Raw genomic sequence first — 65,610 nt, forward strand, 5'->3', positions numbered from 1 at the left:
TTGCTTATATTTCATATTTTGCACATATATTGCTTGAATGTAAGCTTATATTGAAAAATTTGTATTTGGGGGTCTAAACATTCACAAGTGTTTGATACACTGAGTGAGTTTTCACCTTGATTAGATGAATGCTAGGTTGGTTGAGATGTATGCTAGATGAATGTTAGGAGATGCCATGCTAGATGAATGTTAGGGTCTTTGATGAAGTGATATGCATGATTAGATGTATGGTAGATTTTGTTTGTGAGCATGATAGATGTATGGTTAGGGATGTTTGATGCCATGTTGATTGATAGATGCATGATTAGTGTGTGTGTGTGTCAATTAGATAACAATGTTGAGTATACCTTTAATAGAGTTAAGACATAAGACACAATGATGAGAAGCCAACCTTAAGGGGTGGTTTTGGGTGCCTAACACCTTCCCAAGACTGTATCTTAATTCCAAACCCATATCTCTAGTAGTAAAATCAAAAGGCCCTTCCTTGAAAGGACGTTATATATATGGTTTCTAGACCATTGCAAAAACTAGGTGACGACTCCATTTCGACTCCATCCCTTGTGTCCACAGATATACATCAAAAGTTCATTTTGACCAAAAGGTACCTACTAAATGAAAAGGTACCTATTGAAAGGTTATAATCATTTGGGTATAAATAGTGGCTTATGTTCACTTGATAATTACTTTTTTTCCCTCCCAAAAGTTAGTTTTTAAGAAACAAAAGAATCCTGTGGGTATTCTCTAAAATTGCTAGTTAAAGAACTCAATAACTTAGTTGTATCCTAGAGACAAATTGTAGAAACTCTTTAGCAACTTGCGTATGGAAACAAATTAATATTGTTTAAGGAGAACATTCAATTATGCCTCCAAATCAATCATAATTTCTATTCACATGTTATGTTCATTTTGTTCTTTCTTTATTACTCCTTGGTTTGGTGAAATTCCCAACCCTTCCAATACATGAATGCAAATTATTAATCTTTACCAAAAACTAACCAAAGCATGCAAAAACGAAGGAACATGGATTGTCCCTATTTAGTGCAACACTTCCCCATCATGGATTGTCCCTATTTATATATAGGGCATACTGAAAAGGGGAAAAGGGGGGGGGGGGGAGGTGGAGGGCTATAGAGTGCCAATCAAAACAAAAGAACATGATCGAGGATTATTTTCTAAGAGGATCAATAAGAAATATAAATTATACAAAATTTAAAACAAAAAAGAATTTAAATATATTGATATCACACACACACACAAAAACCCAAATACATGATATTTCGTATTTTAAAATTTGTTGCATGATATCTTCATTATCAATCTTACAATTTACATCCTATCAAAAAAAAAAAATCCTTCAATTTATATCTCTTTTAATTTACATAGTCAATCAATTATTCATCCACTGATTTCTTATTTAATTTGATTTATTTCAAAAATTTTAAGATTTAAAAGGGCCTTTTCTAATCTTTAAGATTAAAAAAAATTTACTTTTGTTGTTGAACTTTTTTTTTTAAGATTTTAATTCAAATTGGTTTATTATTGGTTTTTTTTTAGTATGTGTATAAAAAGACCAAAGTATTGTTACAAGGATTATTTCAAGTTTGTTGCAGTTGGATTTTTCTTTTATAACAAGTTACGGTATTCAAAATTAATTTTATTTAGGAGTCAAAACAAAAACAAAACAAAAATTATATATATATATATATATATATATATATATATATATATTTCTTTTCTTATTTTGGCCATTCCGAGAACCCCTAGGCTTCAAGTGATGACGCCCATGACAAATAGGCTTCAAGTGGGGCCACCTATTTGTTGGCCTTACAATTAATTATTGTTCTTTTGCTCTTTGAAAATAACCTTAGAATGTGGGTCTTTTCTCTTTTGAATTATTACTGGTAAATGCCAAATGGAGATGTCAAGTTCACACAGATATAGCGGTTGTTGCTAAGCAAGTCTGATATATAATCAGAGGTAGGACAGAAATTAGGATGTTACCTCGAAGAAAGGAGTAATCATAAAAAGTCTCTTAAGAATTATTTTTACCTTTCGTCTTCTTCTTATCAGTGTATATAATTCAGTTTGTCAAAGCAATAGTGTTGCTGGCTTTTCTAAGGATCCCAGCACTTCTTTCTTAATTTCTGGGCAAAACATCCGAGCTGACCCCACTGAAATTGATAATGAGTAACGGATGTTTGTCGAAGATCTACTGTGGAGTCAAGGAATGGTATCGCTACTATATTTTCTTCTCAAAACCTGCCCTGTTCATTTTAGGTAATGATTCCTGAAACTAAAATTGGTTTGGCTGCTGTTAATTTTACTTTTAGGGGACAAATAGTATCAACATATGCTTAAATATTTGTTGCATTTTACAGATAATTGATATCCCTTTTTCTTCTTCTTTTTTTAACTTGTTGAACTGCAGGTTTTGTTTTAAGCCATAGCCTGGTCGAGTTAGCAGTGGCGAAAATCATGATAGTTTATCTCACAGATAATTGGAAGAGGCAAAATCTACCAAAAGCTGTAGTAATCATGAACCTCCAGGACGGCGTAGCGACTATATTAGCGGTTGTTCTCTCTTATATAGCAGATTCCTATACAGGTCGTTTTGCGATGATTGTCTTTACCAGTATTGCCTATATCTCGGTATGTCCATGATTGAGCTTATATAATATGCTTTAGGGTAAAATACACCCACACACACAAAAAAGCAGCAAAGATTTACTTCCTATTCTCAAAAATTACACTCCATCCCATAAGTTATATGATCCGGTATAACATTTATCTTATCATCCCTTGTCAAAACATTTGTCGTGCGAAAGGCAAGAAAGAGAAAATAATCTCTCTCTCTCTCTCTCTCTCTCTCTCTCTCTATATATATATATATATATATATATATATATATATGAGAGTGTTTGTATAACTTTTTGTTTTTGCTGAATTTTGTTTTTTATTTTTTGTTTAGTATATTCAAAATCTTTTTGATTGCATTCCAAATTTTGTGTTACTTCAATGTTGTTTACTGTTTAAACATATATTTTACAAATAAAATAATTATTTATCTCTGGCCATTTTAATATTTGACAAGCATGAATAATATAGAAAGGTAATATAATATATGACCAATAACTTACATTTTTAACCTACTTTAGTAACGTATAATATATAATCAATATTAATTTTTCAAATACAATCGACGACATGTAATATTATTGATAATTTCTAAAATATTATAAGAAATAATGAGTATTACACATGAACCATAATATTAATTTCTTATTAAAAGTTTTTAAATGAATTAATAGAGTACATGTGCATTGTACTGGATACCAACTAGTAATATATATGAGAAAAATACCAAGTATTTACATGGTTAAGTGATAACATATGTTCGTAGGAGATTATGAGTCTACTGGCAGTTACAAATTGTTTACACACACAAAGCATTTAAAAATAAAAAAAAATTTAGAACCCTCTCAAATTAACTATCTAGGCTCTCAAACTAAAACTAAAACAATATATAAGACAATGTCTTTTTTATTGTTCAAATTAATCACAAACCCCTAAATCAAGACAATGTCTTTTTTATTGTTCACGCCTTTTTTCTGCTAAATCTTATTATAGTTCACACAAATTCAAAAACTAAATCCTTTTGTATCACCTATTCACTACAAAAAAAAAAAAAAAAAAGTATATCATGTTTTCGATACATGTAAGAATCTAACATCTCATTAATAATGATAGGGTCTAACAAGTGAGTGAATATATATATATATATATATATATATATATATATATATATGTATATATAATTGAAAGCCAAAGTTAAGAGAAATTTAATTAAATTTCAAATTAAAATTCAATTAAAATCTAATTTTGCGTCACATGTCTCATCTAATATAAGTTTTTAAATTTTTGTGCCAAGTGAGTTAATTTAGTGTAGAAAATGAGGAGTCCAATAACCATTAAAAAAAAAACTTAATCATATATCTAACTCTATATATAAAATTATAAGAAGAGAGAGTTTGAATGATTTTATATTTATGAGCAATTTTTTTCTGTAACTAAAAATAATTCAAATTTATAAGTCATTTATGTAATATTACTATGATTATGTACGGTCCATAGGTTACCAAAGATGAGAGAAAATTTAATTATAATCAAAATTGGATTTTGCTTTTGTTAGCTTTTCGTACAAATTTATTTGTATAGATTTTTTTTGTTATTTTTTCTCTGAACTAATGAACATATTTTTTATACTATTTCTATTCAAATTTTTTGTACGTGAAAATATTGATCGTAATAAATTTTAATTGAGCTGAACGATTTCATACATCTATTCTTATTCAATTTAAGAGATACTATTAGACCAATTTATTCTTTTATTTTATATTGTATCTAGTAGAATTTCATGAATAGTGATTTTAAACTGATATTGTATATGTTATATCTAATAGTGATATTTAAAATTATATAAATAATAGTAATTTAATAAGAAACTTGGCCTAACCAATATCATGAAAATTGCAAAAAAATAATCATTTTAGTACCTCTAAATTTTTTGATCAAAATAGTATTCTATATATTTAATAACTCAAACTAGCATCAATAACATCACGGTAATTCATTATTCATGCGCTAGTACGCTATATTAGAGTAGTTACATGTGTGTGGGATACACCATATACCACGTCTCTTACTGCACATCCCACTCAAAGTGGGTTTTGTCGACTTCTAGGCCCAAATGGGGATGATGTTTCACAAAATCCTCATATCGGAAAGTATTTTTTGTTGCAGGGATTGGTGCTCTTATGGTATTCGGCGGAGTTCCTTAGTCCAAGTAAAGAAACTAGAATGTTCTATGTTGCAGCGGTGATGATAGCACTGGGCAAATCTGGTCGAGACCCACCTCTAAGAGCTTTTTTTGCTGATCAGTTCATTGAGAAAGAAGAAAATTCCAACATAGAAGGGCAGGAAAAAATAGATAGTCGTGCAAATGTTTGGTGGCGGATTGCCTGGTTTTCTGGAGCCAGCATTGCTTTCTTTTGCCTTTCAAACCCAAACACTGCATGGAAAAAAATCTTCCTAGTTTCTGCCCTGGTGATGGGAGCAAATCTTTTACTATTCTTGTTTGGCTTCACCTTTTACTACCGCAAACCACCAGAAAGGAGCCCCGTTGGAATTATTGTAAGAGTTTTCATGGCAGCTATATACAAACTGCATCTCAACTACCCTCGTACAGAAGAAGGGTTTCACTGGAAAAACCATACACCAAGTCGGTTCTACGAGAACCATATTGGTCAAACATGTTTGTTGCCAAAAGTTCTACTTTTCGGGTAGAGTATAATTCAATAAAACGCATTTAACATTTATAGTGTAATAGTACCTTAAATTTATAGTGTCTTTCTCATCACTCTTTGAATACACTACAGGTGGTTAGACAAAGCTGCAATAATTGATGAACAAACACCCTCAATTAGTCTAGAAGTACAAGAGGATCGTGGGCAGCTTTGCACAGTTGAACAAGTGAGGGAGGTAAAAGGCCTTTTTACGTTGATACCTATTTGGATAACCTTTTTCGGCTATAGTTTGGTAGTAGCTACAGGAAGCACTTTCTTTTTTGAACAAAGTAGCAACATGGATTTTTACATTGGCAATAATGTTCAGGTTCCTATATCTAGTTTTGTTGTACTCGAGTCCTTTATAAGCTTCATAATACCATTCTTGTTTTGGTCGAAAAAAGCAAGACAACAAAGTGTTACACGGATCAGAATTGGTGTTGGTATGGTTTGTTCTATACTAAGTTGCATTGCAGCTTGGTGGGTGGAGGTCCATAGACTAAATTTAATACAAGAAGAGAGAATTGATCCTAGTGATATCTCTATGAGTGTCCTCTGGTTAGTTCCACAATTTTCTTTGTTAGGACTAATGGACGGACTTGCCAGTAACGGTCTTCAGGAATTCTTCTATAACCGCGTCACTACATCAATGAGGAGTTACGGCCCACCCTTCAGTGATTGTGTATTAGGTTTTGGAAATTTCATCAGCATTCCTTTAGTTTTACTGTTTAAAAGCTGGTTCAAGGATACCATAAACACGAGTCATCTAGACAGGTATTATCTGGCTTTAGCAACATTGAATTTCGTGTTCCTTTGCATTTATGCGTATGCTTCATCGGGGTACTTCAACATGGAAAGTGCATCAAATGACGAGGAATCAAACGAAAGCTTGGAAGATGGCAACGATGAGTTAGCTGATCACTCCAGGTCAACTAGGAACATTACTCCATATTCATCGAGGTCTAATCAAATGGGAAATGCATCAGAGGAAGTGGAATTAATCGAGATCAAGGTAGATGGCACTAATGACACAACTAGGAGCGTCTCTTCCTCCCTACGGAGGAGATATGTGGCTACAGCAGCCACAGCCATTGGATTTTCTATACGCCTAATTGACAGATTTTCTAGGGAATCACCCTCAAATATTGTAGACTCCCCTGAATCTATGGAGGAAGCCCTCTTGCAATCCCGAGCATTGACTGAAGCTGAAAATGAACTCTCTGATGATGAGCCAGGAAGCCAACAAGACTAAATTTGGATGGATTGAGGTGAACCTAAACTCTTAATTGTTTAATGATGTTATGACTCACAGCGTTTTGTTGGCGCGTTTGAAAATAATATAAGTAGTATTAGTGCTAATTTAAATAGTATTGGTGATATTATGATGTAGAATGGATCACTATGGCTTTCTTGAAATGGCGCACTGCAACAAGGAACTAGTAAAAATCATTTGGGCGGCGGAGTCAAAATTGCGTGAAATTTGGTAAGTTGAAGGGAAATAGTCTTCTGATCAATAGTTATCGCTTTGCCACGACTCTGATTTTGGCAAGTTCCTTGATTTTTCCATTTTTAGTAATTTTGTTTCTTTAATAACTTTTTGCTCAAAAGTTAAAATAAAGTCCCGCTTGTTTTGGGACAACCCTTAAGATCAGTAATTAATAATTTTGCATTTAACTCACTTTTACCATTTTTGGTAAAATTTGGTATTTTGCCACATAATCTTGTAATTAGTGCGAATTATAATTTCAGACGTTTCCTAATCGTTATAGGGTTTTACTTTGTCAATATTTATATTGTTTTGTAGCCTCCAAAGGCAAATTAGCTTATTATCAATAATAAAAAAAAAAATACAAACTTTTTATCAATTGTTTTCTCTAGTGGATTCTAGAGTTATCACATTGTGGATTCAAGGGACCCCTCATGGATTCGAAGTTTACTACCGAAAAATAACAATTTAGTTTTTGTTCCATCAAAGAGAGCATTGTGTGTGCTTTTTCCAGGCTTTCGCGACATTATATTATTTATTCATAATTTAAAAAACTCCTTTTCCCCTCTTTGTCAATAGAACCGTGTATGTTTAACAATCTTATACTCTTGAATTTCTGTTGCAAATGGGATTTACAAGTATTAGCATGTTTAAATTAATCGTTACATTAAAAGGGTAGCCAAGATCTAATTTAAATATAGGTGTTACAAAATCGGAAAAAGTTTTTCACCCAAATAGATTTGAAAGAATCCCTCTCTCAATAAAATTGAAAATTAGATTCTATGTTCACCATTTATCATCTTTCTCAAGGTATTTATTATTATTATTATTATTATTATTATAAAAAAATTTCTTAAATTTTATACTTTGATATTTAATTCTCTATATGTAAAATTAATCTCCAATTGGTTAGTATCAATTCATCGAATTATTTGTTGAATCTGTTCTTGCTTGAGTAGGTTAAGATTATTGAGTAATTCTATCATCAAGTAAATTTGCAATAGTGTTTTTGGGTTTTTTTTTTTTTTTTTTGCCAAATATTCATTTTTTGTATAAAAAAAAAAAAAATTGTAGAGTCTACATTGTTAGGTTGGCAACCATGAACAAATATAACATTTTTATAACTTATTGTGTTTAGCTGATTAGTGTTGAATTAATCATTGGAACAAAACATATCAAGTTCAAAACAGTTGAAAACTCAAGAATGCAAAAAACATAGTGCTAGAATACTGCATTTCAACCGTAGGCTTGACAAGTTGAAAGTCACTTATCTACCAATTGAGATTTGTACATATTAGAATTTCAGCTTTCTCTAACTACCGTTTGATCTAGGGTTTTAATGGATCTTAAGTGCGCGCACACGCGCACACACACACACACACACACACACACACACACACACACACACACACACACATATATACAAACCCTAGAACATGTTTTTGAAGACAAAAGAGGTTAGTGTTCTATACACAAATCTAAAGTTTTTCAAAATTCTTTTGAAGCTATAATTGGAAACTACTCGCAAACATCATATCCGGTTATAAAAGCAAAGTTATTGCAACCAGATAACCACAGTTGTTGATCAAATCGTTAAGCAAAGATCTCAGAGTCACGAATAATGGAGTTCGTGTGTAACACTCCATAATGAAAGAATCAATGGATTTATAGCCACGTGCGATCATGCTAGTAAGTACTACATGAGATAGCAATAGATTAAGATTTAGGGTTAAATAAGATGTACAAACTTGTGGAGTGTATAGGGCAAAGGCCGGGGTTCAAGTATCCAAGAAAGAACTCACACATATATATATACTTAAATTAAGTTAGAGTAAAAATTCTATCTTGTATAAAAAAAATATATATATTATTTTGAGGATTATTTAGATTAAATAATCCCTCATACAGCTTTTGTCTTTTGAAAAGACTGCACCACCACTTATTATCTTATCAAATAACTGTGGTTGTAAGGACCGATATATATATATATATATATTGGCTGTACTTAATTTGAACCTGCCCATTAAACTTGAAGATCCAATTTACATGGTGAGAATAGAATTTCGCATAGGATACATACTTTTTCTTTTTTATTTATTATTATTATTAATAGAAAAACCATATTGATACCCAATTAATGTACCAAAATACAAAAGAGGGTGCTTACACAGACTGGCCAGCCTCCTTCAAAATTCCATTTACAAAAGCAGCAATATCATATGCTCTTGTAAATAGGATACTAACGTCCCAGTAAAAGTGAAAAAAAAAAAAAAAAATGTCACTCCCTCTTGGCCGGCTATGGGGGTGTTTGGTTTGTATTTTCAAACAACAATTTTTAGTTTTTAAACAACATTATATGTATTTTTACATACTTTTTCACCTATACGTATTTCCACAAATGTTTTCAAATAACAATTTTTAGTTTTTAAACACATGTACCAAACGGGCCCTATGTCACTCTTCTTTCTTTTTCTCTTTTTCATTTCACACCAAACACAAACACACACTTCTCTCTTTCTCCCTCACACTCTACCACCAGTACTCCACTCCTCACCACTGCCTACACCATCTTTTCGGGCAAGGTTTACAGGAAAACTTCATAGAAAAAAAAAAAACTAAGGCTCACTCATCTCTATTATTTGAGGTAAAAATTCCTAATTTTTTGGTGGGTTTTATACTTTTGCTTGAGGTTCTTTTAATCTAAAGCTTTGATGATGATATTCATGTGATTTATGAGGTTTGAAAGTGATTTTCATGTGTTTATATGTATGGTTTTTATATTGGTGGAATTATTTGATGAGTGAGTTTAAAGTTTTTACAATGGTGGTTATATAAGTGGTGAAGATTTGAGAGTTTTGGCTTTTTAATGTGAAATAATTGTAGATATAATTAAAAATGATTATTTGGAGCTAGTCAAATTTAAATTGTTTGTTTTGGAAGATATTGTGATTTTGGTTTCATGAGTCTCTTGATGATGTTGTGAAAATCTTATGGGAACTACTCATAAATTATTGAGGTTTTGATGTTAGAGATAATACCTTGAATGATTCATGAGTATAATGGGAGTCTATGCCTTGAAAAGTAATTGGTTGAGAAACTTTGGAGGTTGAAAATATTATTTGTGAGGCTAAATACTAGGCTTGTCTAATTTAGTGCTTACTTGGCAATTTCTAATTTGTAACTAAATACAATTTCAAACTTTATGCTTATTGTGATAGGTTTGCTTGATATTATTTAGGTTCTAGCTAACCTCCTTTGGAGCTTGAAGAATAAGGCTTTTACGGGTTGTAAGGTAAGTAACTTTTTAATGGGATTTTTTGAAATTAATCATGTTGCATAAACATTGTTTTGGGTTGGACACGCTTTTGAAAATTACCTGTAGGGGTATTGGGCCCAGTAATTTATGAAGGATGGCCCAACGAAGTATTTTGGGCTGGAAACCCAAATCCGAAGACATCAAAATGATCGTGGACTATTTAAATATCCAAATACGTCCGAGGAGTATATTTGTCCTCGGATTACTAGGCCGAGGACATAGGAAGAGAAGTTTAGTGTCCCTGGGTTATATTATAAAGAGTCCTACAACTATGGGGATACACTATATACGTGGAGGACAATAGAAAGAGCGGTGGAATGTCTAAAAATAAAGCTGCTACCACCGCCCATACATTAAAAGCTCTGTAATTGATACGCTGACTGTATAGATGGAAGGATGGGACCTGAGCATAGAGCTGGGAACTTGGTCCCTAATCCCAGCGGGCTTTAGGGAAGAATGGATGGGACAAGTATCCGAAAATGAGGATTGCAACCAGAGAGTGGAAGGTGATGAAGGGAAAGAAAAGAATATAAATAGGAGGGAAGGCATACGAAGAAGGGAGAGGACTTTGGGAGTAGAAGAGATAGAGTCAATAGTAAATGATAATGAACACTTGTATCCAAACTTGAGAAATATTATTATAAACCATCCTCGGAAACAATCCGATGACGATTTCTCAGTCTTACTCTTTGCAAACGATTCTTTGTTTTGTTCCATTGGGCCCAAAGCCCGTTCTTTTTGTAATTGTCCAAACCATCCTTGAAATCTAAATTACAAACCCATCCCCTACAAATTCATTGTGAAGAAAGGCCTTTCAAGCCCATTTTCCTCCCAGTCGTGGTTTGGGAATTTGAATTGTGTCCTTACAATTGGCGCCGTCTGTGGGGATTTAGTCTATAGGGAAGCTTAGGACATCATGGTAGGATCAGAACCACAACGCAGCGCGGAGTCCGTGGGCTCCCAGCGTGAGGATCACTCCTTGCATCCTGATCATGGAGAGAACCGGGAAGGAAGTGTACATACTACACACACCATCAGAAGTGCAAGTCATTCACAAGGAGGAAGCAGAGTTCCTTACGAAAGAAATGCCAGGGCCATGCAAAAGGAGATTGACGGCCTAAAGAGGAGATTGCGTCACGAAAGGAGAAGGAGAACTCCTCCGGTCTCTGACCCCTCTTCGGATGGATCCGAGGATGACAATTACGGGCGGAGATCCAGAACTCCCCCAGGTGAATATGTCTCTTCCGAAGAAGACAATCTGCATGGGAGGTGTGGCAAAGACTACCCCCCTAGGGGCTTAAGAAATGACGCAATGGGAAGAGCGTTACACCAAATCTCCAGGTCACCCTTCGCGCACAGATTGGAAGAAGGGAGGTTACCTCGGCGCTTCACACAACCGGCCTTCACTCTTTACAATGGTCGGACGGATCCTGTGGAGCACGTAAGCCATTTCAGCCAGAGAATGGCAGTGCATTCTAGGAATGAAACTTTGTTATGCAAAATTTTTCCTTCTAGCCTAGGGCCCGTAGCCATGAGATGGTTTGACGGCTTAAGGGCAGGCTCCATTGATTCTTTCAAAGAGCTTACTAGAGCATTCGGTTCTCGCTTTATCACGTGCAGTAGAGTTCCTCGTCCATTGGATTCTTTACTATCCATGGCCATGAGGGAAGGGGAAACCCTGAAAACGTATTCGGACAGGTACTGGGAAATGTTCAATGAAATTGACGGAGACTTTGACGATGTAGCAATAAAGACCTTCAAGGTCGGCCTACCAACGGAGCATGACTTGAGGAAATCCTTAACAAAGAAACCTGTCAGAAGCGTACGTCGACTGATGGATCGCATCGACGAGTACAAAAGGGTTGAGGAAGATCAGCAGCAGGGAAGAGGCAAGACGAAGGTTATCCCACAAGAAAGGAGGGATTTCAGGTCGGACAGATACAACAACAATAGGCCTGCGTGGGATTTTTCCAGGCAGGCTGGTCACATACCCCCACAAGTGGTCAACACCGTCTTCAGGGAGCCGGTGCAGCAGCTGTTGGAGAAAATAAGGCATGAGCCTTTTTTCAAATGGCCAAATAAAATGGCAGGGGACCCTTTGAGACGCAACCAAAATCTCCATTGCCATTATCACCAGGAGAGAGGTCGTACCACCGAAGATTGTCGCACTTTGTGGAATCATTTGGAACAATTGGTTAAGGAGGGAAAGCTGAAGCAGTTTCTGTACCAACCCAACGGACGAGGAAACCAATTAGGAGTGGTAAACCACGATGGTCTTTCATCGAGACCTCCTCTAGGTACTATCAATGTCATTTTTGCAGCACCTGGTAGGACTGGCTCAGCTCCTTTCAGGGTAATGTCAGTGGCTCGAACATTGGCCGAGGAGTCATGGGATCAGCCGAAGAGGATTAAGGCAAGTATCCTGCCAGTTCTAAGTTTCTCTGAAGAGGACAAGATGGGGACCATCCAGCCTCATGATGATGCCTTAGTGGTAACCCTCAGAATAGGGAGCTATGATGTAAAGAGAGTAATGGTTGATCAAGGTAGTGGTGCAGATATCATGTACCCTGACCTATTTAGAGGCTTGAAGTTAAGAGTTGAAGATCTTATGCCATATGACACACCCTTGATAAGCTTCGAAGGGAGAGCTGTCGTTCTGAAGGGACAAATTAGACTGCCTGTGCAATCAGGTCCGGAGGTGGTAGACGTAGATTTCATCGTGGTCAATGCTTATTCTCCCTATACGACTATTGTGGCGAGACCTTGGCTGCATGCGTTAGGGGCTGTTTCCTCAACCTTGCATGTCAAAGTCAAATTTCATTCTGGAGACCAGGTGGTGGAGTTACTTGGGAGTCAGTCTGTGGCTCGATAGTGTGTCATGGCTGCAATTCTGTGTAGACTAAAATCAAACTCCCCGGCCTCGGCTAACGGAAAAGCATAGCAATCAAAGTCTCTTCCCGCAGCCGAGGTAGATGAAGCAGTATGTGAAGAATTGGAGAAAATTCTCATAGACAATGATCCTGAGAAGTTCTTCCAGGTTGGAGTTCAATTGCCGCAGGAAGAGAAGACAGAGCTGATTTTATTTTTAAAGAAAAATATGGATGTATTTGCTTGGAACGCGTATGAGGCCCCTGGGGTTGATCCGAACTTCATATGTCATCATTTAAGGGTCAATCCAACTGTAGTGCCGAGGAGGCAACCACCTCGGAGGTCCTCAAAAGAACATTCTGAAGCCGTAAAAGAGGAAGTGCTCAAACTCAAAGAGGCAGGTGCTATCAAAGAAGTGTTTTATCCTGAATGGTTAGCCCATACGGTGGTGGTGAAAAAGAAGAATGGGAAGTGGAGAGTTTGTGTAGACTTCACAGATTTAAACAAAGCTTGCCCGAAGGACTCATTCCCAATGCCTCGGATTGATCAATTGGTTGACGCTACTGTTGGACATCCTCGGATGAGTTTTCTTGATGCTTTCCAAGGTTATCACCAGATACCTTTAGCCGTTGAGGACCAGGAGAAGACTGCATTCGTCACTCCTACGGGAAATTATCATTATAAGGTAATGCCTTTTGGTTTGAAAAACGCAGGGGCTACCTACCAAAGGATGATGACGAGAATGTTTGAGGCACAGCTAGGAAAAACTATTGAGGTATACGTGGACGATATGGTGGTAAAGAGTAAAGAAGTTTCTGCACATCTGGAAGATCTGAGCAACACTTTTCAGAAGCTAAGAGAGTATAAATTGCGGCTCAATGCCTCTAAATGCTCTTTCGGTATGGGATCGGGCAAGTTTCTAGGATATATGGTGACTCACCGGGGAATTGAAGTGAATCCTGCTCAGGTTAAGGCAATAAACAGCTTACACCCACCTCGGAATCCTAAAGAAGTGCAAAGGCTAACAGGTATGACTGCTGCTCTCAACCGATTTATATCTCGGTCCGCGGACAGATGCAGACCTTTCTTTCAATTATTAAATAAATGGAAGGGTTTTGAATGGACCGAGGAGTGCGCAGTGGCTTTCCAACAGCTAAAAGAATATCTCTCGCGACCACCAGTAATGTCTCGACCAGAAGTTGATGAGATTCTGTTTGCATATATTGCGGTGGCTAACCATGCAGTTAGTTTGGTTCTTATCCGAGATGACAATAACATCCAGAGACCGGTTTATTATGTAAGCAAATCTCTGCATGAGGCCGAGCTGAGTTATTTGCCACTGGAAAAAGCTATCTTGGCGGTGGTACATGCTACACGAAGACTTCCCCATTACTTCCAGTCTCATACGGTTGTTGTTCTTACACAACTCCCTCTTAAATCAATTCTGCGAAGTGCAGATTATATGGGAAGAATTGCCAAATGGGGAACTGTCCTAGGAGCTTTCAATATCAAGTATATGCCTCGCACCTCTATAAAGGGACAGGTCATCGCGGACCTTGTGGCGGAATTTGCTGAGCCTTCGTTAGAAGACTATCAAGAAGGCATGGGTAAAAAATCAGTAGGCATGATTTCGTGTGAAGGGCCTCCATTATGGAAAGTCCATGTTGATGGAGCAGCAAATCAGAGGGGATCGGGTATCGGACTAGTTTTGATATCCCCAGAGGGAATTACTTTTGAGAAATCTTTAAGATTAGGATTCTCAGCCACCAACAACGAAGCAGAGTATGAAGCCGTCCTCGCAGGGATGAACATGGTTCATAAAATGGGAGGAAAGACGGTGCAAATGTTCTCGGATTCACTATTGGTGGTAGGCCAAGTAGAAGGGAAGCTAGAAGCAAGGGATTCCAGAATGCGAGAATACCTAACCCAGGTCAGGTATATGCAATCTAAATTTAAGTCTTTTCTACTATTGCATGTATCCAGATGTGGCAATACCCATGCCGACTCATTAGCCACGCTCGCAACGTCCTCGGCACAAAGTCTACCACGAGTTATCCTCATTGAAGATTTGTTGAAACCCACTGGGACGGATGGTAACTCCACTCAAATTCTTCAAATTAGGACAGGGCCTAGTTGGATGAATCAAATAGTAACATTTCTCAGAAATGACATCCTGCCTGGAGAAAAAGCTGAAGCAGATAAAGTTCACAGGAAAGCCACTCGTTTCTGGTTATCCGAGGACCAAAAATTGTACAAACGTTCCTTTTCGGGACCATATTTGTTATGCATGCACCCCAAGGCAACAGAGCTACTTTTGGAAGAGTTACACGAAGGGATTTGCGGAAGTCACACAGGAGGAAGGTCTTTAGCTCACAGGGCCCTTACTCAGGGCTATTGGTGGCCAAATATGCAGAGAGAAGCGCAAGATTATGCAAAGAAATGTGACCAATGTCAAAGGTTCGCTCCAAATATACATCAACCAGGTGGAGTCCTGAATCCTCTATCTAGCCCATGGCCTTTTGCCCAATGGGGCTTGGACATTGTTGGACCCTTCCCCAAAGCAACAGGAAACAGACGGTGGCTTCTCGTGGGAACAGATTACTTCACCAAATGGGTTGAAGCTGAGCCATTATCAAACATCAGAGACACGGAAGCAAAAAAGTTTATATGGAAGAATATCGTTACCAGGTTCGGCATCCCTCATACTCTCATTTCAGATAACGGTTTACAATTTGATAGCAAAGCCTTTCAGAAATACTGCTGTGATCTGGGCATTACGAATAGATATTCCACTCCGGCTTATCCCCAAGGAAATGGGCAAGCCGAGGCTGTCAACAAGGTAATAGTGAGCGGACTCAAAAAGAGGTTGGGTGACGCCAAAGGGAGGTGGGTGGAAGAACTGCCACATGTCTTGTGGACGTATCGAACTACACCACGAAGATCCACAGGTGAAACACCCTTCGCCATGACTTATGGAGCCGAGGCAGTAATACCCTTAGAAACTGGGTTCCCAACCCTGAAGAAAGGCTCCTTTATTCCAGATAGCAATGATGATCTATTAATGAGAAACTTAGATTTAGTTGAGGAACGGCGAGAAAGCGCCATGGTTCAACTAGCTTATTATCAACATAAGCTCAAGCAGGGGTATGATTCTCATGTGAAACTTCGATCTCTTGGACCAGGTGACTTAGTATTAAGGAAAGTTTTGGGCACGATGAAGAATCCTGCGTGGGGAAAATTGGGGCCCAACTGGGAAGGACCTTATCGTATTACTTCGGTCGCAGGAATAGGGGCCTACAATCTGGAAGATTTGGACGAACATGTTGTACAACGTCCCTGGAATGTAAATAATCTACGAAGGTACTATTACTAAATAAAAGGCACTTCGGCCGTTTTTTGTTGTAAACTACATTACATTCATTATCTTCGTTCGTCTAAGTATCAAGCTGAAGCTTGGTATGCCTGGATCCTCGGACCACATACCTCGTCTAAATTGATACTCTTTATTAAGTGTTAAACAGAACCTAAGTTACGTCTGGTCCTCGGATCATCTACTTTGGGAAATTTAACATTTTTAAATTTATTTATCTAAGTATCAAGCTGAAGCTTGGTATGCCTGGATCCTCGGACCACATACCTCGTCTAAATTGATACTCTTTATTAAGTGTTAAACAGAACCTAAGTTACGTCTGATCCTCGGATCATCTACTTTGGGAAAATTAACATTTCAATGTATTCAAGTATCAAGCTGAAGCTTGGTATGCCTGGATCCTCGGACCACATACCTCATCTAAATTGATACTCTTTATTAAGTGTTAAACAGAACCTAAGTTACGTCTGATCCTCGGATCATCTACTTTGGGAAAATTAACATTTCAATGTATTCAAGTATCAAACTGAAGCTTGGTATGCCTGGATCCTCGGACCATATACATCGTCTAAATTGATACTCTTTATTAAGTGTTAAACAGAACCTAAGTTACGTCTGATCCTCGGATCATCTACTTTGGAAAAATTAACATTTCAATGTATTCAAGTATCAAGCTAAAGCTTGGTATGCCTGGATCCTCGGACCACGTACCTCGTCTAAATTGATACTCTTTATTAAGTGTTAAACAGAACCTAAGTTACGTCTGATCCTCGGATCATCTACTTTGGGAAAATTAACATTTCAATGTATTCAAGTATCAAACTGAAGCTTGGTATGCCTGGATCCTCGGACCACATACCTCGTCTAAATTGATAGTCTTTACTAAGTGTTAAACAGAACCTAAGTTACGTCTGATCCTCGGATCATCTACTTTGGGAAAATTAACATTTCAATGTATTCAAGTATCAAACTGAAGCTTGGTATGCTTGGATCCTCGGATCACATACCTCGTCTAAATTGATAATCTTTACTAAGTGTTAAACAGAACCTAAGTTACGTCTGATCCTCGGATCATCTACTTTGGGAAAATTAACATTTCAATGTATTCAAGTATCAAACTGAAGCTTGGTATGCCTAGATCCTCGGACCACATACCTCGTCTAAATTGATAGTCTTTACTAAGTGTTAAACAGAACCTAAGTTACGTCTGATCCTCAGATCATCTACTTTGGGAAAATTAACATTTCAATTTATTCGTCTAAGTATCAAGCTGAAGCTTGGTATGCCTGGATCCTCGGACCACATACCTCGACTAAATTAATATTCTTTACCAAGTGTTAAACAAAACCTAAGTTAGGCCTGGTCCTCGGATCATTTACTTGGGAAGAATTAACATTTCTATTCTTGTTTGTCAAGACATGAAATCTTTACATACCTAAGTTAAAAGACCATATGCCTTATTTTTACATAGTTCAAATAGAGATCCAAAGTGAAGAATCAATTACTTAAATGCATCACTTAGATGCAGTTCCCGGCATAATTAAACCTTCTTGGAGTATCAATTTCAATCCAGGTTGTTGCTATTAAGTTAGGTGAAAAGCAAAAGGATGGTACTTCTTGAACAATATGATCAACGTAAAGCAAAAAAGTAAGAATCATCTAAAACAACATTCATTCTTATATTAGATTCCAAAATAGTACTTTTGCACCTATACTTAGGTATTACACTTAGAGACAAAATAAATTAAAAATAAAGAAAGGAAAGACAACAAGCAGTCACTGTTTCAGCTTAATCTTCAGAGGGCCTTTGGGGTCTTGAGGAGATGGAAGCTGAGCCGAGGACTCAACGGCAATTCCTTTGCCTTTGGGATCATCTATCAAAGTTATTGGATTAGCCTGATCACCCAACTCATCCTTTGAAGATTACTGAAGATCACTTGAGGGCTGTACGTCTTCAAGTGCCTTTTCTTGTGCTGGGTCAACTTGTTCAGGGGCATCTTCAGGAAGAGTTGAGTCTTCAGCCAAATCACCCCCCTTATCCTCAGATAATCCCTGGGCAGCTTCTTGGGCAGCTTCAGGAATGGAAGAAGCGCGAATTGCGGGAGGATAGTAGACACTCTCTGCTTTCCAAAGAGTGGAAGAGGCATCAACCCCAGCTTGGGAAAGTGCCTCATTCCACACTTGGAGGCAGTAGTGCCTACATACCTCGGGAACCTGAGCCTTGAAGGTTTCAGTGACCTCCTTCACGCCTATATCATAACCGTCTTGTTCGGCTTGGTCCCTTGAGATCTCGGCCTCTTCTTTTGCTTTCTCAGCCTTTTTCTTCTCCTCAATGGCTTCTTCTTTGCCCTTGATGGCTTCCTCTTTGGCCTTCTCAGACTCGTTCAGATCTTTCTTAAGATCCTCTACGAGCCTTCGTGCTACTAAGAGGTTATCCTCGGCTTGGCGAAGCATTAGGCACTGATCCTCGGCCTGTTTAGTCGTCGTTTTCAGGTCAGCCTCTAAGCCCGCCTTAGCACTCTCAGCCTTAGCCAATTTTGCTGTGACCTCCTGCAGTTTCTTCTTGTGAAGGTCCGAGATCTTTTGAGCAGTTTCACGCCTGGATTCCTCGGCCCTCAGAGACTTGTAGGAATTGATGGCAATCTCTTCTGCCCTGTGAGCAGATTGAACGGCCTACGAACAAAACAAATAAAACTTAGACATATAGATATATATTGGAAATAAAAACAAAAGCCAAGGTTTTAGAGAAAACTCACCATTGCAAGCTCCTTCTTCAAAGTCATGAAGACGGTGTGGTCCCTTTTCTTTCTAAGCTCAATCATATCCTCGGGGAGTAACAATGCCTGCTCCAAAGCATCTGCGACGCATGCAGCTGTCCCTTCATCGGAATTTCTAATGGACGCATCCACGGTAATGACCTCGTCGTCCATAGAAAGGTCAGGAAGCCATACAGGGGCGCGCACGGCCACCTGTTGGTCGGTTCTTCTTTCCGACCTAGTCTGTATGGTGCGGGCCTGCTTTCCACCCTTTTCCACCTCGGGCTCCTTGGAAACAAAGCCCTTTCCTACCTCCACAACTTCCTTCCCTTTCGGCTGATCCCTTTTTCTTTTGAGATCAGCTATGTTGGTGCGTTGAGTTTGGGAGGATGGGGGAGGAGGAGGAAGCCTAGCTTCAAGGCGTTTGTCAGCACCCTTTTCTTGAGTCCGAGGGCGCACCTCTTTTGGAGGTTCTTGGACTCTAGGGTCCTTGTCAGCGCCCTCAAGGACATCTTTCAGGATGGGCTTAATCTTTCTTTGAATGCCCATATCGTCAAGTTCTTCAGTAGTAACCTTTGAGATTTGGGTAGGAGTGCCGAGGATGGAAGTTGAATCTTCAGGGGAGTAGAGTTGATTAAAAACCTCAAACTCGTCCTCGGAATCTGGTACCTCAACTTCTTCTTCTTCTTCTTCCTTTACAGTAAGGTGGGAAGACGCAGCTTCACCAGAGGTTAATTTTGTGGAGAAAGGAACTGTGGAAATCCCAACTGGAACGAATTGTGGCGGTTGGATTGGTTGGGTGACCAAAGTACCTTGAGGAATGGTAGTCCCCTCTGGTAGCAAAAAATCCTCAACGGCAACGCTAATCCGAGGAAGACGAGGATCGTGGGCTTTAATCACACACTTCAGCGCCTGAAAAGTTTTAGATATTGGAGTGTAGCCGAGGATCAGATGAGCCGCACGGAGTTGGCCGTCGGTATGCACGAAGATCTCGGCTTGTAGGATCCTATCCAACCGCCTGAAATCCACAAGGTTAGCATGACGATCCGCTGCGTGTGGATCTGCAGAGTTATCCAAGTAAAAGTGGGTAAGAATAAGTAAAAAGACGAAAGGTAATAGTATGTAAAAGAAACTTCACCTGGAGTCCCTTCCCTTGTCGGACAGGGGAGGCCGTCGTGCCAATTTCCTGATACGATCAGGAAGTCGTTTTTTAGGCCCTTTTTTGATTCAGGCAGACATTGAATTAGCCTGACTTCTGGGTGTCTAGACTTTAGGTAATATTCATCTTTTTTGCTTAGGTGATAGAGGTTATAAACCCAGTTCACGTCGTGGTGAGTGAGCCCTAGGTTCATCTTCTCATTTAAAGCATCTATGGAACCTAGGATCCTAAAGACATTTGGGGCGCACTGGGTGGGAGCTAATCTAAAGGCCCTAAGATAATCCCTAGTCACAGTTCCCATGGGGATTTTCATTCCCCCTTCGATGAACGCAATCATCGGGATTACAACTTCCCCCGTTTTTCTTTTTGTATAATACTCTTCCTCGTTACAGTACCTAATGGATACGTCCGAGGGAATTTTGTACTTAAACTTAAACTGCTCTATTTTTTCGTTTGAATCCACCAGGGACGCAAATCTACCCATTCTTTTTGAAAAAAGGGGGTGTGGAGAAAACTAACTATGCCGAGGATGAAAGATACAGTGAAAAAGAGAAGATGGGAAGGAAAAGAAACAAAAAGCTGATAAGGAGGGGAAAGAGTATTGAAGAACTTACTTTTAAAAAAGAAGAAAGCACGGTCACCTCGGACAGGGTACTTGATAGACAGAGAGAGAGTACGGGGAGATGGAAAGTGTGGCAGGTACGTTATGAGGTTTCTGTAGTGTGAAGAATTTTGAAGAAAATTAGTATTTATATGTCAAAAGGTGTTTTGAAGCGGGCGAATTCCCGCCTCAACACAGGAATCACTCTCGACCATTGGATGTGTGTCATATCAATAAAACGTGGGGGACATAGAAGCGCCAACAATTAATTCGGGGGCGTTTCGCATACCGAAGCATCGGGAACACGCGATGGGTGATTCAGAAGTTATTTCTGTCAACAATATTGCCAAGATTCTACAGGGTAAAAGGGTCTTTTTAAATCGAGATTCTATTTTTCTCCCGAGGTGAAAAAATAAAGAAACTCAAGGGGCTATTGTAGGGGTATTGGGCCCAGTAATTTATGAAGGATGGCCCAACGAAGTATTTTGGGCTGGAAACCCAAATCCAAAGACATCAAAATGATCGTGGACTATTTAAATATCCAAATACGTCCGAGGAGTATATTTGTCCTCGGATTACTAGGCCGAGGACATAGGAAGAGAAGTTTAGTGTCCCTGGGTTATATTATAAAGAGTCCTACAACTATGGGGATACACAGTATACGTGGAGGACAATAGAAAGAGCGGTGGAATGTCTAAAAATAAAGCTGCTACCACCGCCCATGCATTAAAAGCTCTGTAATTGATACGCTGACTGGATAGATGGAAGGATGGGACCTGAGCATAGAGCTGGGAACTTGGTCCCTAATCCCAGCGGGCTTTAGGGAAGAATGGATGGGACAAGTATCCGAAAATGAGGATTGCAACCAGAAAGTGGAAGGTAATGAAGGAAAAGAAAAGAATATAAATAGGAGGGAAGGCATACGAAGAAGAGAGAGGACTTTTGGAGTAGAAGAGATAGAGTCAATAGTAAATGATAATCGACACTTGTATCCAAACTTGAGAAATATTATTATAAACCATCCTCGGAAACAATCCGAGGACGATTTCTCAGTCTTACTCTTTGCAAACGATTCTTTGTTTTGTTCCATTGGGCCCAAAGCCCGTTCTTTTTGTAATTGTCCAAACCATCCTTGAAATCTAAATTACAAACTCATCCTCTACAAATTCATTGTGAAGAAAGGCCTTTCAAGCCCATTTTCCTCCCAGTCGTGGTTTGGGAATTTGAATTGTGTCCTTACATTACCTATGGAAACTATATTTTCCTAAAAACTATTGTGTTATAACCTTAATATATATGACTATTTATGAAAGTGCATATTTCTTATTGTATATGGGGAAATGCGTGATTTGTTAGCATGGAAAAGACTAGCATCTTTGATTAAATTCTTGAGAATGGATTTTATGGATTTATTGCATTATTTGTAAAATATAAATATGCTTTATCTTGACCTATGTTATTTGGGAAGTCAATGCAAAATCTTTTTGACAAGAAATGAGTTGAAGGCTTTAAGAACCTTGTGAATATCTTGAGTATTTAAATATTTTATGAAACTACTTGGAAGTGAACTATGTATTTTGAATTAAATGTAATTTGTGAGTTATTTATGTTCTACCCATGTGCTATGACATGTGATTACCCGGTGATTACCTAGCTAGATACTATAACCTGTGTGACATTAGTATCTTAGCAACTGTCTTTGTGATGGTTATTGAGTTCCGTCTTTGTGACGGCGATGAATTCTGTCTTTGTGACGGCATACTTAGTTCCGGCTGTGTGTCGGCGATGAGTTCCGTCTTTGTGACTGCAAATTAGTTCCGTCTTTGTGATGGCATTGTCATGTGGCATTAGGTTTGGAATGGTATTGTTATTGCTCACAAAATATAGTATGTAGTTTCATGAGTACATTTTGAGAAGCTTTGTGCTATGTCATGTTATTCATTCTTGTCATATTATTTTTGGAAATGGTTTCATAGAATTTATTTAGAAACTCTCAAATTATAACATGCTTTGTAAATTATTCATCATCATGAAACTTACATTTCTCCCACCCCTATTAATTATGCTACTTATTAGGTTCTGTCTCATTCCATTATTTTACAAACTTTTTCAGAGTAGGTAACGATCATTTTGAGACAACTTTTTGGTGGCTAGAAGTAGTTAGACTAACTACTAATGGAGACTGAACTTTTGTGATGAAAATATTTAGATGATGTACATCATAAAATAGACTTGACTTATTCTTTTGTCTATTATAGTGGGTATGACTTTATTTCCACTAATGAAACAAGTTAAATGATATGTAATTGTATTTATTCAGACTTTCATTGTTTTGTGGCCAATGGTCCTTGTAATTATTGCATAGAGTTCTAACTTACTTTGTGAGTATAATTAATGAAATTATTATGATAATTCTTAATGTTGGTACTTGATATGATTTATTTGGATTGAATTGTTCAAAAGGGAAAAGTCTACAAGTACTTTTGAGATGCTTTCTCATGCTTTGAATCATTTTGGGTTCAGGGCATGACAATACATAATTAAACATGCAAGTTTTCAATTATATATACAAAAGCAGCAGTATCATTGGCTAGACAGCTATGGGTGCATGGAATTGATACCTGAATTGATCATATTCAGCTCCATCCATCCAAATTTAGTCATGGTGGCTCTCTGGCTTATCATTAGGCGGGAGTCCCTCTTCAGCTTCAGTCGATGCGTGGGATTGCAAAAGGGGTTCCTTCATATGTTCAGGGGAGTCTACATTTGCGGCTGATTCCCCAACCTTTTTATCCTTTTAAGCGCCAAGAGATGCTCCCTAAGGGGAAAGAGACGCTCTTAGTTGGCTGGGATTCAGCGTTGGCCACATTTCTTCTCCGTATGGGGAAAGAGACGCTCCTAGTCGGCTGGGATTCAGTTAGGCCATTAGTGCCATGTATCAAGATCTCGTTTAATTCCTCATCCTCCGATGCATTTCCCATGTGGAAAGGCTTCAATGAATATGAAGCATACGCATACATGACAAGGCACATGAAATTCAGTATTGCTAAAGGCAGATAATACCTGTCGAGATGACTTGTGTTTATGGAATCCTTGAACCAGCTTCTACACAGTAAAACAATAGGCACGCTGATGAAATTTCCTAAGCCTAATACACAATCACTTAACGATGGACCGTAACTTCTCATTGATATAGCGACAAACTTATAGAAGAATTCCAGAAGCCCATCACTGGCAAGTCCTTCCATTAGTCCTAACAAAATAAATTGCGGAAATAACCGGAGGCCACTCATAGAGATAGTCTGATTTGAGTCAATAGGATCAATATTCTCTTCCTCAATCAAATATAGTCGGTGGACCTCTTACCTGCCAAGCTACAAAGCAACATAATGCAGAACAAATCAACCCGACACCAATTCTGATCCGTGTAACATATTGTTGTCTTGCTGTCTTGGACGAAAACATGAATGATATTATGTAACATATAACGGACCTAAGGGCAAATAAAAAATTAAAGGAACCTTGACATTATTGGCAATGGAAAAATCCATGTTGCTTGTTTGTTCAAAAAAGAAATTGTTTCCGGTAGCTGCAACCAAACTACAGCCGAGAAAGGTTGTCCAAATAGGTACCAAAGTAAAAAGGTGCTTTACTTCCCTCACTTGTTCAGCTGTGCAAAGATGCCCACGAAGTTCTTGTTCTTTTTGTTCTTTTGGATTGACTGGGTTGTTCTTTTTGTTCTTGTTTGTGTCCAGCTGCCATTAAAACTCGAAGAATAATTCCAGAGGAGCTTCCGTTTGGTTTGTGGAGTTTGTAACAGGAGAGACCATAGCCAAACAAGAATAGCAAAAGATTTGCTCCCATCACCAAGGCAGAAACTACGAAGGCCATTTCCCATTTAGCATTTGGAAGGGAAACGAGAGCAATAGTGGCTCCAGAAAACCTAGCAACCCGCCACAAAATATTTGTACGATCATCTATTTCTTTCTGTTTTTCTTCTTTTGGATTTTCTATCTCATCACTCAATTGATCAGCAAGAAAGGCTCTTAGAGGTGGGTCTTGACCAGCCATACCCACTACTAGAATCACCGCTGCAGCATAGAACACGTCAATCTCTCCAGTTGGACTAAGGTACTTAGCTGAGCACCAGAAGAGCATCAATCCCTGCAATATGCATAAAAGCCAATCTGATGTCAGATAAAAAAAAAAAAAAAGACAATCTGCTGTATGGATATTTGTGAAACGTCATCACTAATATTGTATTTTGAAAGGTGGCTCCATTGAGTGAGTAATACTACATTTATAAACATTTTTACAAGCTATTGATGCTATAAATTATTACTAATTTTAATATGAATTTATTACAAACATCATATTTTTTTTACCAATAATGGATATAATTTAATAAAATAATGAAAAAAAATTATATTTTATTATTTAAGTGATACTATTGGTTTTGTTTTTTTATTTATTAATCATGAGTTTATTCATGTTTAAAAGGCTTAGTTAAGTCTAAATTCATGTTTAAATATTAAATGGAAATGGATATCATTTAATAAAAAAATGAAAAAAAAATATTGCATTTTATTATTTAAGTGATACTATTAGTTTTTTTTTTTTATTAATCATGAGTTTATTCATGTTTAAAAGGCTTAGTTAAGTCTAAATTCATATTATTAACCAAAAAATTTCATTAACAAAACTTAGCATTATGTAATTTTTTTACAATTGCATAGATATACTTAAAAAATACACATTAAGATGCATAGTATAATTCTTATATATATAATATAAATATTATTGATAAATAGTCATTCTTATACTTTGTTAAGTCTTTAAAAAATGTTGTGAAGATATTATTAGGTAGATTTATTCATGTTTAAAAGGCTTAGTTAAGTCTAAATTTATATTATTAACCAGAAAATTTTGATTAACAAAACTTTGCATTATGTAATTTTTTTACAATTGCATGGATATACTGAAAATACACATTAAGATGCATAGTATAATTCTTATATATATATAAAATTTAAAAACTATTGATAACCGCACGGGAAATGGTTAATTGTAGTGATTACTATTGGTCAATTTCTTTTTTGTCTTTTTGGGTTTATCACAAAGAGGATAGAATTAGATAAAACATTAAAAATATATATATATTGCATTTAACTACAAATTTTTGATAATCACAAGGATAAAGTTGATTACACTTTGAATTTTTCACAATCTATAATCATTGATTTTGGCAAACCATTAAGGAAATCATAATTGTAAAACTTTTGCAAAGCTTAACAAACAATTAACAATGGAACAGAATATTGCATCTTATTATTTAAGTGATGCTATAATCAGAGTATAAAAATACAATAAAAGAGATTTAAAGTAACCTATGCACCAACTTAAACATTTCAAGGTCGATTGAGCATCTTTTGCACGTCACTACAAATTATTCATAACCGTAAGGATAAGGTTTATCTCGATTCCAATGTCTCATTCCAATTTTGTGGCATGCATGAAAGTTTGGAATTTTATACATGTCGGTTCTTGCAATAAGAAGTCGAAGCATTTTTTGACATTTAACAACCCAATGCTTCCCATGTTCATCATATAAAATTTTTAAAAGGTTATCATTTAAAATTTCCAAAAGTAATCCACAATTAGAAAAGTATACTAACAAATGTAATTGAAATTTGAGACCAAAAAAAAAAATTTAGAACTTGATGCATTTCCTTATTATACTTTTAGATTTCACAATTTGAACCCATTAAAATCCAACATAAAAAACAACAAAATCAAGACTTACAAGTCTCGTTTTAAAAAATATATAAAGAAAGTTATTCTATCAGATTTCAAAATCCCACAATTTCACTCCCCTTATAAAAACAACATAGGTAAGAGGCCAATAAAACTCAGATAGGAATTTCATATTGAGTTTTTTCCCTAATTTTAACAAATAGAGAGGAAAAAGGTTATGAATCCAAATTCCTAAATTGACAACAACCCATAATCGAAGAGAATATAAGGAAAAGAAATTAATACCTTTGCTCTGATTAAATTAGAGACTCTAGATCTGCAGAGAAATAAATTGAATGATTTAAATCCAAAAAAGAAGAATTCAAACAAACCATTACCGAAGATATTTAATAAAAATAGTCAAATATCATAATTCTGATTTCCTTAACCCTAATTTCAAGAAACAAAATCTCATTGCAATTGTATAAGTGGAAAACATATAACAAAACTAATTTAACTTCAAATTTGTGGAAAAAAAAAGTCAGAGAAAGAATAGGAACCCATTGGAGGCATTGTTAATAAAAAATCAAGGGAACTCTTGTTAATTTCTAAGTACTAATCAGGAACCAAAACGTAACTTTGAAAATAGATAAAATGTCAAATCTTCCTTCTAAATTTGGGAAAAATTTTGAAAGAAAAAGAATAGGTACCCATCAGAAGCATGTCGTAATGGGCGGGGTAGACTCCTTTTCGTTCTTGACGCTTCATCTTCCTTACTTCTTGTTCCAGGGAAAGAAATTAGCAAACAGTTAGATGAAGAAATCTGACAGAAAATGAGAGACATCTTTTCATTCTTGATTGCAAAGTAACAGTTTAAATACCCAAATTATCAAATTACAAAATTTTAAATCAAAGAACCTTACAAATAAAAATTCACAAACAATACAACTATACACACGGAAGCAAATAATCAAGATATGTTATTAGAAGAAAGTTCTCATCACACTTCACAGCCACAGGTTCAACTGTTCAAGTTTGGAATACCAATAGTATATATGTATGAGTTTTGGGATCAAAGATCTATGAGGAAAGATCCAAGAAGGTGTGGTTCAACCTTGTGAAGATTTCATATAAGAGCCCAATCCTCAAGCCCAAAGAAAACCTAGACATTGAAAGCCTATACATGCAAACAATCAAAGAAAACCTATATATGCAAAGCCTAAACACTCAGCACACTCTAAATCTACATACCCAAGCCCAAAGAACCAAAGCCCAAACACAATTTTTTTCAGTCAATTCAAACATTATTTGTTGCTTCTTCTTTTTCTTTTTCTTTTTCTTTTTTTGTAGAGTAATAAAACATTATTACTTTACAAAACAAATAGATGGATCAGATGAAAACAGTGAAAGCTAGATTGTAATCAATCCTGTAAAACTTACCACAAAAAAAAAAAAAAAAAAAAAAACAGGAATCAGAGAAATTAAGTAATAAAAATGATATCTTTATTCTTTAACAATTACCTTGCTTGTTGTGTTGAAGGCTGCCTTTGCAAAGAATGAAAAGATCTATGCCTAATCTACAAAATAGAGGGAGAGAAGAGGGAGAGAAGAGAGATTAAATAAATTTTGCAGGGAGAGAACGAAACCATATATATATATGATCTGCAAAACAGCTTGAGTTCATATCTCCGCCAATTGTATATAAGTCTGAGTTTTGATATCCAAGATCTATGAGTAAAGATCAAAGAAGACTGTGGTTCAATCTTGAGAAGATTCCCATATTTAATAATTAAAAAAAAAAAAAAAACTATACATCTAAAGCCTACCTTTGTGATAAACACTATATATCTCTTTAACACTCCAAAGAAAAAAAAAAAAAGAGCCCATCAACAATCCTATAAACCAAAAATTCTTGAGAGAAAGAGATTGAGAACATAGGACTAAAATAAATAGATCTAATGATGTTGGGAAATTTAGACCCCAGTTGATAGAATTAACAAGTTTTAAATCCAAGTTGTTAATTAGATTTATTATACATAAAACTTATTAAAACATACAAACATCAATATCATGTCACAAAATCATATGCAGTGGAAAAGTAAATAAGACAAGATATGGTAACCCAGGAAAACCAATGAAACCAACCAGTTTCACAGTAAAAACCTTGGGGGAAACCTTCCCGAAAAGCAATTCATTATAGTAAAGAGAAGTTTCAGATCTAGTACAAAATCTTTGTCCCTAGACTCTACAATCCTCGTAGATGAACTCACAACAGAAACCTTCTACCGCTTCAAAACCTCTAAACTCTTCAATATATGAATGTCACCCTTTGATGCACGGATCTCAGTACGGGACTCACTCACCAACTTAAGAAAGAAGAATGTTGATTGTAAAGTTCTTCACTTCATCAACAATGAAGATCAAGAAGCACTTGGTTACAAAACCCTAAAGCGTAAAGACGCAGTAGCTTTTTTTTGATAGAATAAGGCTTCGGTCACCTTTTGCATATGTTCTCCTTGTATTCTCTTATGTGATGGCCTCTAAAATAAGCCTTATATATGCCTAGAGTTGTGAGAAAAGAAACCCTACACAAATACATAAGTCTAGCCCAAAAATCAGATCTAGAAATCTGAATTTCCGTAACCTCGATAGATACCTCGATAGATAACAGGTGTCAAGCCTCATTAAACCTTGATAGATAGAGATGTCGAGCAGTTATCGAGCAGCTATTCTCAGGTGTCCAACAGGTGTCCAACAGGTGTCCAGCTATCTGTCCAACTTTAGTAAACACATTTTCTTCACTTGTTTCTTGGTCCAATCTTCATGGCTTTAATACTAAACTTGAACAACATGTTCCTTGAAGTATTAAACACATCCTAGATCTACTCAAATGCAAGTAAGTGCGTTTTGTCAAAAGATTAGCCAACTACATAAAATATGTCATTTACAAATGAAAATAGAGAGTGAGAGCTAGATTATAATTAACCCCATAAAATTACTTGCAAACAAAAAATAATAATAATAATAATAATAATAATAATAATAATAATAATTAACAATTACCTTGCATATAAAGCCTGCCTTTGTAAAGGAGATATATAATTGATCTGCAAAACAGAGCGAAAGAAAGATAGATTAGACTGAATTTTGCAAAGATGGAACGAAAACAAAAATTCTTGATATAACAGATTTAGTAGAGAAGTAGAAATTGAATTTTGCAGAGAGAGAGAGAGAGGAGGTTCGGATAAATATGAGTGGTGGAGGTGTTTTTTTTTTTTTTTTTTTTTGAGAAAAAATATATGAAATCAAAAAATTACAATGGAAATCTATGGAAAACCTCTTCCTATATAAGTTACAAAAAAAAAACCAAATATATGCATCATTGATGCCGAGAAATTCTTTTCAAATTCCATAGCATTCATTGAACAACAGGGGAGCTGTATATGAAGGTTATTATGGGAGAAGGGGAGATGAACCTTAAGATACGCAAGTATGGGGAGATGAACCTTGAAATACGCAGGTGTGGAAAAAAAAAAAAAAAAAAAGCACACCGGAATTACAATTGATCCACTTAAATTTAGACAAATGAAACCACATGAATCTTGACACATGACACAAAATTAGGATTCTAATTTAGAATTGCAATTTGAGTTTCTCTCAGCTTCACCTATTATATATATATATTTGGAGAATGATAAAGTGTTTGTAAAAATGTTTGTGTCTATAGCATTATTTTTCTTAGTTTCACCACATGGGTCTTGCCCATGAGTTAAAAAATCTTTGAGTGTGATTTGCACAGCACATCCTAAAAAATTTGTGAACACAGTTTTTATCATAATCCTGATTTATCAGTGAATTATGAAAAAAAATGAGTGATACAAAATGATTTCTGTTTAGGATTTTGTGTGAACAATTTTTTTTTTCTTTTACTTAGTAGGAATTTGTGTGAACAATAAGGTCTTTTTATCTTGTCCTATTTGATTATAAATATTTGTGTGAACCGTAAAAAAGTTTTATATAAACACAAAGAGAGGTGCTAGCTATTGTTTCAGTTTGAGAGGCTTAAAAGATCTTATTAATTGAGGGCTTTATTGATTACATAGATACTTTGTAATTTCTATTTGATATATAGTAGATTTATTCTCATTGTCCTTTGGCATGATTTATCACTGAACCACATAAAATGTTTGGTGTTTTTCTCGTTTATAACCAACAGATGTCCGGCATATATAATACGCGAATACATTATAAGTTTTTTTAAAAAATATTTTATTAAAGGTTATTTTTATAGTTGTATAATACTTATTGGTTGGTATTATATTTGACAATTAGTTATATCACATGTCATTAAAAAGGAAAGAAAATATGAATTATTATAATTAATATAATTCCGTAAAAGAATATTTCTTTTTTTGATAGGCGTAAAAGAATATATTGTTTGAACGAGAACTCACAAATATTTTATTATTTTGACTAACTTAATTACTTAACCACATAATTATTTTCTATATTTTTTATTGTGTACATTTTTTAATTTTCTTTTGTGTTCTATTTTTTTAATTATTATTATTATTATTATTATTATTATTATTATTATTATTATTTTCAATTGTGGCTATAATAAAAAAAATTTGATCAAGAATGTCATATTTCAAGTTATTTGTTTTTATATAAATAATATAAAAATATCCATATAAATTATCAACACTCTAGTTTCTTAGTGGCATTGCCTTTGGAAAATCCCACATTTTCCTCCCTCCCAACTTATTTGAGCAAAAACAAAAGTCATATAAATTCCCTTTTACATTAATAACTAGCGTCTCACTTATAAAAAATTAATACTTAGAAATGAATGCATGTACTTCATTAAACACATGTGAGAATAAATTAATGTTTTTTCAAAAATGAAAAAAAAAACTATTATTTTTGCTGAATAGAAAAGAATACTAAATATAATTAAAGCAACTATTAAAATTGATTTCTTAGGTAGAAGGTTAAATGAAGAGTATTCTATTTTCTTCTCAATGAATGCAACACATGGAAAAACCATAAGTTATTGAAACTTGGAATAAAATGGGTGAAACAAAAATATTAGTTGAAATAATATACACTTTAAACATTTTATTTTGAATATTTATCAGCCAACAAGTTAATTTACATGTTGGTAAGTCATTTGAGGTGCGATATATATACTCTGCTAAGTGGTTTCCCATGACTTTTATTTAAAACTAGTGATGTCCCGCGTCATATGCATGTGTGCTATAAGTTTTGAAATATTTGATAAGAAATTATTATAAGAGGTGCTACATTCACAATATTTTCACAACAAATCATAAATAGTTAGTTGTTATTAGTTCAAATTTAAACCTACCACTGAGATTACTATTGAGACCCCCTTATTTTCACAACATTATTTTATGACTAATTTGTAATACTCATTTAAGTATTATAATATATGAGGAACAAGCTAAAATTATTTACATGTCAATATAAAAAGGGAAAATGTAAATTTGTTTGTGTAAATTGGCATATATTAATTACCTTTCTAACTTAAGAACATTATTATTCTTTGCATATTCTTGATTGTGAGTTAAATTTTCTATGTTGGATTTTGTATAATTTTTTTTTATTATTATTCTCTAAGAATGTGTCACACGGTTTAGTCTTAGGTTACTAAGGTTAATACTTAACAAACTAAAATGACAAATTTTAACCTTAGTCGACTAAATTGAAAATTTACCCTAACTTATGAGAGAGAGAGAGAAGTAATTGCCCCTCTAGTCCCTCTAAAAAAATCTCCGTTCACCCTCTTCTATTAAATATCTTTTGGTTTTGAATTTCATTTTTCATTTTTTATATTTGCCTTAAATATTTTGTATAAGTCAAACTTAATTCAATAGTATAGAAAAAAAAAATGTTCTCTATTTTATTAGTGCCTTTTAAAGTTAAAAAGATAGAAAAGAAAATTAAAATTAAAGAAGAAAATTTTTTATAATAGTAGGAAAACCTTTTAAAAAAAAAAAGATGTTACCTTTAAAAGGATCAATAGCTCAAATTCTTTATATTATAATTTATTATTTTTCACAAAAATCAATGTATAAGTAATAAAATTTAAAATTTATTATATAATACATTCCACAATATGATATTATTTTAAGTTGAACTCTAATGTTTTTAGATTCCCAAATAGTTACAATATGACTTAAAATTGTTATGATTTAATTATTTTATATTTTTAACAATAGGGTTATTTATTTACTAAAAGTCATTACATGAAACTTTTTTTTTTTGTTCATTTTATACAACTTACTTTTGAAAAACTCATACTACTTTCAATTTATCCGAAATTCATGGAAAATATTGTAAATTATACCCATCTATCTCTAGACTAATTTGAAAATATATCAATAATTTAAAACATATTTTCATAAATAAAACTTTGAATCTTGATTTTGTTTAATTAATTTTCATTGTTATCTTGCCAAACTAACCATTATCGATCTAAAATAATATTAGATGTGAATATTTAATTTAGAAAAAAGAATATTTTGTCAGAATTTATAATGCCACCTCAAGAACTGTAATACGGATCATACAAGTTATGGGATGGAGTGGTTTTTGAAAATAAGAGGTTACTCCTTGATTTTTTTTTTTTTTTTTTTTTTTTTTAACTTCATGGAGGCTAGGTTTAATATAACTCTGACTGTGAGCTCAATCATATATGGAGTTACCAAAATATAGGCTAAAGTGGTATAGAGAACCACTTTGAAACGACCCATACAGGAATCTGCTACAAAAGCGAGAAAATGTGATAATACAGTAGTTAAGCCATCTTGGAGATTTATAATTGCTACAGTTTCTGGTAGATGTTGCTCCTTCCACTTATCTGTGAGATAAACTATCAAGGTGGACACCGCTGCATATTCAGCGAAGCTATGGCTCAAAACTAAACCTGAAGTTCAACAGTAAAAAAGGAGAAAGATATAAATATCAGTTATGTTGAAATCCAACAAAGTATTGATAATTGGTCCGCGAAAATTAAAATTAATAGCCAACCAACTTTAGTTTCAGGAATCATTACCTAAAATGAAGAAGGCTTTTGGGGAGAAGAAAATATAATTGTGAAACCATTCCTTTACTCGATGGCATCTACCCCTCATTATCAATTTCAGTGGGAGCCAGTAACTTTTTTCACATTTTCTCACAAACTCAGGCATCCTTAAGGGCGTGTTTGGTTAGGTTGAAAACAGAATTAATAGAAAATATAGGAAGAAAGTAAATAAGAAAATAGGTAATGGGTGTGTTTGGTTGGGAGGAGGAAAGTAGTAGGGCCAACAATTTTCTTTCCAAACCCACCAAAATTGAATCACCCCAATTTGGAATTAAAACACAGATTGAAATGTTTGGAAATATTTTGGACAAAATTGTCCAGGCCAATGTTCAAAGCTTTTTAATCAAAATAGTAAAATCACTTATTGCTAATCGATTCTAAACATTAAAAGTAATAATAATAATAATAATGAACATATTAGACCTACCAAAGTAAGGAATTTGATATAAGGATCTTTCTCCCATTAAAGGGACATGAATCATGGATCGGTAGGGAAATTTTTTTTTCTTTGGTGCTTATCTTCGCTTTTCTTTTTCTTTTTCTTTTTCTTTTGTGCTTATCCTTTCTTCTTTTTTTTATTGTAATTTTATCTTTTCTTTTATCATGTGCAGAATGTTTCTTTTCTCAAACAGTAGTTGGGTTTTTTATTATAAAAATAAAATAAAAAAAATTGGTTTCTTGTATTTTTGTCTTTCTTTTTTTAATGTATAAATGAAGCCCAATTAGTACACAATTTTTTAATTAAAAAATGTATTACTTACTGTTTTATTTAATAGGGACGTAATTATAAATTTATACCAACTTCAATTTATGTCCTCTCCTTTTTATTTCTCAACTAAACAAATAAGTTTCTCATCTCTCCACTTTTCTATCCTTTTAACCAAACACATATGAGAGAAAACTAAATCTTTTCTATACTCCCCTAATTTCTGTCCTTCAAATTTTCTACCCTCCAACCAAACAGAGCCTAAGTCTTCGTTTAAGAGTTCATAAAAAAATGGAATGGAATAAAATGATCATAAAAGAATAAAAATGAATGGAATGGAATGTAAATGTATCTTAGAAAAATTTTATTAAAAAAAAAATACATTGTTGTCTTTTTATCAAAAAGTATATTTTTGTCTAAAATAGGGTAGAGACTTATTAGAGTATTCACATCAATGGTGCTAAAAAATTTATCTTTTAGCATCTCAAAAACCTAATTTATTTATTTTAACACTCCATTTGACAATGAAAAAATTTGGCTACAAACTTAATTGTAACTAATGGCTACAACTTCATTCAATACCTTTTTATTAGATGTGAATTTAAATAAATCCACTATTAGATTACATTTTCTTCTTATATTCTCCATGCTTGCAAAATTTCTAGAAGATCAAAAATCAATAGCTATATCATCAATTAAATGTTGGATTTGGCTTACCTCTAGTAGTTTTTCAATTGAACATTTAAGTTAGTTTCTCTTTGAGATAAAATGATGTGTAGTGAGTTTTAATCTCTACCAAATGTTTAGTTAATGAGAAATGTGGTAGTTCCTTATTAAAACAAAATGAAATATCTAGTTAAAAAACTACTAGAGGTTAAATGTTTAAATTTCAAGTTGTTGTAATCTAAAATTATGCATAAAAATTCAACTTATGGATCAAATAGCAAATAACATTCGATTGACATGAAATTTGACATGCGTGTTATAAACATAAAGAACATGCAAACACAACTTATTAGAGAGACAAAGAAAAGTGAAGAAAAATAAAAGGCCGTTGTGTGAGCAGCAAGTGATAGAGAGCAAAGACATCTAAGACATACACACAGAAAAAAAAAAAATGAAAAACTGAAATAAAAAATTTATTTAAAAAAAAAAAAAAGGAATAGCACGTGCAGGAAGTTGGCGTCCAAATTTTCTCTTATTTTTCGCGCTCCACTCTATACTCTAACAATAAACATCTACAACATATCCACCTATTGATATTGTATTTTTTTTTTTTTTCCAATATTTTGGTGGTAAAAGGAAAAGAATAAAATTCTTTGTAATTTGATCAAGTGGTGGCTCCAAAAACATTTTTTAAGGTGGTCATTTAGAAAGTTAAATTTAAAAAAATAATAATAAATAAAAAGAAAACTTAAATATATTTAGTTATCGGAAAAAAAAAAACACAATCGCAAATACAAAAAATGTTACAATATCTTTCTATGAGTTTTCATATTTGAAATCATCACATGATAATTCATTATCAATGGTTATTATCTATTGTCAATGTGGGTAGATATAACGATTTTCTTTTATTGAGTTGTATAACATTTTTATTTTTATGCAATTGTCACTATCTATTTGTCATTGTTTGTATAAAAATATTTTAAACTAAATGGCAAAACTCATCTCACTTACACAGTAGGAATTAATGACTAACACAACCACACACATCCATATATCAATAATACACTAAGTGTCTACTTAACTAATCAAATGTTTGAATCTCTCTCATGAATCTCATCTCATCTCTCTTCTCTATTTAACTATCTCAATATTTCTGACTCTAAGAGTAAAAAGTGAGTGTTTGTTAGTTTTGCGTGTGTATAATACGAGCATTAATTTTAATTTTTTTTTGTTATAAAGTAATTTGTGTGAATTGTGATGTGTGTGAATATGTGCATGTATAGTGTAAATATAATATAACTTAATATAATTTAATAATTAGGAAATACAGAGGGTTTGATATATGTATGCTTATTGTTATCATGTTATAATAATTTTTTTATTATAAAGTTAGTAATTTGAGGAAAAAAATAGTAAAGTTAATATGTGATCAGGGTGTGCAAGATTCAAGCCACGGTGTGCAAAGTCAAGGGATTCATTTGAACCCCTGAAATACATCTAGCGCAGCCTAATTTGATCAATGATTTTATTTCAAATTCGAACTTGAGTATTTATATAAGGAGTATGTTGAAGGATGGCCTCAAGACAATTGATACAGAGAATAACCCCTGAAATACATCCAGCGCATGAACCCCTGAAATACATCTAGGACCGCCCATGATTTGATCAATGATTTTATTTCAATGATTTTATTTCAACTTCGAACTTGAGTATTTATATAAGGAGTATGCTGAAGGATGGCCTCAAGACAATTGATACAGAGAATAAAACAAATCCCACAAACGTTGCAAAACAGCAAAAGTGAACAACCTATCACTTAAGATTTGTTGTACAAATATTGTAAAAATGTTATGGACATATCATTTCTCTTTTATTAAAAGTGGCTCGATTGCGTAGAAAGAGTTATTTGATTACATCGGAAATTCAGGGCACTCGATGATGACAGGACTGTTTACATAATGAGATTAACATTGTTGCGCACAAGCACACGTCTTTTTTATACTCATTGTAGGGTCTCTTTATTGCATTGTTGCGCATCTGTGATATCATGGTCATCTTGGGATCTAAATTGGGAAAAAGGGTGTCTTTGTTTCGAAAAATTTGTTAGGTACTTTCGGATAAATAGTACTACTTCCTCTCATATTTATGGTAGATCTCGTCATAAATTTACTAAATGGACTTTACCATAAATGTGAGAGGAGTAAGCAACATTCTCTATACTTCGAGTATCGAAAAATTACCCCTTAGTTACCATATTACCATATACATACTTACATATATATATATATATATATATATATATATATATATATATTAGATGAACAGTTAAGATTAGGTACTGCTACATTCCAAGAAAAATACAAGTTATATCTTCAAAACACATCACTGATCATGTGTGTGGAATTTCAGGGAATTGTGGTGACAGGATTATCATGTTATGTGATAACTTGGTCCGTTAAGAAGAAGGGTCCTGTATTCACACCGGCATTTGACCCACTTTTAGTCGTTTTCTCATTTTCTCTAGACATTTGTATTGGTAAGTTCTGCATATTTGGGCAGGCATGTCTATACTCTATAGTAATGTACTGAAGTGTATGTCCCCCTTTTTTTTACCCCCATATCTCAGATTGAGATAAGGTGCAAACCTATGATATTGTACTTGATGTAATAGCAATAAACAGTTAAGATTAAAAGCAACTTTCAATCTCAACTATTAAATAAAAAAATATTTAAAAAAAGTAAAAAGTTAAAGTTTAAAAAAAAAAAAAATTGTGAAGGAAATGGGGTAATTGCATGGTGCAATTGCGTTCCCCATATCTCTACCACTATAACATGGTCAAACTACCAATGGAAAAATAAAGACTGGCATGGAATTTTTTTTTTTTTTTTTCCATAATCTGAGCCACAGATCTTTACATAAGCTTTTTTTTTTATCAGTAGAATCTAGTTACTTAACAGTAGTGACTATTTTGACACAATACCAAAATGTTATAAACTAAACTGACGCATTTGAAAGGTCATGGACTAAATTGAGACACAGCATAAAGGTTAAAGATCAAATAAATCATTTACCCTAAAATCTAATAAGCATAAAATTGATGGTTATAGGGCTAGCCTAGGCCTAGCCCACTTAGACCATGGCCTAGGGGGCCGTTTAGGGACAAACCTAGGATTTCAAGTTAGGGGGCGGAGTATAAGTAAGAAAAAAAAGTCATGAAATTTCAAATAAGTATCAATTTAGTATTAACAAACTATCAACAAAGACAAATACATAAAATCATTGTTTCATAAAAAATTTGTAATGCAATCATCTACTAACAATGACAAAGACAAAAAAAATATTTATTTCTTACTACATTAGAGCATTTGCATCAGCTCAAGCAAAAATTTATGTCTATTTTAGCATAATAACCTTTTTTTTATATACCCATGTTTCAAAATACCTCACATCAAATTATTTATTTTGCACAACATTTCATCAGAATACTATTTTCATATCTTTTTTTTATTCTTATCTCAAATCATCTCTTTCTTCCTCAACCAAAAGCCATTGCCCTCAATCTAAATAATTTCTAAAATATTCATTTGCATAGCTATAGTAATTGTGTAAATTTGTCCAATTAACTCCAAAATACACCCACATCAGTTTATGTACTATTGTACAAAAATACATTTGTGCTATACTAATTGTGTAAATGTGTAAAATAACATTTGTATTACAGTAATTGTGTAAATTTACATGATTACTGTAGCACAAATGTATTTTTGTACAATGATACATAAATTGATGTACAATGATACATATTTTGGGGTTGATTGGACAAATTGGGGCCTTATGTTATTTTTCAGCAACAAATATACATAAATTGATGTAGGTGTATTTTGGAGTTGATTGAACAAATTGGGGCCTTATGTTATTTTTCAACAAATGCAAATGTTGTTACAATGAAATTTATGTAAAATTGTGAGGGAGGGGGTCCAAATATAAAATTGTAAAAAAAAAAAACTATATGTGTGTGTATAAAATTCTTAAGACTAGAGGGTCCCGGCCCCCTTGGGACCCCACGTAGTTCCGGCCCTACCCCTACTATAGAAAGGCTCCTAAATTTTGAGATAATAAATAATTTTTTATTTTAATATATATATATATATATATATATATATATATATATATATATATATATATATATATATATAAGTGGTACATTTTATTGCTCCACTCTTAAAAATGTCCAAAAACTTGATTGATACTCAATTTTATTATATAGGTCTTACAAATTGACATGTCATAAATCACATGAAGTAATTTTATATACTAATTTATTATCTTGTTGAAGTGTCATTAATCACATCCATTATCATATCAATTTTAAGTATTTTTGTACAAAAATTTATTGTAGCTTTAAAGCATCCACACCAGTTCTACTAAAATAGAAAAAGTGGAGTAAATTACACAATTATCCCCAAAAACTACCCACATTAGTGGGTGTATAAAAATGCATATTTACCATGGTTTTAAAAACTAGACTGGCCGTTCTGACCAGTTCAACCAGGAATTGGGCACCAGTCCGGTCTAGTAAAACTCCTCAAAACGGGTAAAAACCCGATCAAAAAACTAGCCAAAACTTGTCAAAAACTAGATTGTACCGCAACAGCAATAACAACAGAATCATCCAACTACCAACCCAATACCACCCAACCACCACCATCGCAACCCATTTCAACAATTAATAATCCACCACAAAATTAACCCAAAATTAATGGCAAATAAAACCAAAATCAACCCATACCATTGGAAAAATCAACTCAAAATCAACCCAAACCAAAATCAAATTAAAACCAAACCTAACAGAAAACCCACATGAAAAACCAAATGAAAAAACAAACGGATCTGTTGCCACTGTTGCCTAGATTTGCCGCCACTATTGCCACTAGATCTGCTGCTATCACGCCATGTGCATTTGGGTTTGGATATGAGAAAGGGAGGACCAAAGGTGGGAATTGGAATTGAGAGAGGTCGTTGAGATGAGAGAGATATATCTTAATAATAATAATAATATAGTGTATAATAGATAATTTGATGTAAGTGTTTTGGAAAAGTAATTGTATAAAATAGAAAATACAAGTTTTTATGCTAAAATAGATGTAAATTTTAGACAAACTGATCTGAACACTCTTAGCATTATCCTAAAAAAAATGCCAAAACTACTACAAATTTTACAATGAAAAATTTACGAACTTAACAAGAATATTATTATTGTCACTTAAAAAATATAATAAATAAATGTTTTAATCACCTTTTTCTAATTAGTGATGTCTCGATTTGTATATAGTAAAAATTCATAATATACCTAACATTCGATCTTTCATGTGAATTACACATTTAAAAAGTAAAAATATTATATTTTAAATAATAAAAAATTGTACTATAAAAAAATATTTGACTAAATTAATTATTTATAAACTAAATATTATTTAAGTGATATTTAAAATTTTAAAAAAAAAAAAAAAAACATGTAAACCATAGCCTTTTAGACCTCAAATTAAATAATAATAAAAATTCGTTTTTTTTTTTCTTTTTCTTCCACTGAATTTTACGTGTAGTAGTTTTATGGTTACAAACTTTTTTGAGATGAAACTTTCATGTCGTCGAGGCAAAGAGTGGTTAGTTTTTTTTTTTTTTAAATATCCAAAAAATAAGAGGAGTGTTAATATATACTATATATATTTTAAAAAAAAATGGTTGTCCTACATTTGACCGAACCCAACACGTGCTTCCAGTACTTCTAAAATCTAATAGTCAATCTAACATTCAAAGAGGCATCCAACGCCTACCCTCTCCCATGTCAACGTAGCTAGGACTGTTCTATGCATGCTGAAACCAAAATAGTAGAACATACCATATATAAGAAAACAAGAAAAAACACAACAATGGTAGCTAGCTAGACACAACAAAAATGGAGATGACAAGGTGTTTGTTGTTGGGGTTTGAGGCAAGCAAGGCATACTTGTTCCTCACTTTGAACGAACTCTTCCTTGCTGTGTTCATGATTTTGGTAGAGTCTCTAACCTCCAATGGCGTCAGTGCCCTCGTCATTGTGGTCTACGAGCATGTCATCGCCACCGTTCTCTTGTCATTTCTCGCTTTCTTCCTTGAAAGGTCAGTGCTGCTTTTAACTATACGTATATGGAGACTCTTTCCAACAATGCACAGATTTTTTTTCTTTTTCAAATAAACAAAGTTCAATCAGAAAAATTAACAATAGGCACAAAATAAATCTTCCAAATTTTTTTTTAACAAACAAATTAAATTTTATAAACAATCTCACATTACTATAGAATCAAGTAAGGCGATATTCTTAAAAATTAATTTTTGTCACCTAGAGCGTAAAGGTAATAGGTGTTCAATCAACAATTCTCCCAAAATTTAAATGAGAATTAAGGTGGTGACTGGGGATTGAACCCACTGTTTCCAATTGTTAGATTTAATGAATTAATTCACCATCTTCCAAGTCAACCAATTACTAACAATACCAAAATAACTTTGATTGGATGTTAATGATAATTAATCGACACTCGGATACATAAACTAAATGATACATGTTATCCCCATGGTTGCAACAAAATGTGGAACTTTTCTGTTTTAGTTTTTTCTACAGTCTGATTTTTAAAGCACTGCCTATGATCAGTAACTTATAATAATAGAAATAATATTAGAAAAAATAATAAAATACTTCTCACAATAAAATAACATACCCTTGGTGCTATTTTTTTCCATGAAAAATTATTATTTGTATTCGATTTACGTCCATATTTTAAGCCTTTACTGTCCTTGGTCGCAGGAACAATAGGCCTCCTTTATCCATCAAGATACTATGTTATACATTCCTGTTGGGGTTGTTGCAGTTAAGTATAATGCTTCTTCTTGTTCTACAAGCTTGAAGTTTTTCTCAGATCAGATTAGTTCAGATCACTTGATAATTTTACACATATGGTAAGAGGCCAAATTGCTCCACAGAAGCACAGTTTAACCAAATTTGGCACTTGGCACGCCTCTTCATGAAAGATTGCACCATTTTTTGGTTTAATTATCATTATAGGAAACATACCAATGTGATGCGACATATTGAAAGCTAACTCCTGTCCTACTTTGAGCAATATGGTTAATTATTTTCAACTTTTGTAAACTGGTGTCTAGGATTTCTCTTAGCCAAGTGCTATTCACAATGTCCCTGCAATTTGTAGCATCAACCTATCAAAGCGTTGGGCTGAACCTGATCCCCTCACTAGTATTTGTAATGGCCCTCATTTTCCATCAAGAAAAGCTCAAATGTTGGAGCATCAACGGGCAAGCCAAGATATGGGGTTTAGCACTCTCGGCTGCCGGGGCATTGGTTGTACTGTTGTGGAAGGGGCCAGTTGTGTTAAACTCTATGTTGTTCAACATTCAAGCAACCAGTGATGTTGTCACTGGCAGCATAATGATCATTGTTGGAGTACTTGCAAAAAGCTTTTCCAATATTTTGGTGGTAAAAAGAAAAGAATAAAACTCTTCGTAATTTGATCAATGATTTTACTTCCAACTTCGAACTTTGGGTATTTATATAAGGAATATGTTAACGGGTGGTCTTAAGGCAATCGTTATGGAGAATAAAACAAATCCCACCAATGTTAGAAAACAGCAAAAGTTAAAAGTTGGATTTTTTTATTGAAAGTGGCTTGATTGCATAGAAAAAATTATTTGATTACATTGGAAATTCTACCTTAACGATCACATGTAGGGCACTCGATGACAGGAATCTTTATATAATGAGACTAACATTGTCGCGCACAAGTGCGCATCTTTTTCATAATCAACTTATCATTGTTTTATTGGATGACGTAGTCTTGTAGTATTGCAGGGTCATGTCATTCAGTTTTACCCAGCAGAACTATCCTTAACCGCAATGATGAGCTTATTTGGAACCATCCAAACTGCCGTAGTCTCTGCATTTGTGATATCATGGTCATCTTGGGATCTAAAGCGGGAAAAAGGGCTTGTCTTGGTTACCATATTACTTGGAGTAAGCCATATCTATACCTACAGAGTTATACTCTTTTTCAAATGTAGCATGGCTAGCTAGTTAATTTTCATCGTTAACCATAGGACACTGCCATATATATACATATTAGATGAACAGTTAAGATTAGGTAAGTGTGCTACATTCCAAGAAAAGTACAATTTTCATCTTCATTCTTTAAAACAAATCACTGATCATGTGTGTGGAATTTCAGGGAATTGTGGTGACAGGATTATCATATTATGTGATGACTTGGTCCATTAAGAAGAAGGGTCCTGTATTCACATCGGCATTTGACCCACTTTTAGTCGTTTTCTCATTTTTTCTACAGACATTTGTATTGGGAAATTCTGCATATTTGGGCAGGTATGTCTATAGTGATGCACTGAAGTGTATGTCCCCTTTTTTTTTGGTGACCCCCCATATCTCTACCACTATAACATGGTCAAACTGCTAATGGAAAAATAAGGACTGGCATGGATTTTTTTTTTTTCATAATCTGAGCCACAGATCCTAACATAAGCATTTATTATTAGTAGGATCTAGTTAGAGGATTCATTCCTTTTTCATCTATCTAAGAGTGCATTCCTAATACTAGCCATGTTGAATCTCCTTAGCAAGCATTGGAAGCATGCTCTTGCTAACACAGCCTCACTGGATTTTCTTGACAAGCATTGTTACTGATTCTTGCCAGCATCTGAACTCTTTTTGAACATTCTTTCTAATTGCATAATAATAATCATGAAGCTCCAACACCAATTTGTTGTGGAGATTAATACCTGAGAGTCCAATAGTGAAGATCTTTATGTACATATTGGACACACTACCTAACAGATAATCTAATCTCATGTATGTCACTCTAGATTACAAGATACCAGATTCACTTTTAATCTACATTAAGAATTTGTCCAAGCAAGTTTACTCTTTATAATCTAGAAGCACCCAATTGAGCTCATCATCCCAAAAACCAGTTTGCCTGCTTAACAAACATATTCTTAGCACTACATTCCAAATTAACATTGTATAAGAGCACTGAGAATGCAAGTGATCTCTAGTTCCTAACACACTTTTGCAAAAGGGCAAAGCATGCCTCTAGTATAGCCCCAATCTGATGCCTATTTCTAGTGGCAAGTTTATTCTACTAGCTAATTAGCATATGAAAGAGTGCTTAGGTATTACTCTATTAAACCTCACAACTTCCCAGTTAATATGAGCAATTTAAGTAAGAAAATAAAAGATGCAGACCATTTTTCTGTTTAAATTGTTTTGCTTGTTGATTCCTTGTTGTGTTGTAGCATCGTCGGGGCTGTTTTGGTTATACTCGGCCTGTACCTGATTCTCTGGGCAAAAACCAATGACATGGACAACAAAGGAATTGTGACTGATGATTCTGTTTGCTCTCCCTTAATTCAACCATGAACGAGAGAGAAGCCAGATTTCAACAAGAAGCTGTAATTCACATGGCATTTCTATGGAAAGTGACTTGGTAATATGTAAAAGCAGATTGTTCTTTTTTTTTTTTTTTTGGTTCTATTCATTCCATCTCATAGTGGATGGGCAATCTTTAACTCCAAAAATAGCAAACTTTAAGCTTTGATAATGATTTTCGTATTATAATTTTGTTGAGCAATTGTGATAAATAATATTTTGATGTCATTAGATTTAAAATAAACAGATACAATCATACAAGGCAAAAATGGAAGGAATTGAAAGAAATTCATGACCAAATAATATTATATAGAGAAGAGACTCATGGCTCAGTGGTATTTCTTAGTTTAGAGAGTATATGTGTAATGCGTTCAAATGCTCCTACCTTAACTTGTTGTAAGGGGAAAAATATTGTATCATTTAAAGAGCATATGCAATATGCATTATATTATAAATATAAGATACTTTATTGGTTATCAAAAATAATAGTAATAATTTTTCGTAGTTTTGAGATTTGACTTATCCAAAGTGGTGAGATAGTATTTTCTTTTTCTTACAAACAAGTGAAGTGAGATTTGAAAAACAAATTCTCCTTATAAAAAGAATCAGACAATATCACTAAATCACAAAGCTCTTGGCAACATTTGAGAAAGTAATTAATTCAAATCATTATAGCTAATTTTATTTTGTGTTTTATACCTTCTTTGGTAAACAGGCAGACAATTTGAACTTTCATACGTTATAGGCTTTTCTAAACTCGGTGAATTAAAAATGCTAATAGACAGCACCTACGGTACACAGAAAGTCCAGCTTACACATCTCTTCACCAAGGTAAAGTAAGCCCATAAATCCTATGTAGGAATAAATATGTTGGTAAAAAAAAATTTGTCCCTATATCAACCAAATACAAGGATTCTGAAAGCCTAATGTGTGAGTGAGTACTACCATATAAAACTTCAACTTTGCTACACTATATTAGTAATTCTTTTAAGTTGTGTTAATAATAAAGAAATCTTTGAGAATCATACTGTTAAGTGCGGTTTCTAAATTTTTTTTTTTTTTTTGGGAAAAATTACACTTTTTCTCCCTAAACTATCAAAACGCACTACTGACTCCTAATTTGAAATGCCAGCATTCTCAAACAAAGAAACTGTAAAAGATTACTTGAAGCATTAAGCTAGTATCTTCCACAATTCCATACAATAACATAAAATTTGATGGGAGAAATTGAAACTAAATTTATCCCAATAACATAAGATCATAAAAGTAGCAATCCTGCTTGACTTACGAACACATGATGAACAAAAGAGACTACAAGTTAAAATGCGAAGTCATTATTGTACCCTCGAAACAAAGAGAAAATATAAGCACTAATGCACTATATCTGCATTTACTCAACAATGAACTATAAGTCTATAAGTCTCTTATTATCAATGATTTGGTTCAGAGATCATCTTTTCCTTCCACCTCAATGCCGAGAAGCTTAGCCAGTTCTCCACTTTCATATGCTTCAACAGTATCTGAAATCAATACATCAATGAGTTTCATAGTGAGTTATAGCGCACTTTTCTATTGAAAGTATGGCAATGCTGGACAATTAACAACATGGAGTTGTGTCAAAGCCATGTCCAACATTTGAATGGACACTAATAAAAGAATTGCTAGGGACACTAGCTTATAAAGCAACATAATTGCAAGGGTGTAACAATTTTTGTTTAGAAGGTTATAAGTAGTTATTAATTATTATTGTTATAATTGTTTCAACATCTCTACTGTGACTACTATTTATGGTTCTTATGCATGCAAAAACCACCCAAACACATGTAGATGTTTAATAATATATTGAATTCACAATCAGACATATACATAGTGCCAAGTCCGTATGATTTACCCATCGAGAATGGTTTAGTTGAAATTCATCCTTGTTTTGCTTTCTTGGGCTCTTTTGATAAGTAAGAAATTTTGTTAAAAGAGAATAAAGACCACCTCCAAGTACACTGGTTGTGTACTTGAGAGGCACCACAAATCAACTAAAATTACAACAATCTAGTAAGTCAAGAAGATTAGAGAATGAATGACAACTTAAAGCAATCATCCAATCATAAAGGAATGTAAGAACATTAGCTGAAGATCCGTCACAGCACGTTCCAGTCCTTTAAACCTCCTGCTTTTGTGTTCTTTCCAAATAGTGCACATTATGCATAAAGGGATTGTAATCCAAATATCACCGTTGTGGTGACTAGCGAAGTGCCCCTTCCAATAAACCAACAAATCAACTACCCTATTAGACATAACCCACTGCACCCCAAATGAACATAACACTAGAGACCATAACTCTAGCAATATCACAATGTAGAAGTAAATGATGAACAGACTCCCCATCCTTTGTGCGCATAAAACACCATTCCACAACAACTGTATTTCTTTTGCTTAAGTTATATGTTGTAAGAATTTCCTTCTCGAGTTGCTTTCTTTGTTTGGACTGCTGCTTTGGGGAAGTGCTTAACGATTGACAATTTACGAAAAAAGAAGGTTTGGATATTGGATTGGTGCTACATGTGCAAGTGCAATGGTGAATCGGTTGATCATCTTTTTCTCCATTGTCCGGTTGCAATGGATATGTGGGCAATGGTGTTTGGATTGTTTGGAGTTAGCTGGGTGATGCCGCAATCTGTAGTGGGACTATTAGCATGTTGGCAAGGCAGATTTGGTTGTCATCGCAATGGGTATATATGGATGATTGTTCCACATTGCTTACTATGGTGTCTTTGGAGAGAAAGAAATAGCAAGTGCTTTGAAGATAAGGAGAAATCAATCTCAGACTTGAAGCTATTTTTCTTTAGAACCCTTATAGATTGGTTGACTGCTTTGCGGAACCAATCATTTTTATCTTTTCTTAATTTCTTAGATTCTTGTAATTTTTGTTCTTGATTGTTTAACCCTTGAACACTCCCTGTGTACTAGGGTGTTTCCTTTTTTGATATCAATAAAAATCTTATTTATTAAAAAAAAAAAAAAAAGAATTTCCCCTAAAGCAGCTGTCCAAGTGAAGAAAAAAAAGCTATTTTAGTAGGAACTTTGACACTCCAAATACTTCTTCTTTTGATAAGTAAGATAAGTCCATATTTAAAAATCTTCTCTTTTAATAAAAGGAGAAGAAAGACCACCACCACAGAAAAGAACACGTACCTCTAGCATAAAGCACTCTATAAAAGGACTTGTCGTCAAATAACCTAGTTTATTAAGCTTTTACTCATGAGTACCATAGTCGTACTGTTCATGCAGAACTTTATCAGCCTAGTTGACTGTATCTTTACAAAACACAACTGTACTATAACATGATGCTCACCCGAAATGCTTGGCAGCTTGCATGAGTCACTTGGCTAGGCACATATTGCCAGTGCCATACTAAAAGTGCCTCATACTGAGCATCCATTGTTGGGGTGCTGAGACAAGGGGTTGACCCTGACTGAGGCAAAATGCACAGCCCATGGCTAGAACTTCAAAAATTACAAAACACTGACTCCTTTTTTATATATATAGATAATAAGACTTTTATTGAAAGAACTGAACATCGTGATCATTATGGTGAACACTCACTGACTCTTAAAACTAACGAACACTCAGTCTAAGTTAATCTAGCAGTTAACTAGTACAAAGGAAAATAAAACAAGACCTCATAATGAGTACAGTAGCCTAAAGGGATGCCCATGAGGCCCCACATCAAGCATGAAACATGAACCTAAGCTTCTTGTAGGCTGTGTCAGTTTATTAGCTTGTTTATTTTATATTTTATTTAAGAATTAAGATTTATAAGTGAAAGTTTATGACTAGCCAACCAAGTTTAATAGTCTTTCACTATGATCAATTGTACTCAAAACATTTAGAGCTTAACTATGAAATTCAGAGTTCTATGGCAGGTTCCTTAGTTTCTTCTTCTGCTCTATTCTAGCCTCCTTTTCTTTTTCCTTCCTTCTATCTCTTTACCATCTATATGCCTAGTCTATTCTAATCTCTGTGCAACTGCTCTCTTTTTCTGTATTAAAAGAACCTACAAATCAAAACAGCTGTTACAAACCTAATCCACTCATCCCAATTACCACAGAATACAACCATCCCACCATCTTTCCTTCACAAGACAACTCCTATACTTTGAATTTACCTGCCTCCTGCTTTTTTTGGGTTATCAAGTCAGAACCCTGTGTTTGTGTACAAACATGACACTCAATGTCCAATTGTCAATGTCCATAGATCACAGGTTTTCTAGTGATTTCTTGTTAAATTAAATATAACTGTTACAAACAAAGGCAGTATAAATTTGTTGCTAAAAGAAAACAAACTTACCATCTGAACCTCCAATGTGCTTTCCATTTATGAACACTTGTGGTACTGTACGCCTCCCAACAATCTCACTTAAGGCATCCTGAATGGTTGAGCCATCATCTACAAGATACAGAGTGAACATGCTCAAACCATGTGCATACATAGGCACACACAATTACACAGTTTTCATTTAATGTGAGCAACTAATTTTCAACTTTGTTTATCAGAATACAAGTTTGAGATTCTACAAAAAAAAAAAAAAAAAAAAAAAGAAGAAGAAGAAGAAGAAGAAAGAAAGAAAAAGAAGAAAAAGATTTGATAGGTAATAGAAGTTTTATTGATAAAAAAGGTGCAACGTGTTTCCGATAGTAAACCCACTGCACTTGAAACAGATACAAGAAAATCAAAGAGAAGAACGAACAGAAATTAAAAAATCAGAAATGGAAAAACAATGCATAAAACCCCAAATAAGTTTGAGCTTCTACATTATATTTGCAGTCAATAGTGCTGAGATGCTAATCCTAAAACTCAAAACCAGAACTTAATATGCAAGAATGAGCAATTCATACTAATATAACTTGAAAATTTTGCTAGTCTATTCAATAACCTTTGCTAATTGCTACTAATTGTTATGCCTTTGGTTCTACTTTACTTGTTACCAGCTTCTCATACACAAGATCCTTCATTATTTTCCTTTTTATACCAACCATTTTGATCAGTAAGGTATTTGCACATATACCTCTCTCATCAAGTTCAACAACATGTGGGACTTGGTTTAATGATTTGAAAACATTTTTTGCCTTTCTACAGTACCTGCATTACCAAAAGGGGAAAATTAGAAAAAGTGAAAAAAAGAAGATGAGATATTCAACTAAAAAATAAATATAAATTATTTAGCTTGCACATGCAAGCAATATTGTTGAAATCCTTTATTGGCTTTAAATTCACTTTGCTCACTGGCAGAAACATATACAACATACGCATACATACATCATACTATGTATACAACAAAATTTTAATCTCATAATTACTGCATAGGTTCTTTGTCCTAGGATAGAAGCTATTAAATAACATTTAAAGGCGATTTTGTGTGCTTCTACGTGTAAAGTAGAGAGAATCAATTCACTTTAGCTTTACAATTTAAAAGGCATGCAAAGCAAGTCCATAGCATTTATGATTGTATTTGATATCCTTTGCGATTCTTTAGATGTTGATAATTAAGAATCTGCTGAATTGTGGTAAAAAGTTCGTTCTTCAATGCCTTTCATAACCCATAGAAAGGCCAAGAATTACATTTTAGTAGAGATAAAAATGAGACTAAAGAGAACATTTACCAAAAATAATATATGATCCTTTATTGAACAGACCCTATCATGGACAAATCAAGATAATACTAACTTCTACACAAAATTACATGGAGACCATCCTTCCTACTACCAATTACACAGAATTTTATCGAAAAGTGGATCCAACTGATCCTCATTGCCCCATGTTTCAAAATGGTTCATCCTTTGAAATGTTTCATTTTAGTCCTTATTCTTTTAAGTTTGTGTCAAAAAGGTCCCCCTGATTAACTCTTGCTTTGATTTTCTCTATCTCCAAACAGACACAAAAGAAGCAAAACAAAATATTTGAATAACCAATCTCTTCCCTCCTTTGCTGCTATTAAAATCCCCAGGATTTCGCCAAACAATCTTAACTAAAAATCAAAACTATATTCACATAATGCGGGTTTATCAGCCTAACAAATTGTTGCTTAATTGCTTATTTATTTAATCTTAATTCCTAACCTATGGCTATGGCACCCGCTCTACAATGATTGTTCTTAATCATCTTGCTAAGATATTAATCAATTTTTTGTGTATACAGAGTCCAAACCCGGATCTTTTATTTGACAATTAAAGACTTTTAACAGTTGTGCTAACTAAAACTCTCATTTTTAATTATGTTTTCAACCTTATCTTTTAATCTTAGTTGAAATAAATCCTGGTTCTTCCACGGGTCCAAACCCAGATTTTTTTATTCAACGATAAGAGAATTTACCAGTTGATTTAACTAAAAATATAAAACCCACATTATTAATTATGTTTTTAACCTGTATCTTTTAATCTTAGCTGAAATAAATCCTGGTTCTTCCACTGCATTAAAATGAAACCAAAATGAATTGTATTGTAATAACAGCAATAGAATATAATAGAAGTGCAATGAAAAATCAAATATATATGTAAGATCTTAGAATTACAAAGAATAAATTGGAGAGGAGAGAGAGTAAAAGAAAGTACGGGCAATAGGACTTGGAAAAGATGGCGATCTTGTGGGAAGAAACGGTCTTCTTCACAAATTCAGCAGCAGCAGCGTCAGCTGAAGATGATGATGATGACGACGACGATGATGAAACACACCAGAGAGATGCAGCTGTTGTTATTACTAAAATTGACAATATTGTGGTTCTCGCGGCCGCCATTGAAGTAAACTCTCTGTCTCTCTCTCTCTCTCTCTCTCTCTCTCTTTCTGTGTAGGATAGTATGTCTCTGTGTAAAAGTCTAAAAACAACTAACAGAAATGAAATGAGTAACAAAGATGCTACGCAGTCTTATGCCTAAAAAATGAATAAATAAAAATAAAGTTTTTATTTTTTAATTCAGTTTTTTATTTATGATAGAGTTTTTTTTTTTTTATCAATAGTTATTAACGGATAAATGTTATGTTCATAATATTTTTATAATATAAGTGTGACAGGTTGTTACTTGCTATTACTAGTAGACAAAATTTTATTTCAACTGTGAATTTAAACATTAAAAAAAACTATAATTTATCGTTTAGGATTTACTATGAAAATATTGTATACTTAGTAAATAATACTTCATAACTTTTTTTAATTAAGGATAAAATGTTATTTTGGTTCTTAGATTTGGTCTAAAATTTATCTTTTGTCTCTAAATAAATTCTATTTTTGTCATTAAACTTTATAAATAATTTTTTTAATAGTTTCTAAACAAAATTAGAGACCAAAACAAGAACATTTTTCAAACTTTAAGGATGAAAAAAATATTTAAAGACACAAAGGGGAACATTTTCAATAATTTAGAAACAAAAAACAAAATTTTCAATAGTTTAAGCACATAAACAAATTTTTAAAACTTAAGAGAAAAAAAAACTTTTGGTCAAATTTAAACACCAAATCAATATTTTGGCCTAGTTATAGTGTTCTAAACTTTGGTCAAACTTCTTCCTCCAAATAAAATAAAATAAAAAAAGGCAAACTTTGGTCAAACTTACCATGCAACCTTTAGATACATTAAGAGCATCCGCAGCAGATGTGACATGTGTGTCAAATGCCAAATATTTGGCACATTTGGCATACCAAGCACAAAAATAGAGTTTTATTAGATGTTCCAAATCTCTAAAATTATGCCACATTGCTATAGTACCGTTGCAAAATGCCACGGTACGGACAACAATGGTAAAATTGGATATTATTATTTTATTGCGTTTTCTCTCTCCTCTTCCATTGATATCTCTCTCTCCGTCGACTCTATCTCATTTCTTCTCTCTGTCACTCTCTATCTCTTCCCTCTCCTCCCTGCTCAAAAGTTGCTCAATATCACTCTGAAGAAAGTTGCCACCGATCTCGCCGCCTCACTTTCCAGTCCTCACCGTCGATCTTGCTAGTCCTTATCGCTGATCTCGCCACCTCATTCTCCACAGCTCGCCGCCGATCTCGCCGCCTCATGCTCCAGCCCTCGCCACCGACATCCACAGCCCTCACCGCCAACCTTCAGATCTCTTTTAATCGGGTTGTGGGTGTGAGATTTGGGTCGGTGTTTTGGATCGACGTTGTGTGGGTTATGGATCGGTTGGGCTAGGGTTCTAGGCCAATCGTTGGTTCAGTTTGGGTCGACGTTTTTTCATCTCTGGTTTGTTGGTGTTGGTTTGTTGGTGTTGTTGCTGTTGCTGTTGTTGATGATAATAGGGAGGAGATAATATATTATTTTAATGTGTAGTAAATATTATTTTAATGTATAGAATTGAATGATAAAACATCTGATAAATGGGATGTTGTAAAATGATGTGGCAAAATAATAAAGTAGGCTTTTGGTGTATCAAAATTGCATTTTTTTTTTTTTTTTGCAACATCTACTACGAATGCTCTAAATGACTAAAACAACTAGCTGATGTCTCCCAAGGAACACCCTTGCTATCGAAATGACTAGTGTTTTATTCAAAGGAACAAACAAATGAATAGTGGTTTAAAAATGGCCTTTAGACTTCATTATTGTGTGGTGTGTGGTATCTCTCTTCTCATAGATTTTACAAAGTTTGCAAAATTTTCAAGCTACACTTCGGGTGAAGCCTTTTCTTTTTCTTTTTCTTTTTTTTGTAGTATTAACATAGGTAGATAGCGGGGAGGGAGGAAGGAATTCAAACCTCAATCATTGGGTAAAAGCATGACAACTTAAAATTGAACATGAGTTTGAATAAGCTAAACATAAGCTTTACTGAGTTTTTAGAGATTTTGGAGTGAAAAAAAATTTTCTTTTTTTTAAAGCTTGAGAATAAATATTTTGGATATAAATTTTCTTACAAGTTTCACAAAATATCCTTTTGCATATTAAGATTTATTCCATGTTTGGTTGAGGATAAAAATAAGATAATGGAAAAGGGGGAAGGGGGAAGCAAAAGGGAGAGAAAATTTTAATATTCCATTGTTTGGATTGAGTGAAAAAGGAGAGACCAAAATTTGATATTCTATTGTTTGTTAGATTTTCCACCCAGCCCCAGTTTTTGTCTCTCTCCAAATTGGGGATAAAATATCGAAAAAGACAATGACAATTCTTGAGCCAGAGCTTCACAATTTTCACAAATATTCTTTTTAGATCTTGATATATATTCTTTTATTTTATTTATTAAAAAAACCATGAAATTGATGATGTAGACAACGATTGCATAATGGAGTCAATCTCAAGTAAATAAAGTGACAAACTTTATACATGTGGGCAAAGTGAATTAAGTTCTAATCTCCGATAGGTAATTTGTAACTATCCATGTATGTGTGTGTGTGTGATGTCACTAAAAAATGAAGAACTTAATGACCTATGGAAAAGTATTAACTACATTTGTGCTATACCTTTTTTTTTAGAATACTAAGTATTTGAACACCCACACACATACTAGTTTAGTAACAATTAAGGTTAATTATAAAGTCAAGATCAACTTAGAGCATTCGCATCAATCCATATAAAATTGTTTGTCTATTTTAATATAAGAACTTTTTTTTTTCTATTTTACACAACTATTTTCTAAATCACCCACATCAGACTGTCTATTCTAAAAATTTATTTCAATATAGTATTCATTTTTATTATTTCTTTCAACCTTTTCTCTCCCCCTCTTTCACAGCCACAGTTACTGCCGTCACTTCAACCACCACAAGACATACAATTACCACAACCACCACAAGACATATTTTATCAGAGTGCAAAGTTAGGCTCTCTTGTTGCCCATGAATCTACCTCATGTGAACAAAGAAGTCATTTACTGCATGATACCCACTTTTCTTAATAAATCAATTACTAAGAACATCAAATAGGTGCCTCAACAATTACAAAAAATTTATATATGGCCCCTCAAAGATAAATTTATGGTTTCGCCACTACTTTAATGTTGCTTGTTTGGAAGTAACTCAAATTTTTCTTACATCAACCATATTTCTAGGCACTACAAATGTTCACATGCAAAAACTATTCCTCTTGAAGAATCCCCCTATTTCTTTTTTCTTTTTTTTCTTTTTTTTATGCTTTAAGAAAAGAATAATTTAGTTTATGTCAGCTCAAAGAAAGGGAAGATAGAATAAGTACGCGATGAATTGAAACTTTATACTAGCACTTGCCTAATATAACAATTTATAATTTAATAAAAGAAATTGAATGGATTCTAGTTAACTCAACTGCTAAAATCTTTGATAGTTAAATAAGAAATCTAGAGTTCAAGTTATTATTAGGAGTGGACGTCATAAGCTGAACTCTCACTAAAAAAAATTGTTAAAAAAATAAGTAAACCGTAACCTTACTAGTCCTAAATAATAATGGATTTTTTTTTTTTGGGTGAATTAAATAATAATGGATTTGCACTCTACAGCTTTGTATCCATTATTGATACAAAACTCAGCCGTACATCACTTGAGCATTGAGATAATGTGTATCCATATGACATTAATGTCTTCAGTTTTTTGCTCGCGAGACGTGCGTACCTATCAATTCCATTAACTAATCACTAGGTAATAAGCGGATTTTTATGGAGCACAATTCTAAAAATTTTAGCATATCTAAAAAGTAGAAATTAGGTTACAAAATTAAAATCATACGGTAAAAAAAAAAATCATACTGTAAAAAATTAAATACTTTAGAATAGAATATAGAGAAATTGAATATGAGAGTTAAGATATATTTAAAATTTAAACCCACTCATACTGTAAATCCAACCAGATAAAGTTTAGGTAATATAAATGAACTTAACAACAGATAGTCTAGGTAGCAAAAAGGGTTTAGACCCTCAACATTGACAAAATGGCAGAAAACAAAAAATAGCTAGTTCTTCCAAGGTCCATTTCACAGAGTTCATTCTTTTTTCTATTTTCCTTTTTCACCCAAAGAGAAATGTGTATATATATAAAATTACAATAATCATGTAAATATACAAATTACTATAGCTAGTGTTTGTATTTACACACCAATGGCCATACTAATGCGGTTTACACACCTGCACTTTGAAAAGAATTTTTTGGGCTAGCGCTTTACCCTTTCGTGAGTCCACCCAAAGAAAACAGTGATTAGCCTCTGGTTGAAAACTTTGAGAAACACTGTGGGAAACCAAAAAAAAAAAAATATTGTGTATATTTTGCATCTTTTATTACTATGCACGCTTTGATGTGAGTACTTTTAGAGTATGAACATCGTGGGTCTTAGCATACATTTACACAATACACACTTAACTAATTCAATTCAAAATTAAATCATTTATATGACCAAAATTCAGCTAACAAACATCCGATGTGACAATCAACACATACCCTCACAACCTATATTTATTTAATCCAACCCAAAACCACACAGTTCAGGTTATCATGAAGATAATCATGGATGAAAAGTATTCTTTTTTTTTTCTATGATGGAATTGATGGAAGTATTTGAACATAATAATTTGAATAAAGTATGAAGGGTATTTTTTTCAAAATTTTTGTTGAAATTTAGTAATGGCTGTGTGCTTTATTTATAGGTGGATTTGAATAATGAAGTACACAAAAAATATTTCAAATTCATTGCGTTTATTTTTGTTAGGGACAATGTATAAGTACAATAAATTAGGCTCTCAAATTTCCTTTTAGAGAAGAGATTAAATTAAAAATAAAAATTCTCTAAGATGGGTTAGGTAGCTTCCCATGGCTAGTGTGAAAGTCAAACAAAAGTCAAAAGCCATTCTATTTCCTTTTTTTTTTTTTTTTTTTCCTGATAATGCTGAAGCCATCCTTCTCCTTGTTTATGTTGGCCATTTTCTTAGTCTTAGTTACTTGGAGTTCCAAGTTCCTGTTTACAAATCTCCAGCAACTTCTTAGACTTAGAGTTCTTGTTTTCCGCAGATTTTGGGTTTAATTTAAAAAATAAATAAATTTGGTGTTTGTGAGGGAGTGATAACGTGAGTTAACGTTTATTGATTTATGAGTAAAAAAATTTCAGCTCCCACAGTCCACACTAGACACACTACAATGAAAATCTAAACAAATTTTCATCTTCGTTCATTGTTTGGTAAGGAAAATGCTCATCTTCTTCACAAATAATCCCAAAATTAAAACCCAATGGCCTTGATCCAACCTATGAAGCACGGGTGCAGATTCGGATTCGGGTGCTGATGCGGCGATTAAAAAATTATTAAAAATATTTTTATTTATATTTTCTGTATATTGCTAAGCATATTTTTTTTTATATAATGGTAAACATATACCAATTTAAGAGTAATGGTAAACATATATTAATAAATTTAAAAGCATATTTATATATATATATTATTATAATGTTTACACAACCCCAATTTTAGCCCAATAACATATTTATAATATTAAATTATTTTCCTTCAAAAAATAAAGTAATGAGAAGATAAAATCAAAGTATTAAAGAATAATAAAAACTGATAGGTAAAGGTTATAAAATCAAATAATCAAAACTTGTATTTTTACTGTTTTCACAAGTTCCAACATTTTCTATCTTTTTGACTTTTCAAGTCCTTTTCTCATATGCTCCTCGCACAACCAAATGCCAAGGCCGTGAAGGACCTCCAATCCCACATGGACGCCAACGTGTCCCTCGCTCTCAAGAAGGCCAAGCTAATCAAAGTCAAGCTCGAGGCACTGTGGACCTGGTTCGTCTTCGAATTGGACCAGAACCTCCGTGGTGAACAAGCTGAGGAAGAAGCTGAAGGATTCAACAGAGAGTTTCAATAATCTCCGGCAATAGATCTCGTCGGAGTAAATGGAGATCGTACAGCACCGGTACTTCACCGTCACCAGCGAAAATCCCGACGACAAAATTGTTGACCTTATTTCCACAAGTCAACTTTTGTTTCAAACACTTTTTGAATTTTCTGTTGGAATTTTTAGGATATTTCATTGGGAATTTTCAAAGGGATTTATGTGTGTTATTTGGCTTGGATTTTTGTTTTGTTTTTTTTTTTTTTTCTATTGGTTTCGAAAGAGATTTCTATTGGTGGTGTTGTTGATGCTAGTGACCAAGTCATGGGCTTTGCCATGGCTAAGGTTCCATTAGAGAGAGAAATTTGAGATGGAGAACTCAGAGAAGAGACAGAAGACAGGGGAAGAAGAGAAAGAAAAAAGTAAAAAAAAAAAAAAATCCAGGGACAAAATTGTCTTTTAGGATGAAATTGGTAGGTTTTAAAATGTTTTGGACTTAGTTGGTATTATCACAAACTTCAGGGGTGGTTTGTGGAAATTACCAAAAAAAAAAAAAAAAAAGATAAAGAGTGAAACGACGGCCACGACAGAAGTAAATATAATAATAAAAAATTCAAAAGCTAAAAAGTGAATAAGGAAGTGTCATCACCTGAAAGTAAGGAACACGGTTTGGTGAAAGTGGGCTATCACAAACTAAAAAGAAGGAGCTTAAAAAACAATGGATCAAATAAAAGAGAAAAAAAAGGCTGAAAAGTGGGTCACAGCTCAACATGAAATTTGGAGTTGTGGAGGAAAAAACTGACAAAAACTGCTCCATGATATGATCAGTTGAGAGAAAAATAAGAGAACAGCTTCTTTGGAGTCTCTCTATAAATAGAGAGAGGCACGCATAAGTTATAAAAATAAATAAATAAAAAAAAGGAAGAAAGGAAAAGAAAAAAAGAGGAAGATACACAAAAAAGAGCAAGTACACACACACAGCAAAGACATAAAGAGAAGGAAAAAAAAAGAAAGAGGCATAGACAGAGAGAAACATCAAGTAAAGGAAGAATACACAGCATAGGTTTGTATATGGGATTTCACATCAGTCCCTTTCTTCTTTAAATCTCTCTCTCTCTCTCTCTCTCTCTCTCTCCCCCCTCATTTTGAAATCTAAATTTTTGCTTGGTAATGTAAATAGGCTCGGCTTTCATAGGGAGTTCCTAACTCCATGCATGAAGCTTTAGGTGCGAGTTCCTAATTCGTAAATCCTATTTGTACATTACCAAATAAAAATTCTCTCATCTTGGCACCACCAAAATCTCTCTCTCACTTTGTTTTTAAAATATGAATTTTTGTTTGGTAAAACAAATAAGGTTGGGTTTCATAAGGAGTTCCTAACTTCATATATGAAACTTTAAATACGAGTCCTTGACTCGTAAATCTTATTTGAAAATTACCAAATAAAAATTCTCTCAAAGTTGTGGTGTAATGTCCTTTTTAATTGGAATCCTTGATTCTACCAAATTACTGGAGTCCTTGACTCTACCCCATCAATGGAGTCCTTGGGTCTACCCCCATTAATGGAGTCCTTGACTCTACATTTTTAAATGGAATCCTTGATTTTACCAAATTAATAGAGTCCTTGACTCTACCTTTTTAAATGGAATCCTTAATTCTACCAAATTAATAGAATCCTTGACTCTACCAAATTAATTGGAATCCTTGATTCTATTAAATTAATGGAGTCTTTGACTCTACCCCATCAATGGAGTCTTTGTTTCTACCAAATTAATTGGAATCCTTGATTCTATTAAATTAATGGAGTCCTTGACTCTATCCCATCAATGGAGTCCTTGACTCTACCCCATTAATGGAGTCCTTAACCCCACCATCAAATTAATGGAGGCATTAACTCTGCCAAATTCATTGTGATTAATTCCTTGGGATTATTAATTCTTTAAACAAGATTAGAGTTAATAATTCTTAAAATAAAATGACCATAAAATTGGTTTGGGAAAATTTTCAATTCCCAATATGTTCACCATGATTAAATTGCTTCAAATGAGTTTTCTTTCCCTTAATTAAATTTGGGAATTTCAATCAAGATATTATTAAAACTCCGACAAATAAGCAAATGAAAGAAAGAGAAATTGGCTCAATTGTCATAAAAGAGACTAAAATCGATACTGTAGGGGTATTATTGTAGGGGTATTGGGCCCAGTAATTTATGAAGGACGGCCCAACGAGGTCTTTTGGGCTAGAAACCCAAATCCGAAAACATCAAAATGATCGTGGAGTTATTTAAGTGTCCCATACCATCCGAGGAGTAGATTTGTCCTTGGAATGTTAAGCCGAGGATACACAGAATACGTGGAGGACAGTAGAAAGAGCGGTGGAATGTCTAAAGTAAAGCTGCTACCACTGCCCATATATTAAAGACTCTGTAATTGATACGCTGACAGTATAGATGGAAGGATGGGACCTGAGCATAAAGCTTGGAACTTGGTCCCAAAATCCCAGCGGGCTTTAGGGAAGAATGGATGGGACAAGTATCCAAAAATGAAGGTTGCAACCATAAAGTGGAAGATGATGAAGAGAAGAGGAGGAGTATAAATAGGAGGGAAGGCATACGAAGAAAGGGGGAGGACTTTGGTGAGTAGAAGAGATAGAGTCAATAGTAATCAACACTTGTATCCAAACTTGAGAAATATTATTATAAACCATCTTCGGAAACAATCCGAGGACGATTTCTCAGTCTTACTCTTTGCAAACGATTCTTTGTTTTGTTCCATTGGGCCCAAAGCCCGTTTTTTTTGTAATTGTCTAAACCATCCTTGAAATCTAAATTACAAACCCATCCTCTACAAATTCATTGTGAAGAAATGCCTTTCAAGCCCATTTTTCTCCCAGTCGTGGTTTGGGAATTTGAATTGTGTCCTTACAATTGGCGCCGTCTGTGGAAATTTAGTCTTCAAGGAAGTTTAGGACATCATGGTAGGGTCAGGACCACAACGCAGTGCGGAGTCCGTGGGCTCTCAGGGTGAGGATCACTCCTTGCATCCTGATCACGGAGAGAACCGAGAAGGAAGTGTACATACTACACACACCATCAGAAGTGCAAGTCATTCGCAAGGAGGAAGCAGAGCTCCTTATGAAAGAAATGCCAGGGCCATGCAGAAGGAGATTGACGGCCTAAAGAGGAGATTGCGCCATGAGAGGCGAAGGAGAACTCCTCCGGTCTCTGATCCCTCTTCGGAAGGATCCGAGGATAACAATTACGGGCAGAGATCCAGAACTCCCCCAGGAGAATATGTCTCTTCCGAAGAAGACAATCTGCATGGGGGGCGTGGCAGAGACTACCCGCCTAGGGGCTTAGGAAATGACGCAATGGGAAGAGCATTACACCAAATCTCCAGATCACCCTTCGCGCGCAGATTGGAAGAAGGAAGGTTGCCTCGGCGCTTCACACAACCGGCCTTCACTCTTTACAATGGTCGGACGGATCCTGTGGAGCACGTAAGCCATTTCAACCAGAGAATGGAATTTCATTACAGTAATGAAACTTTGTTATGCAAGATTTTTCCTTCTAGCCTAGGGCCCGTAGCCATGAGATGGTTTGACGGCTTAAGGGCAGGCTCCATTGATTCTTTCAAAGAGCTTACTAGGGCATTTGGTTCTCGCTTTATCACGTGCAGTAGAGTTCCTCGTCCATTGGATTCTTTACTGTCCATGGCCATGAGGGAAGGGGAAACCCTGAAAACGTATTCGGACCGGTATTGGGAAATGTTCAACGAAATTGACGGAGACTTTGACGATGTAGCAATAAGGACCTTCAAGGTCGGCCTACCAACGGAGCATGACTTGAGGAAATCCTTAACGAAGAAACCTGTCAGAAGCGTACGTCGACTGATGGATCGCATCGACGAGTACAAAAGGGTTGAGGAAGATCAGCAGCAGGGAAAAGGCAAGACGAAGGTTATCCCACAAGAAATGAGGGATTTCAGGTCGGACCGATACAACAACAATAGACCTGCGCGGGATTTTTCCAGGCAGGCTGGTCACATACCCCCACAAGTGGTCAACACCGTCTTCAGGGAGCCGGTGCAGCAGCTGTTGGAGAAAATAAGGCATGAGCCTTTTTTCAAATGGCCAAATAAAATGGCAGGGGACCCTTTGAGACGCAATCAAAATCTCCATTGCCATTATCACCAGGAGCGAGGTCATACCACCGAGGATTGTCGCACTTTGTGGAATCATTTGGAACAATTGGTTAAGGAGGGAAAGCTGAAGCAGTTTCTGTACCAACCCAACGGGCGAGGAAACCAAGCAGGAATGACAAACCACGACGGTCCTTCATCCAGACCTCCTCTAGGTACCATCAATGTCATTTTTGCAGCACTCGGTAGGATCGGCTCGGCTCCTTTCGTGGTAATGTCAGTAGCTCGAACATTGGCCGAGGATTCACGGGATCAGCCAAAGAGGATTAAGGCGAATATCCTGCCAGTCCTAAGTTTCTCTGAAGAGGACAAGATGGGGACCATCCAACCTCATGATGATGCCTTAGTGGTAACCCTCAGAATAGGGAACTATGATGTAAAGAGGGTAATGGTTGATCAAGGCAAAGGGCGCGTATATCATGTACCCTGACCTATTTAGAGGCTTGAAGTTAAGAGTTGAAGATCTTATGCCATATGACTCACCCTTGATAAGCTTCGAAGGGAGAGCTGTCGTTCCGAAGGGACAAATTAGATTGCCTGTGCAATCAGGTCCGGAGGTGGTAGACGTAGATTTCATCGTGGTCGATGCTTATTCCCCCTATACGGCTATTGTGGCAAGACCTTGGCTGCATGCATTAGGGGCTGTTTCCTCAACCTTGCATGTCAAAGTCAAATTTCATTCTGGAGACCAGGTGGTGGAGTTACTTGGGAGTCAGTCTGTGGCTCGACAGTGTGTTACGGCTGCAATTCTGCGTCGACCAAAACCAGACTCCTTGGCCTCGGCTAACGGAGAGGCATAGCAATCAAAGTCTCTTCCCATAGCCGGGGTAGATGAAGCAGTATGTGAAGAATTGGAGAGAATTCTCATAGACAATGATCCTGAGAAGTTCTTCCAGGTTGGAGTTCAATTGCCGCAGGAAGAGAAGGCAGAACTGATTTTATTTTTAAAGAAAAATATGGATGTATTTGCTTGGAACGCGTATGAGGCCCCAGGGGTTGATCCGAACTTCATATGTCATCATTTAAAGGTCAACCCAACTGTAGTGCCGAGGAGGCAACCACCTCGGAGGTGCTCCAGAGAACATTCCGAAGCTGTAAAAGAGGAAGTGCTCAAACTCAAGGAGGCAGGGGCTATCAAAGAAGTGTTTTATCCTGAATGGTTAGCCCATACGGTGGTAGTGAAGAAGAAGAATGGGAAGTGGAGAGTTTGTGTAGACTTCACAGATTTAAACAAAGCTTGCCCGAAGGACTCATTCCCAATGCCTCGGATTGACCAGTTAGTTGACGCTACCGTTGGGCATCCTCGGATGAGTTTTCTCGATACTTTCCAAGGTTACCACCAGATACCCTTAGCCGCCGAGGACCAGGAGAAGACTGCATTCGTCACTCCTACAGGAAATTATCACTATAAGGTAATGCCCTTTGGTTTGAAAAACGCAGGGGCTACCTACCAAAGGATGATGACGAGAATGTTTGAGGCCTAGCTAGGAAAAACTATTGAGGTATACGTGGATGACATGGTTGTAAAGAGTAAAGAAGTTTCTGCACATCTGGAGGATCTGAGCAACACTTTTCAGAAGCTGAGAGAATATAAATTGCGGCTCAATGCCTCTAAATGCTCTTTCGGTGTAGGATCGGGCAAGTTTCTAGGATATATGGTGACTCACCGGGGAATTGAAGTGAATCCTGCTCAGGTTACGGCAATAAACAGCTTACACCCACCTCGGAATCCTAAAGAAGTGCAAAGACTGACAGGTATGACTGCTGCTCTCAACCGATTCATATCCCGGTCCGCGGACAGATGCAGACCTTTCTTTCAATTATTAAAAAAATGGAAAGGTTTTGAATGGACCGAGGAGTGCGCAGTGGCTTTCCAACAGCTAAAGGAGTATCTCTCGCGACCACCGCTATGTCTCGACCGAAGTGGATGAAATTCGTTTGCATATATTGCGGTGGCCAACCATGCAGTTAGTTTGGTTCTTATCCGAAATGACAATAACATCCGAGAGACCGGTTTATTATGTAAGTAAATCTCGCACGAGGCCGAGCCGAGTTATTTACCACCGGAGAAAGCTATCTTGGCGGTGGTACATGCTACACGAAGACTTCCCCATTACTTCCAAGCCTCATATAGTTGTTGTTCTTACACAACTCCCTCGAAATCAATTCTCGCGAAGTGCATTATATGGGAAGAATTGCCAAATGGGGAACTCGTCCTAGGAGCTTTCGATATCAAGTATATGCCTCGCACCTCTATAAAGGGACAGTCATCGCGGACCTTGTGGCGGAATTTGCTGAGCCTTCGTTAGAAGACTATCAAGAAGGCATGGGTAAAAAGTCAGTAGGCATGATTTCGTGTGAAGGGCCTCCGTTATGGAAAGTCCATGTTGATGGAGCAGCAAATCAGAGGGGGTCGGGTATAGGACTAGTTTTGATATCCCCAGAGGGAATTACTTTTGAGAAATCTTTGAGAATAGGGTTCTCGGCCACCAACAACGAAGCAGAGTATGAGGCCGTCCTCGCAGGGATGAACATGGTTCATAAAATGGGAGGAAAGACGGTGCAAATGTTCTCGGATTCACTATTGGTGGTAGGCCAAGTAGAAGGGAAACTAGAAGCAAGGGATTCCAGAATGCGAGAGTACCTTACCCAGGTCAGGTATATGCAATCTAAATTTGAGTCTTTTTCACTATTGCATTTATCCAGATGTGGCAATACCCATGCCGACTCATTAGCCACGCTCGCAACGTCCTCGGCACAAAGTCTACCACGAATTATCCTTGTTGAAGATCTGTTGAAACCCACTGGCACGGATGGTAACTCCACTCAAATTCTCCAAATTAGGACTGGGCCTAGTTAGATGGATCAAATAGTAACATTTCTCATAAATGACATCCTGCCTGGAGAAAAGACTGAAGCAGATAAAGTTCACAGGAAAGCCACTCGTTTTTGGTTGTCCGAGGACCAGAAATTGTACAAACGTTCTTTTTCCGGACCATATTTGTTATGTATACACCTCGAGGCAACGGAGCTACTTTTGGAAGAGTTACACGAAGGGATTTGTGGAAGTCACACAGAGGGAAGGTCTTTGGCTCACAGAGCCCTCACTCAGGGCTATTGGTGGCCAAATATGCAGAGAGAAGCGCAAGATTATGCAAAGAAGTGCGACCAATGTCAAAGGTTCGCTCCGAACATACATCAACCAGGGGGAGTCCTGAATCCTCTATCTAGCCCATGGCCTTTTGCCCAATGGGGCTTGGACATTGTCGGACCCTTCCCCAAAGCAACGGGAAACAGACGGTATCTTCTCGTGGGAACAGATTACTTCACCAAATGGGTTGAAGCTGAGCCATTATCAAACATCAGAGACACGGAAGCAAAAAAGTTTGTATGGAAGAATATCGTTACCAGGTTCGGCATCCCTCATACTCTCATTTTAGATAACGGTTTACAATTTGATAGCAAAGCCTTTCGGAAATACTGCTGTGATCTGGGCATTACAAATAGATATTCCACTCCGGCTTATCCCCAAGGAAATGGGCAAGCCGAGGCTGTCAACAAAGTAATAGTGAGCGGACTCAAAAAGAGGTTGGGTGACGCCAAGGGGAGGTGGGTGGAAGAACTGCCACATGTCTTGTGGACGTATCGAACTACACCGCGAAGATCCACAGGTGAAACACCCTTTGCCATGACTTATAGAGCCGAGGCTGTAATACCCTTAGAAACTGGGTTCCCAACCCTGAAGAAAAGCTGCTTTATTCCAGATAGCAACGATGATCTATTAATGAGAAACTTAGACTTAGTTGAGGAACGGCGAGAAAGTGCCATGGTTCAACTAGCTTATTATCAACATAAGCTCAAGCAGGGGTATGATTCTCATGTGAAACTTCGACCTCTTGGACCAGGTGACTTAGTGTTAAGGAAAGTTTTGGGTACGACGAAGAATCCTGCGTGGGGAAAATTGGGGCCCAACTGGGAAGGACCTTATCGTATTACTTCGGTCGCTGGAATAGGGGCCTACA

General features: G+C 35.0%; 3 protein-coding genes and 1 pseudogene across 5 annotated transcripts; 2 read left to right on the top strand and 2 right to left on the bottom strand.

The window, feature by feature from the left end:
* Positions 1-1,996: 1,996 nt before the first annotated feature.
* LOC142642144 (protein NRT1/ PTR FAMILY 5.4-like) lies at positions 1,997-6,663 on the top strand. Its single transcript, XM_075816498.1, has 4 exons — positions 1,997-2,277; positions 2,429-2,649; positions 4,801-5,339; positions 5,436-6,663. The coding sequence occupies exons 1-4, from the start codon at positions 2,184-2,186 to the stop codon at positions 6,592-6,594; spliced, it is 2,013 nt and encodes a 670-aa protein (XP_075672613.1). The 5' UTR covers positions 1,997-2,183; the 3' UTR covers positions 6,595-6,663.
* A 16,891-nt stretch (positions 6,664-23,554) lies between these two features.
* LOC142643896 (protein NRT1/ PTR FAMILY 5.4-like) lies at positions 23,555-33,848 on the bottom strand (annotated as a pseudogene).
* A 7,159-nt stretch (positions 33,849-41,007) lies between these two features.
* On the top strand, positions 41,008-44,777 carry LOC142642845 (WAT1-related protein At3g30340-like). 3 transcript variants are annotated; one of them, XM_075817271.1, is made up of 6 exons: positions 41,008-41,277; positions 41,960-42,022; positions 42,316-42,646; positions 43,019-43,180; positions 43,392-43,543; positions 44,473-44,777. In XM_075817271.1, exons 1-6 carry the CDS (start codon positions 41,075-41,077, stop codon positions 44,594-44,596), a joined length of 1,035 nt encoding a protein of 344 aa, XP_075673386.1. In that variant the 5' UTR covers positions 41,008-41,074; the 3' UTR covers positions 44,597-44,777. The 3 variants fall into 3 exon arrangements, with proteins under 3 accessions (XP_075673386.1, XP_075673389.1, XP_075673388.1); XM_075817273.1 differs by having other exon boundaries at positions 41,197-41,277; positions 41,960-42,111; XM_075817274.1 differs by lacking the exon at positions 43,019-43,180.
* Positions 44,778-45,745: 968 nt separating this feature from the next.
* LOC142643254 (glutaredoxin-C4) lies at positions 45,746-51,509 on the bottom strand. Its single transcript, XM_075817798.1, has 4 exons — positions 51,211-51,509; positions 49,668-49,741; positions 48,950-49,048; positions 45,746-46,125 (listed from the first exon to the last, which is right to left on the bottom strand). Exons 1-4 carry the CDS (start codon positions 51,390-51,392, stop codon positions 46,049-46,051), a joined length of 432 nt encoding a protein of 143 aa, XP_075673913.1. The 5' UTR covers positions 51,393-51,509; the 3' UTR covers positions 45,746-46,048.
* Between the last annotated feature and the right edge of the window lie 14,101 nt (positions 51,510-65,610).

Source organism: Castanea sativa, chromosome 7, assembly GCF_040712315.1.
Source record: "Castanea sativa cultivar Marrone di Chiusa Pesio chromosome 7, ASM4071231v1".
Classification (NCBI taxonomy): Eukaryota; Viridiplantae; Streptophyta; class Magnoliopsida; order Fagales; family Fagaceae; genus Castanea; species Castanea sativa.

Bases quoted from the DNA above. Each gene is read 5' to 3' on its own strand.
- LOC142642144 (XM_075816498.1), top strand. From the start codon at position 2,184: ATGAGTAACGGATGTTTGTCGAAGATCTACTGTGGAGTCAAGGAATGG. The intron at 2,650-4,800 runs GTATGTCCATGA...TTTTTGTTGCAG, and splicing joins CCAGTATTGCCTATATCTCG to GGATTGGTGCTCTTATGGTA. The intron at 5,340-5,435 runs GTAGAGTATAAT...AATACACTACAG, and splicing joins CCAAAAGTTCTACTTTTCGG to GTGGTTAGACAAAGCTGCAA.
- LOC142642845 (XM_075817271.1), top strand. From the start codon at position 41,075: ATGGAGATGACAAGGTGTTTGTTGTTGGGGTTTGAGGCAAGCAAGGCA. The intron at 42,023-42,315 runs GTTAAGTATAAT...ACTGGTGTCTAG, and splicing joins TTCCTGTTGGGGTTGTTGCA to GATTTCTCTTAGCCAAGTGC. The intron at 42,647-43,018 runs GTAAAAAGAAAA...GTAGTATTGCAG, and splicing joins GCTTTTCCAATATTTTGGTG to GGTCATGTCATTCAGTTTTA.
- LOC142643254 (XM_075817798.1), bottom strand. From the start codon at position 51,392: ATGGCGGCCGCGAGAACCACAATATTGTCAATTTTAGTAATAACAACA. The intron at 49,742-51,210 runs GTACTTTCTTTT...TTGGTAATGCAG, and splicing joins TTTTCCAAGTCCTATTGCCC to GTACTGTAGAAAGGCAAAAA. The intron at 49,049-49,667 runs GTATATGTGCAA...TGTATCTTGTAG, and splicing joins TGTTGAACTTGATGAGAGAG to ATGATGGCTCAACCATTCAG.